This window comes from Ovis aries, chromosome 2 (assembly GCF_016772045.2).
Source record: "Ovis aries strain OAR_USU_Benz2616 breed Rambouillet chromosome 2, ARS-UI_Ramb_v3.0, whole genome shotgun sequence".
NCBI lineage: Eukaryota > Metazoa > Chordata > Mammalia > Artiodactyla > Bovidae > Ovis > Ovis aries.
The window spans coordinates 209071829-209142774 of NC_056055.1; the positions used below are offsets into that span (position 1 = coordinate 209071829).

Below are 70946 nucleotides of genomic sequence, written 5' to 3' on the forward strand. Positions count from 1 at the left end.
ATCATAGAAATGTACAGAGGGAGTTCAGGAAGAAAAGGATCTGGCAATTCCAAGTGTTATCAGAATTAGTAATTTTTCATTTTTTACTTTTGTATCAGCATTTGTTGGTTTGACTGAAGCAGGTTCTTTCCACATAGATGCCAGTGACCGCCCACAGCTCCAGGTCTACATTTCACCCTCTCTGCAACACTGGAGGAAAAGTGCTTTTATTTTCCAAAAGTTTCAGTCAAATTCCCAAATATGGACTGAATGAGCCCCCTTGAAGATGACCAGGAATTTGGATACCTGGCCTTGACATAGATTTCTCTCCCTTGTCAGATTATTTGCAGTTGCCACCAGCAATCTGTGAATAATGAGAATGAGATGGTTGGATAGCATCATCGACTCAATGGATATGAGTTTGAGCAAACTCTGGGAGATTCTGAAAGACAGGGAAGCAAGCTTGGTGTGCTGCCATCTATGGGGTCAAAGAGTTGGACACAACTGAGAGACTCAACCACAACAGCAACAACCAGAAATCTAGCTCTGAGTTGAGGTACAAATTTAGAGAAACTAGATTGTCTTTCCCTGATAGGCAAAGGTTTCATCTGTGCTCAGTCATCTACCCTTTATTCATCACCTTTATTTTATCCCAATCTTGCTGCTGCTGCTGCTAAGTCGCTTCAGTCGTGTCTGATCCTGCTGGTTCTCAAAGGTGATTCTAAGGCATTGTCCCTCCGATTTGTCTTCATCTGATTTCCTGATGTTGGTATTACTCTCTTGCTGCTCTTTGTGAGCTTGGATCCTCATATTTCTGATCCAGCACCCTTTCCAAAAGAGTACAGTGTCCCTGACCTGTCCAAACGAGTGCTGCTACCACGATGGGAAACATTTCCCAAATTACTGAAAAGGGACTCTGAGTCTCAAAACCTTTGACACATGTCAGTATAGATGCTCAGGAGTCTGTTTACTCTGAAATGATGATATAAAATGTAAGCAAGTATTCAGTAACTGGTAAATATTGGTAATTGTGATTTAACACCCTAGTTACAAACCCCCTCTCTGTCCTATTTCTCATTCTTCCATTTTTTCTCATTAATAGCTTTCCACTCTTATTCTCATTTGTCTACATTAATCCCACTAGTCTGTGAGGGACAAGCTGTGTTTTTAAGAAAGCAATAGTGGCCTTTCTAATATAACACAATAGTTATGACCTTAGGTTTTAAAGCCAGGCTGCCTTGGTTCAAATTCCAACCCTGTCCCTTAGCTAGTTCTGTTTCCAGTTCTTCACCTTTTTCTTTCTTTAGTTGGAATATAATAGCTTTACAATGTTGCATTAGTGTCTACTGTACAATAAAGGGAATCAGCTACATGCATACATATATCCCCTCCCCTCAGGGGCCTCCCTCCCACGGCTCTCATCCCACCCCTCTCAGTTCAGTTCAGTCAGTCAGTCGGGTCCGACTCCGTGGACTGCAGTACACCAAGCCTCCCTGTCCATCACCAGCTCCCGGAGTTTACTCAAACTCATGTCAACTGAGTCAGTGATGCCATCCAGCCATCTCCTCCTCCGTCATCCCCTTCTCCTCCTGTCTAGGTCATCACAAAACACCAAGCTGAACTCCCTGTGGTGCAGAGCTTCCCACTGGCTATTCTACACGTGGTGGTGTATATATATCAGAGAAGGCGATGGCACCCCACTCCAGTCCTCTTGCCTGGAAAATCCCATGGACGGAGGAGCCTGGTGGGCTGCAGTCCATGGGGTCACTAAGAGTCAGACATGACTGAGCGACTTCACTTTCACTTTTCACTTTCACGCATTGGAGAAGGAAACAGCAACCCACTCCAGTGTTCTTGCCTGGAGAATCCCAGGGACGGGGGAGCCTGGTGGGCTGCCGTCTATGGGGTCACACAGAGTCGGACACGAATGAAACGACTTAGCAGCAGCAGCAGCAGCAGTGTGTATATGTCAGTGCTACTCTCCCCGTTCAGCCCACCCTCCCCTCCCCATCTCTGTGTCCAGACGTCCAGTCTCTATGTCTGTGTCTCTATTCCCGTCCTGCAACAAGTTTCCTAGATTCTACATATACTTATGAATATATGATATTTGTTTTTCTCTTTCTTACTTCACTCTGTATGACAGACTATAGGTTCATCCACATCACTATAAATGACCCACTTTTATTCCTTTTTATGGCAGAGTAATATTCCATTGTAATTATGTACCACATTTTCTTTATCCACTGATCTATCGATGGACATTTAGATTGCTTCCATGTCCTGGCCATTGTACATAGTGCTGCAATGAATATTGGGGTATCTGTAACTTTTTGAATTATCGTTTTCTCAGGGTATCTTCACCATTTTCTGCATCCACTGTGCCATAGTTCCATATTGGGCAGAGTGTCCTTTTCATTTCTGGACTGTAGGCTCACCCATGTGACGTGTGTTGGCTAATTTTGTGTAGGTAAAAGTGCCCCTGTATTAGTTCTGAGCCTAAGACTTCAGTGGCCTCATGTGTTTCCACTTTGCTGTTTTCATCTCCACCATCCCTATGAGAAGACTATGCCTCAGCCAGTGCATTGGTCTAAAAAGGATGAAAAACACAAGTAATAGAATTGCCCCAGCTGAATCCAGCTTAGTGTAAATTCAACCTCCTGTAAACCCAGAGATACAGTCTAACTAGGTGCTTATTGTTGTCTGATGTGGAGAATTTGTAGCTGTTTGTTATACAGCATTATTGCATAATAGTTAACTGAAGCTTCTCTCAATGTCTGAACTTTCTTTTATATAATTTGAAAAGAAGGGCTCATAACTGTGTCTTTTATAGGGTTGTTGGGGAAAGTAAATGAGAAAAAGCACATGAAGTGCTAAATAAGCTGCCTGATACACAAGAACCGTTGGTATTTATCTGTTATTATCATTATTAAGTGCCAGCAGTTGATGTTCATTATCCTTATCTATGTGTACTTCACTTTTCCATCTGCTAAGTGCAGAGAGAGATGAGGTTTAAATAGTGAAATGCAGAAATGAAAGTGAGTTCCCAGTGACCTGCTGAAGTGGCCCAGGCAGGAGAGAAACTGGAGGGTGAGACTTCTTTGGAAACTCAAACCAGAAACTACCCTTGTACCCACACAGCACCTGCCAACAAATCAGGAAGGGAAAGAGACGGCTTCCTTGCAGAAATTGATGATAAAGATAAAACAGGAAGTCAAGGACACAAGCCTTGGGTTAGAAGCCTGGATCCCAGGAATAAATCCTGTGTGTCCATATTTTACTGCAATTTCAATGGAGTTCTGACAATTCACCTCACCTCTGTGCCATGAAATTTGCCCTTTGTTTCATACACAACAGTCGCCTGGAAGGGTTGTAAGACTACAGACATGACCGTGTCGGAAGAGGTGGTATCGCATCCTCCGGCCAAGTGGAAAGCTGCTTTCCCAAACCACTTTCATTAGGGTTCTCTCCAGGCGCAGAGACACAGGGCTTGTCTAAATAGGTGCCATGGCAGAACCCTTGATTCAGCTTTGTTTTCCTGGAGCCAGGCTGAAAACAAGGCATTATCAGAGCTTTTCAGATGTGAACCTTCACAAGCCCAGGATTTTCAAAAGATGAGCATTTAAACCCACTTTCAATATGAGTCCAGGGAGTGAAAGAGAAGGGAATATCTGGCCATTTCTTGTAGGTGCCAGTCTAGAGGTCAGCTCATTTGCGAGTATTTCTAGGACCTCCCTTTCTCCCCCAAATAATCAGGAAACCCACTATTTAAACCTAGGTTTGCAAAGTCAAGCTACAAAGGGCATTTTAAATTGAGTGTCTCTAAGATCACTCTGGCTTTGTCCAAGTGGTGATGAAATTTTTTAAATCGATGTCTGTATTTTTCTGGGGAAAGGATACAGACATTTTCACATTTTTCAAAGGGTCTTCCAAAAGATAAGAACTACTGATTCAGAGGGATGCTAGTTGAATTTGAACAATCCAGTTAATTAACTGAAATCAATTAATTCAGTTAATGAGAATATTTTTTATTTGTCTTTATGCTGACAACCTTTTTTATTTCAAAGCAAAGCTGTTGGTAGACAAATCCATTACCCCATTCTTGTTCATAACAATGAGGTTGATATCTTCCCAAGTGTATTTTGTTCTTCTAGGCCAAGCCTGACCATGAGCCAGGTCTAATCAATAAAGCTGTGTTTCAGAAGATCCACTGAACCTCTAAGACACAATCATGTGTGCTGGCTTTCATATGCCTTGAGTTTCAGTGGAAACACAGAGAGGCTTTTCTATGTCCTCAGTGCTTTCTGAAAAATATCTCACTAGTTATCCCATCATGCCTGTAAGATGGAAATAAGAAATTGCCACAGAACTCTCCCAAGCTCTGCCTGAGCAGGTGACTTCGGTCCCAAGTCTTCAGCACTGTCCTTAACGGTGTAAATAAGGTTACAGCTTCTTCCAAATATCCCAGAGGCAGGATTGTACTGGTGCCAGGCACTCATTTACAGGAAGCAGCGTCTGCTACCAGCCTTGGGAGCAGAAGGCAGGAGTAATGATCACTGTCTCAGCACCAGTGGCCTCCCCAACCTAGTTACTTGTTTTAATTAAGAGGACAGTGCCACACCTTTACATGTCCTTCAGGGAATTAGAGCGTTACAAGTGGAAGCGGCAGGAGAAGATGGTTCTGGGTACCCAGATCTTGGGTTCTAAAGATAGAAGGCCATGACTAAGGCTTTGTTTCCCTCCTGGTGGCATTGGGGGAGCCGGGACAGCAGGCCCCAAGCATAGAGGGTTTTCCAGGAGATGGCAGTGCTCTCTAAGGTTGGATACTGGCTGTGCCGGCCTTCCCCATCCACTGAAGAATATTGTAATTGAGACATAACGTGATAATGCATTCTGGACCACACAGCTGCTCGAGTGTCACCTCAAAATGCTTCTTACCAGCCTCAAAGTCACTGTAAACAGGGAAGAGAGATGGAAGGGAGATGGAGGGTGGGGACACATGGGAGGGGGCCCGTGGAGATGCCAGACAGCGCACTCGGCTTTGCTGTCAGTGGAGTTTCAATACCTCCAGGCCAGGAGCTACCCTGATACATATTTACAACTGTTCCTTGGTTCACCTCTGAAGACCAATAAAAGGAAACTGAAGGACATGTATTGTCTGCATTTTAATTTCCAGGTTTACAAGAAATGTTTCATTGTTCTAATTCAGGGGCAAAATAAAACATCTTCCCTTTGAAAATGAAAGATCTCCTTGTTCAGGGTGAAGAGCATAGCAAAGCACTCTTTCTCCTAAGAGGCAGGGCTATTCCCGAAGCTGGCCCCAGATCCCAGACAGCTAGGGGAATGGTGGTGTGGGGGTGATGGAGGGGGGAGAGGAGCCAATAGAGAATACTGGCCAGTGACAGAATTGCCCTGTGTGATGCACACGTGAGAAATGAATTCACATGACTGCATAACTGAGGAAGCAGATCCTGTACTTCCCAGGACCTGACTGACGACTCAGGACAGACCGAGGGACAGAGGGATGACAGTCAGGGTAAGCAAATACCTTTCCCCCGCAAGAGACTGCTGGCTGGAGTGCTGATTATATAGGCACGTTTATAGGAATGAATGCGCCTGATAAGATCAAGGTCAGAACGACAGTAATGGCTGTTCAGTAATGTCATGTAATTTACTAGATGTGTTCATAGTTCAGGAGTTGAACCTCTACTTCCGGGGCACTTATCTGTAGTTTTTGTTTACCACTCCTTGGATTTTGCCAGAGACCTGCATGTGGAGGAGAGAGCAGGGAGGTCAGCCAGGTGGATTGTTTGGGAAATCTGTGCAAAGGAAACTGATACTTAAAGAGAAAGAGGCCAGTCTTTAATCGGTTTTGAACATCTCCAGAGTCTGTGTGTGGCTTCCTTTTAATTTTTTGTCCAAAACTAGTTGCTTTCTGTGGAGAAGGCAATGGCACCCCGCTCCAGCACTCTTGCCTGGAAAATCCCATGGATGGAAGAGCCTGGAAGGCTGCAGTCCATGGGGTCGCTGAGGGTCGGACACGACTGAGCAACTTCACTTTCACTTTTCACTTTCATGCATTGAAGGAAATGGCAACCCACTCCAGTGTTCTTGCCTGGAGAATCCCAGGGACAGAGCAGCCTGGTGGGCTGCCATCCATGGGGTCGCACAGAGTTGGACACGATGGAAGTGACTTAGCAGCAGCAGCAGCAGCAGCAGTTGCTTTCTGTTTTCCTTAACCCTCTTCCACTGGACTCTGTTCTATATTCTCTGCAAATCCTCTCTTCCATGAAACTCTCTCTTATTCCACCCTCTTATCTAAGTTCAAGAGTCATCCTCACTTAGAACCTGGAAAGAGTAGGCAGGAAACACACAGTGGTATTTCTACTCTTCGCTGTTAGCACTTGAAATGTGCCTGCATTTGCCACAGCCAAGTGATGCTTTAAAAGTTAGAAGACGAAGCAAGCAAACAAAAATTCACATATAAAATTTTGTTTTGAGGATTGGGGTGATATTTTTCCAAGAGGTCAGTCTTTCCTGGTGGAAACCAGGTTGCTTTCTGGGTAAAGATGAAGAAGTAACTATTTTGCAGAGAGTGAGAAATATTTCTCAGAGAATACCCGGGATGTTCACTGTGGGTGATGGCTGTTCAAGGAGCATTGTTGTAGTTGCTCAGTCACTAAGTCATGTCCAACTCTTTGTGAACCCATGGACTGTAGCCTGCCAGGCTCCTCAGTCCATGGGATTTTCCAGGCAAGAATACTGGAGTGGGTTGCCATTCCCTTCTCCAGGGGATCTTCCTGATCCAGGGATATAACCCACATCTCCTGCACTGCAGGCAGATTCTTTACCACTGTGCCACCTGAGAAGCCCTCAAGGAGTATCTCCAATAATCAAGTGAGTGACCTAGGGAGATGGAGGCTGGGAAGACAGACACGCAGGATGGAGACTCAGCAGACGGATGGAATGAAATGGAGTATCCTCCAGGCAGCGTGAGACAGAATTTTCAGACTATAGCCAAAGAATGCTTTACAGGAGGAAGGCGGTGGAGACTGTGGAGGCAATGAAAATGATCAGCAAAACCTATAAACATTTATAGTGGGAGGGAGCAAAGTCCTATAAACGAAATAAACGAACATTGGGCAGGTCGCAGAGGAACTGCATGTTAACACCCTGCAACCTATGTAACAACAGGTGTTCTAGACAGAACACACAAATAGAGTCCTAAGACATGGAGCAGCCCTGACGAGATACCAAAATCAACCCAGGTGAGAAGCATGTATTGTCCATGCTAAGCACATTCTTGCTACATTTATCTTTGCTGGCTAATTCTGTTTACCTCTCATAATGTTTATGCACTCTCAGACTTAAATTATTTTCCAAAAAAGACTTCATGTTTGAGTCTCCATCAAAGGAATCAAGCATTTGTCTGATGCTCAAATATCGGAAACCATGTAGTTCCTATTGACCATCTGGCAGGAATGTTATATCATTAGCCATATTTAAACTTGTAAATATCAGCCAGGAAGACTGAGGAGGTGGTGCCAGGATTATACAAATCATTCACCAAAAATGGTGTCTCTGTTTTACAGAAATGGGCCTGTACAAACCTCACTCAAATTCAGCAAGCACAGGGAACAATGTTCTTTCTCCTCCATTACAGAGAGAAATTTAGAGTGAAATTCAAAAGCAAAACTGAGATTACACAATTTCAGATGTGCAAGTCTGCACATTTGGATGTTAGAAAGGGTTAAATTTCAGAGGCCAGCACCGGAAGATTGGTGGGAAAGCTATTGAGAAATCTTCTACATAAGCCTATTACTGACCTAGGTTTCTTTGTGGTTCCTGTTGATTGTAACATTTGCATTGAGTCAGCTGCCAGATCTGCAATAAGCATTTTCTTCTGTTGTTGTTTTTCAAGCTTAAATGCATGGGACTAGGAACAACATCTAAAATTATCCCAAACTCTAATATTTTAGCAGTGGAACTAGATAAAAAATAAACAAAAACCGATCTTAATGAAACTTTATCCACCCCGGGTTATTTGGTTGTAGGTAACAGAAACTAGTGAGCTAAATAAAGCAAAAGGGGATGTACTAGAAAAGTACTGGTGATTGAAGGGAGGCTGGAAGCATGAGGCTGAGAATAAACAAAACAGCAGGAACAGAGGAGGCGCTGGATAAACTCGGACCATTACTTTTGCCTGTGTAGTTACTGGTCTAAGGGTCAAAATTCAGGAGAGAGAGTCTGATTAAGCTTGAGTTACATGCTTGGTGGGCTTCCCAGGTGGCTCAGTGGTAAAGAATCTGCCTGCCAATGCAGAAGACTCAGGAGATGAGGGTTCAATTCCTGAGCTGGAAAGATCCACTGGAGGAGGAAATGGCAAGCCACTCCAGTATTCTTACCTTGAGAATCCCATGGACAGAGGAGTCTGGTGGGCTACCGCCCACTGGGTCTCGAAGAATCGGACACAACTGAGACTGCATATGCCTGCGTGCAAGTTCTTGGCTGTACCAAGCGGTGAGAGCTTCTGCTAGAAGAAGCCAGTAGCCTCTATGGCTGATGGGCAGGACATTTTGAAGTTGCCCACAGCATGGAGGACATAGTTTTCCAAATAGAAATTGGGGTGCGGAGGAGGAATGGGTGCTAAAAAGCAAAATCCCATCAAATACACACATACATAATAAAACTGATGAGAATAGTTTAAAAAAAAGAAAAATAGGAGTACCAAGAAGCCCATCCCTAACCTCTTATGGAGGCTGTAGAAGCAGTCATTCCGTCCATGGCATAGGATGAAAACCACCAACCTGGTTCACAATCTGGCAATCTCAGATGATTAGATTTAAGTTATTACTCCCCAAATGTTGAGGGAGTGAAGCCTACACTATCTTTTCACAATTTCCTTGAGGAATTCTTCATTATCACAATTACCTCCTGTCAACTTAATATGAACCTTCAATATTTACTGTTATCACAATCCTGTTGGTGCCATCCTGAATCTGTCTTTCTACCTCTGGTCATGTGATATGACTGTGCTTCCTTTTTTTCTTTGAAGTTGGGTGTGACCATGTGTTGGCCAAAGAAATGTGAGTGGAAAGTACACGCGTCACTTCTAGGCAGAAGTTCCAATAGCCAGTGCACAATTTGCCATGTTTTCTGCCTGCTGCTGTGTGATCATGGTAGCATGGGGTAGATCAAGCCTCCACGGGCCTCGTCCTTAATTGGCCCAGGGATTCTGTGATACATGCGGGCCAATAAAGTTTCTTCGGGAGCAAAACAATGGAATGGTGGAGTCCTGTCTAATCCTAGGTGCAAGAGAAAACTATTTAGAGCTCTGGCCTGTGATGATTTCCTCCAACGTGGCCTGGGGAGTAGAGAAGGGAACAATGAAGTAGACGCAGAGAGGAGAGAGAGGAGGAGAGGAGCATTTGAGGCCAGTGATGTGAATGGACTTCTACCAAGGCTTGCCTGCAGCCCTGAGCTCATCTGTGCCACCTCCATTTCTATAAGGCACCCTTCCTTTTACATTTGACTCACTTGGGTGGGGATAAGGTGGGAGGGGGTGGTTACCTGGAAATAGCAAAGTCTTACATTATTTCAGGCGCCTTCCAATTTTTGTAACCTATTAGATCATCAAACTCACCTGAAACCACAGCTTCTGACTTACATTTTTGTGTTCTCCTGTGTTTTGCCTTTTCTTCCTCTACACCAGTCAGGTTCTGTAGAACCAGAGCCTGAGACAGAGATCTGGGTAGTGCGATCTGAGAGGCTGCTCATCAGGAAGAAGCTGTCAGGGAGTGAGGGGATCAGTGTGGGGTGGATTTCAGCTAAAACCTAGACTTGGCCTGAGGTACAAGGGGCTCAGAAGACAAATTGCTCACCAGATTTGTCTCAGCCTGAGGAATGGGGGCAAGAATTTTGTATCCCATTAGTCACTAATTGCATGGGTGTCTGGGAGGGAGCCGAGGTCAACTTCTTGAACAAAGCAGCTCCCATCGGCCAACAGCAGTTCCCCAAAGAGCAGGATGGGAACTAGCTCTTAGCAGCCACCACTCAAAGCAGCTGGGGAAGGGCTCCAGAAGGGCCCCTGAACAGGGATATGAGTGGGGCACCAACTGTGTCTATGACAGCCTTCTAATTATTCTAATTATTAAGTCCATCTTTCTTATTTTAGAAAGTTCTTTCAAGGATAGTTCCTATCAGAACTTACAGAATGAAAGAAAAATGCTTTCGTTTTTTCTGTAAAATACACCAAAATTGGCATCAAAAGTAGTAACTATCAGGTGAAAGGGGACCATTTAGCACAGAGGGTAGTCGGTGGTACTGGTCATGATTCTGAACATTGTAGGTGGTACCTGGAATTTTGCTCCTGTACCCCTTTCCTCCTCTTTCATGATGACAGCATTCCAGATTTCCACTGGGGGAAAGTCCCACTTCCGGTGGAAGTTCTGATTGCTGTTGTTGTTCAGTCACTTGGTCATGTCTGACTCTTTGTGACCCTATGGACTGCAGCATACCAGGCTTCCCTCTCCTTCACCATCTCCTGGACTTTGCTCAGACTCATGTCCATTGAGATTGGTACCATCCAACCATCTCATCCTCTGTCATCCCCTTCTCCTCCTGCCTTCAATTTTCCCAGCATCAGGGTCTTTTCCAACGAGTTGGCTCCTTGCATCAGTTCAGTTCAGCCACTCAGTCGTGTCCAACTCTTTGTGACCCCATGAACCGCAGCACGCCAGGCCTCCCTGTCCATCATCAACTCCTGGAGTCTACCCAAACCAACGTCCATTGAGTTGGTGATGCCATCCAACCATCTCATCCTTTGTTGTCCCCTTCTCTTCCTGCCCTCAATCTTTCCCAGCATCAGGGTCTTTTCAAATGAGTCAGCTTTTCACATCAGGTGGCCAAAGTATTGGAATTTCAGCTTCAACATCAGCCCTTCCAATGAACACCCAGGACTGGTCTCCTTTAGGATGGACAGGTTGGATCTCCTTGCAGTCCAAGGGACTCTCAAGAGTCTTCTCCAACACCACACTTCAAAAGCATCAATTCTTCGCTGCTCAGCTTTCTTCACAGTCGAACTCTCACATCCATACATGACCATTGGAAGAACCATAGCCTTGACTAGACGGACCTTTGTTGGCAAAGTAATGTCTCTGCTTTTGAATATGCTATCTAGGTTGGTCATAACATTCCTTCCAAGGAGTAAGCGTCTTTTAATTTCATGGCTGCAATCACCATCTGCAGTGATTTTGGAGCCCCCCAAAATAAAGTCTGACACTGTTTCCACTGTTTCCCCATCTATTTGCCATGAAGTCATGGGACTGGATGCCATGATCTTAGTTTTCTGAATGTTGAGCTTTAAGCCAACTTTTTCACTCTCCTCTTTCACTTTCATCAAGAGGCTCTTGAGCTCTTCTTCACTTTCTGCCATAAGGGTGGTGTCATCTGCATATCTGACGTTATTGATATTTCTCCCAGCAATCTTGATTCCAGCTTGTGTTTCTTCCAGCCCAGCATTTCTTATGATGTACTCTGCATATAAGTTAAATAAACAAGGTGACAATATACAGCCTTGATGTACTCCTTTCCCAATTTGGAACCAGTCTATTGTTTCATGTCCAGTTCTTGACCTGCATACAAGTTTCTCAGGAGGCAGGTAAGGTGGTCTGGTATTTCCATCTCTTTAAGAATTTTCCACAGTGTGTTGTGATCTACACAGTCAAAGGCTTTTCATCGTCAATGAGGCAGAAGTAAATGTTTTTCTGCAAGTCTCTAGTTTTTTTTATGATCCAACAGATGTTGGCAATTTGATCTCTGGTTCCTCTGCCTTTTCTAAATCCAGCTTATATACCTAGAAGTTCTCAGTTCACATTTTGCTGAAGCCTAGCTTGAAGGATTGTGAGCATTATTTTGCTAGCATGTGAAATGAGTGCAATTGTTTTGTAGTTTGAACATTCTTTGGCATTGCCCTTCTTTGGGATCGGAATGAACACTGACCTCTTCCAGTCCTGTGGCCACTGCTGAGTTTTCCAAATTTGCTGGCATATTGAGCGCAGCACTTAAACAGCATCATCTTTTAGGATTTGAAATAGCTCAGCTGGAATTCCATCACCTCCACTAGCTGTGTTCATAGTAATGCTGCCTAAGGCCCACTTGACTTCACACTCTAGGATGTCTGGCTCTAGAGAGTGATCACACCATCATGGTTACCTGGGTCATTAAGATCTTGTTTTGTATAGATCTTCTGTGTATTCTTGCCACCCCTTCTTAATATCTTCTTCTTCTGTTTGGTCCATACCGTTTCTGGTATGAGCTCTGATAAGCTTAAGCTGATCTGTGAAATCCATCCACCCTCGTTTCAGGCACAAGGATTGCCTTAGAGATGAGGGCATGACCTAACTGGACCAATAAGTGCAAAGAGTCTTTTCTTTGAAATTTTTGGGGAAAATGCTTCCCTACTATTATTAAAGGCTAGGAAAGGCACTTTCTTTTCTGACTGGCATGGAAAAAGATGCTCCAAACCGTGAAACCATTTCTGGAACCTGAGCCTGGGGCCAACCTGAAGAAAAGATCTGACCCTAAAGATGGACAAAAGGTTTTCAAATCAATGGACCCTTGTAGTATATATATGTTGAATCTCTGAGTCAGACTTCACCAGAAGATATATACCCCTGAATCATCAATCTCTGAGCCAACAAATGCCATTATTTGCCTATGCCAGTTTCAGATGAGTTTTTTTTTTTTTTTTTTTTTTGAAACATAAATATCCTAAGTGGTAGCTTGTAAGGGAGTGGCTGGGGAAATGGACTCTCATCAAGGAATGTTACCACTCACAGTTTCTTGGCAATCTTTCATGTGTAAACCTTCCCCTCCAGTCCCATCATTTTCAGATTTAAACACAGGAATAAATGATTCAGCATCCTTGATAACCCCTCAACTGGGATCCTGACCCAGAAGCCAAGTGCCTAGCCATCCACTGCAGGCATCCAATTTAGGATTTATTTCTAGTATGCTAAACCACAACCTAATATTAGCTTCATTTGGAAGACCTCCAGTTGCTAGCAGAGTTTTGCAGAAACATCTTCTGAAATGAGAAGGAAATGACCTCCCCTTTGGGGGTCTCTTCTAAAGTTTATTAATAAAATATGTGATTGAAACTGTGCATTAATGTCCTGCTGAAACTACTTGGGAAATAGTAAAAGTGCTCGAGATAGCTTAGAGCTTATATGTATCATTTCACACTGTGGTCCACACTGTCCTGGAACTGGTTCCAGGTGTGGGACCATTGCAACAGTCCACTCAGGGGACACTAGGAGTCCATTTGGTTCATTTCGCCTCTCTCTCTCCCTCTACAGAATCATTCTAGAGCTCTCTAACAAAAGGGCTATTGTTTTTCGCCTCATTCCTAGAGGTTATAGTACCCCAGGATAGTTTTAAAAAATAATAATTCCAGTTATTATCATGGTTAGATATCTCTTTGTTTCTTTTCTCCATCTATGATGCCTAATGCTATCTTTGACCAGATGGAGAATGCAATTAAAATAAATATAATGTAATATAAAAATAAAACAGAACATATTGCTTTTGCAGGGCAATCTGGGACCAAGATTTTCTGCAGTGGAAATTACTGGCTAAATAAACCTATCTCCTCATTGACACAAAGCTAAGAAGAGAGATCAGTTACAACAAAAAAAAGGAAAGAAATGTGATTATTTCCTAAGTCGAGGTAAGAGAAGTTTTGCCCAAATGGAAAATTGTTGAAGTAGAAAGTTTATTATTTTTCCTTTTTGCATGAACACCATCAGCAAATTCAATAGTATCAGGGGCCAGGTGCTACAGGGGATGAAAAGATGAGTAAGTACAATCATCTCCCTAAAGATGCTTCCAGTTTAGTTGGAAAGAATGCACATACATGGAAGAGAAAATAGAACTGCACGGCGAGTGAACTTGAACAAAGCGATTGTTGTAGCTTTTTTTCTGGCAGAAGCCTTGCTTTCTTGTAGGGAGCATGAGAAACTCATCCTTCCCTACAGGACACCTTTAGTACAGAGCACTTGGAGAATAATCTTGACCACTTAATCATCGTACACAGTACTATGATACACACTCCCTCAGTTAGATTTTTGGAACAAATGACAGACTCAGATATGAGAAAATTAAAACTTTCTCTTTGAAAGTTTTTCTTTCAAATTCTTTCTTTTGAAAGAATCTCTGTGTATCTCATAGAACTCAACAACCCTTAGGCTCCAGGAAAAAAGGAAATAGAGACTGGACAATCCATCAGAACCAAGGGGGCTATTGCCAGGTTTTCTGTGACTGTGAAGTTATTTGCTTCTGTATGCATGCTCAGTCACTCAGTAGTGTCTGACTCCTTGTGGAATGTAGCCCACTAACCTCCTCTGTCCATGGAATTTTCCAGGCAAGAATATTGGAGTGGTTTGCCATTTCCTCCTCCAGGAGGACTTCGTGACTCAGGGATCTAACTCTCACCTCCGACATTGACAAGTGGATTCTTTACCCCTCAGGCACCTGGGAAGCTCTATTTCTCCCCAGGTACCTTTTTTTTTTTTTCTCCCTCTCATTCTCTCTTTTTACATCAGTTCCTTTTGCACATGGTGGAATATCACAGGCCCAGCCCTAGAACCACCTCACCTCCCACCCATCAAGATTTTCAACTAATTGAATACCAAAATCCTAAAAGAGAATCTCATTAGTCCAGTTTGGGTCCACTCTCCATCTCTAATCCAATCCACTTACAACCAGTAAAAGAAGTGTCAGTCAGCATGCATATAGCTGCAAAAGCCTATCCACTTGGGTAGGTGAATAGTTCTTAGAAAAATGGTGAAATAGAGACTAGGCAGACGCACCAAAATCGACTACAAAATCAGTTTGCTAAATATTTTTATTTATGGTCATTTCTGTGGGTACAAGCCCATAAAAATAGGCAGATATTTTTAAGGGAAAAATAATATTCACTTTATTAAAAATGTAATCCAGCAAAGGAAGCAGAAACAAGCACGGTCACTTGTCCACCCTGATTACACAGGGGAGGTGGCAGGGCTGGTATCAGAAACCTTACCTCCTCTGCCACTTTTACAATAATCCTTATTTTTGTCAGAAATGGGAGGTTAGACTGTCAGTCACTGGGGAGACAGATCCATCATGGAGGTTGGCTTCTTATTGCCCTTGCTCAAGTAAGCGCTCTGGGGCCCTTTTCCCAACTGTCTTGTTTCCACACTCACAGCCCCTTTTCATGGCCCATCCCCATTCCCACATTTAGGATAACCTTATCCTCAACTGGAGAAGGAAATGGCAACCCACTCCAGTAGACTACAGTCCATGGGGTTGCAAAGAGTCGGACACGACTGAGCGACTTCACTTCTTCACTTCTATCCTCAACTAGAGTTTAAGATTTATCATTGGCATTTAGAACTCAACCTCTTGGAATTCTGTTTCCCATTTCCAAAACCTGAGAGCATGACTCACATAGTATGCACAGATTATAGCCTCAGAAGAGTGCCCATCTACAGTCTTTATTCTTCTCAATCATTCTTTCTTTAAAACCCATACACATACTAAATCAGCATATCAAAGATAGGAGATACAAAGCTTTTTGTGAAGAATTTAAATAAGGAGGCTTAGAAAAGGTTAAAAATCTTTATTCTGCCTTAGTGCTTGCCAACAGGAACATCTGAAAGGTCATCAGAAGAGGGAAACAAGTATCTGTGCTGTGGAGGAGCCTGATCAGAGGCCATACTGCAGTCAAGGTTTGGTATTTCTGTTTGTATCTTGATTTTTCTTAACTAGGTATAGATCTTTTGTTCTGGTTACTCTTGAATAATCTGAGTGTTGACCAAGGCTATTGGAAAGAACACTAACATTTCTTGAACAATTTACTACATGACAACTACTTTATGTAATGTAAGGACAAGCATGCAATATTTATGTTAATCCCCATAAGGCAGCTATGATTGTTATTAATTTGCAGATGAAAAAGTGAAAGCTTAGAGAAGTTGAGTGGCTGGCCATAGTCATACAGCTAGTGAGCTGACATATGTCCATAGGTAGAATATATCACATCTCTGTCCACTATTCCAAGTTTGCCTCCTCAGACTTATGCCTCCTTTAGAGTTCAATACGTTTTATTTGATGGTTGCTCATCTACGAGAAGAAACACCTGGAAATGCAGAGGTTCTAGGTCCAGACTTTGAACTTAGTAGATATGCAAACTTCAGAATATCTGTTGACTTCTGCCAGCCCATTTGCTCCACTATGACAAAGGGACACCATACTACACATAAGAGAGGTCAAGCAGCAAGCATTGTGTCAAAGTACTGAAACAAAAGAGATGCTCCATGTCAGCACCCTCACTATTATAATTTCTCTGCTTTCTGGCACTAATCATCAGAGAAGGAACCAATAAAATAAAACAATATCCTCAGTTTCCTATTACTTCAGATCTCTTGGAAGACAGCTTAGAGATGTCTATGAAAGTTTGGGTGGTAACAGAAGAGGAAAAGTTCGCTCTACTTTTAATAATGTGGTATTTTGCCTATTGATTGAATGATCACTGCTCTTCCACTGCCGGCTCCTTCTTTGTGGATGCTTTGCTCTCCCTCTGTTTCTGTGGCCAGAAGATAGAGTGGAGTCATCTTCTGAGGAGACCCTTAGTTTTGCCCAGCAGATGCACTGTGGGTACTGTGCAGAGAACAATGTATTGGGGAACCACAAGGTCTGGGTATCGGGTTATAGTCCACCATTGCTGACTCAATAGCTAGGGAGTCAGACACCAGCTGACTGGAGTCTGGACTTCTGTTGCTCCATCTATAAAATGAGAAGACTGGAGGAGAATATCTCCCTGGGACCTTCCAGCTTTCATGTTTTATGACCTTGAGTGGGAGGAAGGAACACTCCTCAAGGCTTACCTGATCCCCTCAGCCAAGTCTTTGCAGGCTTTTTGGCCCTGAAACTAAAGAGGTTTTCTTTATGCCTCTGTCCTGCCTGCTTTCTGAGTCAATACAGAGGGATGGGCTACAAAGTCAGTGTAGAGCACAGTAGGTGAAATTCACTTCCTATGGAATTTGCACATTTCACTGGGACACTCTGGTTCATTTTGCAGGTTTTGCTGACTTCTACTCAAAAGAGGCATGCACTTGAAGGAGTTCCTTTTCACAGTGAATACTTGAGTATAACTCTAGGTATGAAAGACCCTCTGGATTGCATAAACCAGGGGCTTGCTAGAGTGGTGGTGGGTGGGGAATCCTCGACACCCTTGATGGCAAATGTTACACTTAGAAAGTCAAAGGGCACAACCTGGTTAGCACTTGGTTCACATATCTCATTTTCAATTCAGAGATTTCAAATTCCGATATCACCACTTATTTGACCTCAGTCAAAGTGTTTAACCTCTTTGCCTCACTTTTTTTAATCTGTAAAAAGAAGAGAACATTCCTTCCTACCTCTCTGGATTGTTGTTGAAGACAAAATTTCACTTTTCATAGAAAATGCTTAGCAGAATTCCTAGCACATAGTAAGTATCCAAGACATGTTGGTTAATATTAGTATCCCTCAAAACACATGCCCCCCCCACTACACACAGAATCCAAGAAAAAGCAATGTTTTGATTACAAAACACAAAGACTATTTCCCTATTGCGTAAGCAAAACAATTATGGTTTTTCATTTCTTTGAGTTTCAAGCAAAACTACGGGTATAAAATTCAGAGCAGGGCCAAATTGAATTTCCAGGAAAGTAATATCTGAGAAGCTTTTAAGCAATAGAGAGGTTTGCTGGCTGAAAGGCATAAACACATCTTAATCTTGGAATCAGAATGGAAGCAGACAGCATGGCTGGCCCCTGACCACTTACTGATGAACTTCTACCCACATGAAGACCAAGGTACAATGGCCAAATTTAACTTCATTCCGTATCTGCTCCCTGTGTCTTTATTTCTTTTCTCTAGAGAAATATTTACATGGCCAGCAGGAGCTTGGGAAAACTGGATATATTCATGGAATAAAGCTATCATGGAGAACCTGGTAGTGATGGGGTAGATCATGTTGGATATTGTGGGCATGCTACTTCTGTGTAAGATTATCATCCCACATGTCAGGCTCACATATATAAATAGCTACAGGGATCAGGCAGACAACATAATGAGTGAAGTGGACTATCTTAAGCCTGTGGCAAGATCAGAAAACACACATTCTCTCTAAAGAAGGCAACCACTATTCTGCTCCAGGCTACTGTTGCCATTTAATGCCACCAGATCTTTTCATTTTAAAATAGAGCAGAAACTGTGGATTTTTAGGTCAGTCTTCTTACATTTTTAATTAATGGCAACTCATGAAGATATTTAGAACACCACTGGAGTCAAGACATTAGTCTCACTGGAACACCCAGCGATGATCAGAGCTCAGATTTCTGATGATTGGTGCACGTGTTTGAGGGTATGAGGGGTGAGGGCAGTGAGAAAGACTTCCATTTCTACTGCATTGTTTTCACCAAACACATTTGCGGTTAGTTATAAAATCTTTCCTTATGGTTACAAACAGCATTCAAACTTCTGCTCCCAGCCATAAGGGAGTAAATGGTACCAGATTTGCCCTCCCACCATAAACAAGTATAAAGATGGTCAAAGTATATGAACTATCTTTCTTTAAGCATTAACAACAGACAGTGAAGGATTGTGATACCTGAGAGAAGAGAAACATATAAGGTGAACCTCCATGTTTTCTATTAGGGGCATTTTCCTAATGTTAAAAAAAAAAAAAAAAAAAAAAGCCCAACTGGAGTGGATTGGCACTTTTGCCAAGTTGAAAAGGCAGAGATCAGAATTCCAGACTGTAGAAGTCCTTGGATTTTTTTAGGGTACTAGGAAGAAGGGAGTTCCAAAAGTGGGTGTTCCAAAAGTTTGTGTGGGATTCACCATATGTCCTTGGCTGAAGGCTGGGCTGGGACTTTGCAGGACAAGACTCAAGAAAGTCTTGTAGAGAGCAGCTGCTGCAGGGCTGAAAGCTGACTGCAGAAACAGGAAGTTGTATAGTGCTAAAAACATTAAAGCTCTGGTACAGACAGAGTGAGGAGATCTCACCAAGACCTCGGGCATTCAGTTGAGAACCCCAAAAGGCCACACTTCTGGAGCAAGAATCATATCTGAAAATAAAGCCATAGCACAAGTTTAAGGCTGAAACCAAAAAAGACCTGTCCTTACAAAGAAATTCAACAAAGCCTTGTTGCTATTTGTCACTAAGTTGTGTCCAAGTCTTTTTGCAACCCTAGGGAGTTTAGCCCACCCAGCTCCTTTGTCCATGGGATTTACCAGGCAAGAATACTGGAGTCAGTTGCCATTTTCTTCTCCAGAGGATCTTCTCAACCCAAGAAGTGATCCTGCATCTTCTGCATTGACAGGTGGGTTCTTTACCACTAAAGAAGCCACTGAAAGAAGCCCAAACAAAGCCTAACAGAACCTAAAAGAGTGTCTAGTTCAACCCAGGCATAGAACCCAGGAATCCTGCACTGCAGGCAGATTCTTTACAGTCCAGCCACCAGGTAAGCCCCCTAGTTATTTACCTGCTTCCCAAAACAGAACTCAACACTCTTTAAAAGAAAATGACATAATTTGGGTCCCTAGAGTCCCTTGGACTGCAAGGAGATCCAACCAGTCCATTCTGAAGGAGATCAGCTCTGGGATTTCTTTGGAGGGAATGATGCTGAGGCTGAAACTCCAGTACTCTGGCCACCTCATGCGAAGAGCTGACTCATTGGAAAAGACTGTGATGCTGGGAGGGATTAGAGGCAGGAGGAGAAGGGGACGACCGAGGATGAGATGGCTGGATGGCATCACTGACTCGATGGATGTGAGTCTGAGTGAACTCCGGGAGTTGGTGATGGACAGGGAGGTCTGGCGTGCTGCGATTCATGGGGTCGCAAAGAGTCAGGCACGAGTGAGCAACTGAACTGACTGACTGACTGACAACAAATCATCAGCAACATTCATCATTGAGAACAAAATTAAGAAATATGGGAAGGGGCAGAAAAAGGCAGCCCACAATAAGGAATAAAAGCAGTAAGAAGAAACAGATCCTTAGATAGCCTAGACAAGACCATGAAAGCACCTATTAAAAATGTGCTCACAGGGTTAAAGGAAAAGATGAGAATCCTTAACAGAGAAATGGAAACCAAAAGAAGATTCAGTAAAATTCTAGAACTGAAAAATACAAATCATATAATGAAACATTCACTGGATAGGCTTAACAGTTGGAATATTAGAAACTATAGAAGAAAGAGCTAGTGAATATCAAGATAGAGCAAGAAAATTATCCAATATGAAAAACAGAAGAGAAAAATTAACAAAGATTTATTGATTTATAGAACATTGTCACATGCTTTTATATATATATATATGTGTGTGTGTATATATATATATAATTGGAGATACAAAAGTAAGGAAAGAGAATGGTGGGGAAACACAAAGAAATGTAGAAGTAATTAAGGCCAAAGTTTCCTCAATTTGTATAAAAATATCAATTTATAAATCCAAGAATCTTGACAAGCCCAAGAAAAATGATATTTACTAAAGATCATACAGGTACATCATAGCACAGTATGAAAATCAAAGATAAAGAGAAAATCTTAAAATCAGTCAGTGGGAACAAGGAGACATCTTACATTTAAGAGAATAATGATATGAAAATATATGATTTCTCCCCAGAAACAATTGAGGTAAAAAGACAGTGACATCTTTAATGTGGTGAAAACAGCAACAGCAACATTTCTCTACTGGAAGTCTAATATGCAATAAAAATAATCTTTGAAAATGAAACTGAAATAAAGCAACTTCAGATAAATGAAAGTTGAGAGAACTCCAGAGTGTAGGCACTACAAAATGTGAAATAAGAGTTTCTCAATCCAAATAAAATAATACCAGTTAAATATATGGATCTACCAGAAAGAATGAAGAGAATCTAAAATGGTAAATGTAGGATAAATTTTAAAAATATATTTTCCCTCTCTTAATTTTGTTGGAAAACAGTTTATTCTTTACATAATAATAAAATCATATTTTGTTTTTATTACTTCAGTTCAGTTCAGTTCAGTTGCTCAGTCATGTCTGACTCTTTGCGACCCCATGAATCATGGCAGACCAGGCCTCCTTGTCCATCACCAACTCCTGGAGTTTACTCAAACTCATGTCCATCGAGTCCGTGATCCCATTCAGCCATCTTATCCTCTGTCGTCCCCTTTTCCTCCTGTCCCCAACCCCTCCAAGCATCAGGGTCTTTTCCAATGAGTCAGCTCTTCGCATGAGGTGGCCAAAGTATTGGAGTTTCAGCCTCAGCATCAGTCCTTCCAATGAACACCCAGGACTGGTCTCCTTTAGGATGGACTGGTTGGATCTCCTTGCAGTCAAGCGTCTTCTCCAGCACCATAGATAAAAAGCATCAATTCTTCGGCGCTCAGCTTTCTTCACAGTTCAACTGTCACATCCATACATGACCACTGGAAAAACCATAGCCTTGACTAGATGGACCTTTGTTGGCAAAGTAATGTCTCTGCTTTTGAATATGCTGTCTAGGTTGGTCATAACGTTCCTTCCAAGGAGTAAGTGTCTTTTAATTTCATGGCTGCAGTCACCATCTGCAGGGATTTTGGAGCCCCCCCAAAATAAAGTCTGACACTGTTTCCACTGTTTCCCCATCTATTTCCCATGAACTGATGGGACTGAATGCCATGATCTTCATTTTCTGAATGTTGAGCTCTAAGCCACCTTTTTCACTCTCCTCTTTCACTTTCATCAAGAGGCTTTTGAGTTCCTCTTCACTTTCTGCCATAAGGGTGGTGTCATCTGCATATCTGAGGTTATTAATATTTTTCTCGGCAATCTTGATTCCAGCTTGTGCTTCTTCCAGTCCAGCGTTTCTCATGATGTACTCTGCATAGAAGTTAAATAAGCAGGCTGACAATATACAGCCTCGATGCACTCCTTTTCCTATTTGGAACCAGTCTGTTGTTCCATGTCCAGTTCTAACTGTTGCTTCCTGACCTGCATACAGATTTCTTAAGAGGCAGGTCAGGTGGTCTGGTATTCCCATCTCTTTCAGAATTTTCCACAGTTTATTGTGATCCACACAGTCAAAGGCTTTGGCATAGTCAATAAAGCAGAAATAGATGTTTTTCTGGAACTCTCGTGCTTTTTTGATGATCCAGATGATGTTGACAATTTGATCTCTGGTTTCTCTACCTTTTCTAAAACCAGCTTGAACATCTGGAATTTCATGGTTCACGTATTGCTGAAGCCTGGCTTGGAGAATTTTGAGCATTATTTTACTAGTGTGTGAGATGAGTGCTACTGTGCAGTAGTTTGAGCATTCTTTGGCATTGACTTTCTTTGGGATTGGAATGAAAACTGATCTTTTCCAGTCCTGTGGCCGCTGCTGAGTTTTCCAAATTTGCTGGCATATTGAGTGCAGCACTTTCACAGCATCATCTTTCAGGGTTTGAAATAGCTCAACTGGAATTCCATCACTTCCACTAGCTTTGTTTGTAGTGATGCTAAGTCACACTTGAGTTCACATTCCAGAATCTGGCTCTAGGTGAGTGATCACACCATTGTGATTATCTGGGTTGTGAAGATCTTTTTTGTACAGTTCTTTTGTGTATTCTTGCCACCTCTTCTTAATGTCTTCTGCTTCTGTTAGGTCCCTCCCATTTCTGTCCTTTATCGAGCCCATCTTTGGATGAAATGTTCCCTTGGTATCTCTGATTTTCTTGAAGAGATTGCTAGTCTTTCCCATTCTGTTGTTTTCCTCTATTTCTTTGCAAAGATTGCTAAGGAAGACTTTCTTATCTCTCCTTGCTATTCTTTGGAACTCTGCATTACTTAGTGAAAGTGAAAGTGAAGTCACTCAGTCATGTCCAACTCTTTGCGACCCTATGGACTGTAGCCTACCAGGCTCCTCTGTCCATGGGATTTTCCAGGCAGGAGTACTGGAGTGGGTTGCCATTTACGTCTCCAGGAGATCTTCCCAACCCAGGGATTGGACCCAGGTCTCCTATATTGTAGGCAGATGCTTTACCATCTGAGCCACCAGGGAAGAAACACATGACAATAATAGCACAAAAAATAGTGATTAAATAGGACACTGTTGAAGCTTTCATACATTTTATGTGAAGTAATACAATACTAACTTTAAATAACTTATGATAAATTAAAGCTGCAAGCTTTAATCCCTAGTAAAGTAGTCCTCAGTTTAGTTTGAAGAATAACCATATCAACAACACCTAGGAATTTGTTATAAATGCAAATTATTAGTCTCTATTCAGAATTACTGAATCAGAAACTCTGGAGTAAGGGGCTTATCAATTTTTGCTTTAACAAAATTTTTAGGTGGTTTGGGAATGACTGCCTTAGAGCAACAAAAAGCAAACCCCAAAATTATAAAGTTGTGTTTCTAGGGTGATAGAGATCAATAGAAAGGAATATAGAAGCAAAAAATCATCTTATGATGCCATTCTATGAAAATCTGACAAAGACATTACAAATAAAGTCAAATTACAGAACAATATGTCTCATGAGCATGGATACAAAAATCCTTAATAAAATATTAGCCAATTGATTGCAGTGAGATCTGAAAAGAATGACACATCCTGAGTGAGTGAGGTTTTTCCCAGGAACAAGAGACCAGTTTAATATTTTTAAAAAAGCATTCGATATAGTTTACCAAATCAATAGGTAAAAAAGGGAGCAATGACATGATCATCTTATTAGAGGCAGGAAAATATCTGACATAATTCAACACTCACTCATTCATAGTTTTCCACTAAGCTGAAAAATAGGGAACTCTCTTACCCTAATCTACATCTGCATCTACAGAAAGTCTAAAGCTAACATCATGTTCAATGTTGAATCACTGGATTTCTTCTCTCTAACACTGAGAGAAAGCAAATGTTATCACATGTATGCAAATTTCACTAGAAGTCTTAAGGAAATAGAAAAAAAGAGCATAAAGATTGGAAAGAAAAAGCAGAATTCAGTTTATTCATCTAGTTACATGATTGTTTGTGTACATATTCTAAACTATTTCTATGTACAGGTAACAAACAATTGGAAAATGTAATTTTAAAAAATAATATTTAAAATAGCATAAAGCACACCAAATAGTTAAGAATAAATCTGATGAAAAGATGTGCAAGACCAATACTTATGAGAAAATAAAACCCAAATAGAGAAATACATCATTGCTCCTGGATTGGAAAAACCTGTACTGCTAAGATGTTACTTCTCTCCTAAACAGATCTGAAATTTTCTACATACTCTCAATAAAAATCTCAATTGATTTTCACTGTGACAATTTATAAGACATTTCTTGAAATATATTGGAAAAGCCAAAGGACTTAAAATAGCCAAAACGATTTTGAGAAAGCTGGAGTACATGCACTACCAGTTTTAAAAGTTTACTATAAAAGTATATTAACCAACAGTGTGAAAGTGGTGTCAGGATAGTAGAACATAGCAGAAACCAGAAATAGACACAGAGAAAGTCAGCTGGTTTTCAACAAAGTCACGAAGGCAATTCAATGAGGAAAGGAAATCTTTTCAACAAATGGTGCTGGATATCCATGTAGGAGAAAAAAACAAAACAAAAAAAAACTATGATCCCCTACGTCTCACCATACACAAAATTGATTTTAAAGGGCTTTCAGACCTAAACATAACTGCTGAAAGTTTCGTTTCTAGGGAAAAAAAAGAATAGCATTGAATCCTGCGGTTGGCAAAGATTTCTTAGACAAGACACACAAAGCACTAACTGTCAAAAAGTGATCTTTTTATCAAAATTCAAGATTTTCTCCTTTTCAAAAATTGCAGTAAGTAAGTGAAAAGCTAAGCCTGGGGAAAAATATTCATCATTTTTTTATTTGACAAATATCTCATCTATGTTTATAAAGAACTCCTATAAAGCCACAGTTACAAACAACCAAATTCAAAAACAGGTGAAAAACACAAATAGACATTTTGCAAAAGCAGATATGTGGATGGCCAAGAAGCATGTGAAAAAATCCTCAGCATCCTTAATCATCAGGGAAAGGCATGAGGGAAATTTACAGTGTGATGGAAAGTTCTGTATTGTGATCGAGGTGTTGTTTACATAGGTTATATTTTGACAAAACAAATTGAACTTTACATTAAGATTAATATCTCACCGTGTATATCTTACCTCAGTTTAAAGGTGTATGAACAGCTTGTATTTTTTTCGAGTTGATTTGTTGCTTTTCTAGTATTTGTACTTGAGAGTAGACCTCTTTGTTTATTATTCATTCAATCAGCATTCTCTACGTGCCAGGCTTTGGGTTTTAGAGGTACCAGTCTGTCATCAATTTGAGAATGATCAGGGACACACGTGAGCGTAGAATGCAGCATGGCCAATTCAGTGGGGAGATTTTAGTATTAAGACAGAGAAGTGACTGCGACATGTACCTGGGCATTGACACTGGAGATAAAGAAAAGGACAAAGCAAGCTGATTTGAGAGGAATTTGGGGAGTATGCTCAATAAGACTGGTTAGATGTGGGGAGTAGAATAGAAAAGTACAGCAGAGAGAGAAATATAGATTCTTGTCTTCAGTGACTAAAGATTAATGCTAACGTCCCATAATCAAGAGAGGAAATATAAGAGGGAAGAGGTTAGGGCAGGAAATGGGTATGGATAATGGGCTGACACAAGATCTTCGGTTCAGTTTTGCACAGACCGAGTTGAGGTACCTAAGGAATTGAGTTACCTACTAGGGGCGATCAAATAGGGAATTGAGTATAACATCAGAACACAAAAATTGCAATTGCTTCATTTTTTTGCAGTAGAAACTTGGCTTGGTTCCTGTGTATCTTTTTTCAGTCTCATCTATAAAATGAACTTGGTCCTACTGACTCTTGTCACCAAAATATTCCAAAGCTAATGGCAAAAATTTGACTTGATTTGTACTCTGAAAACAAAACAAAATCATCCCCAAATTTTACTATTAGCCGCTCAGACATGTCCAACTCTTTGTGACCCCATGGATTGTAGCCTGCTAGGCTCCTCTATCCATTGAATTCTCTAGGCAAGAATGTTGGCGTGGATAGCCATTTCCTTCTCTAGGGTATCTTCCCTACCCAGGGATTAAACTTGGGTCTCCCACATTGCAGGCACATATTTTACCTGTCTGAGCCACCAGGGAAGCCCAATTAAGCTCTATTATGAGTTCATCATGGTGGGAGTAAAAAGTGTATGTTTGGACTAAAGCTGACCTTGATTCTAATCCTTGTCCTGCCATTAAGAACATTAATTGTAGATATATTAATTTAGCTATACCAACCCCAATGTCTTATCCAGCAAAAGGGGACTAGAAACCCTCTTTTGCAGCTGTGTTGTGATAATTAGGAGGGTGTGTGGGAAAATAGCTCTCACAAAACCTGGCACCCAGTAAACACTCAATCCAGATCCACATATCAGTAGCATTCCTTGCAGATAACGGAGGGATGATGTTTCACTAAACAGCCCTAGGTGAAAGCATGAAGTATGACCAACCTCAGATTCTGTTTCCCTCCCCCTCCCTCTCCAAAGCCCAGGCCTCCTCTCCTCTTTTCATCATCAAAATCAGCTCGCAGGAGAGGATATGACATCAGTCACTTGCTTCTGATTGTTAATGAGCTTACATCATCCCCTCCCTTGCGAGGGAGACTTTACATTCCAAGCCTTTTATGTAACAATAGGAAGAATGGCTTTGTTTCTGGTTAAAGGCTCAGTGTGCTGGGGAGGAAAGAGGCTGCGCAAGGGCCCCTAGGTGAGACTCCTGAAATCTTACCCATGAAGGTAAATAATCCTTCCCTGCCATCAAGTTAGTAGCTAAAAGCAAAGGAGACCCGTATTTCACTATATCTAGTGTCTATACGTTCCCCCTCTCTCTCTGCAGCTGAATATTCCACCCACCACAGGGTCTGATCACCTCCCTGGCTTTGTAGTTTTATTTTGGATTTCAATTACTGTATTATTAGTAGTTGTAATTCTCCGTAAGAGACAAATAGGGGGAAAGGGAGTATTTGCCTATTATTTATTACTCTTTAAACTAAATGTCTGCAGGTTAATTAAATTGAAAAGTATTCCCTCTGGGATGTACCAGGTCCCTGGTGGTCCAATAAGGTAATAAAACCATGGTGAAAGGGAAAGCATTATCGTATGGTGCTTTATTCTCATCAGCAAGGGCATCCAAATACAAATTTAGTCAATTATTGGGTGATTCAGAACAGATTTGCTGGGAACTGAATTAGCAAAATGGTCTGTGTGGGCTCTGTGGTCCCTGTGGGGAAAATGAGCCAGACTTGTCCAAGGGCCAGTGGTCCCATGCCCTGACTAAACACATTTACCCAAAAAGTGACTATCAAACAAAGAATTCCGCTCTGGTTTTATCAAAAAAGTGTCTACCACCACGGCAGCAACCTCTGTTAGGGATGTGTGTCTCTATACATATTTAAACCACCTCATTTCCTTTGTTTCTCCAACCTCCCTCCATTAATTCATTAATTTGATTAAGACTTTGTATCTTCAGTTCCTCTAAACAATAGGACAGATGTTATCAGATCTGAACAACAATGAAATCAATGAAGACTTTGTAGAGAAGCAAGAAGAAAGGTAGAGGGTAATAGCAATTCTTCACGGAAAGCAACCTAACCCATTTGAAATTTAATTTGGAGTGTCATTAATTTCAGGGTTCTAAATGCTAAGGCCATTTTAACCATGCAGATCCCACATCCTTCTGAATTATGGCAGAGAATTCCTTTTTTTTTTTTTTTCCCCTGTGATCCTGTGTTAGCAAGGACATGCTGGGCAAACAGCCAAGGTGCTATAAGCTCAATAATAATAACAATCTATACTTAAAGTTCACATGATGTCTATTAGCCATTGGCTCTTCTGATAAGGGGAGAGTCACCTCTTTAGATTCTATCGCTGTTTGACTTTGCACTTTCTTTAGTGAATGAGAAATGCCATCAAGTAAGCCATCTTTCTTACATGGAGGGGAAGAGGGCATACAACACAGACTACCAAGAAAAGTTATGGAATAAACAAACATATAAAGGAGATATGGGTATGGTGTGGGAAAGGATTTGAGGAAAAAATGAAAAAAAAAAAACAAAAAAACCTGACCTTGCAAAGGAGGGCAAAACCCTCTCTTTTCTGGAGAGTTGTCTTACGGTGTGTGATTTACTCTGAACCCATTCACTCTCCACCAAAAGAAAAGTAACTTGGTGATCTACTTCACCAAGATCAGCAAGATCAACTAGATATTAAATCCCAAGTCACTTTAGCCTGCATGCACACTAGGTTTGGATTATTTTTTCTGGTAGGTATCATTTGTTGAATCTATGTTGTATGCAGAGAATTCACAAGTTTTTTGAATACATTCGCCTTCTTTTTCATCACAAAAGCTGCACTATTTATTTTTCTCATTTTATAAATGAGGAAACTGAAGCTTAAGAGGAAATAGAAAATTTGCCCACAGTTAGCAAGAGGAAGAGCTGGAAATTTTATCTGGAATCCCAAGCCTTCCACTTTTAATTCTGCATCACCAGGCTTTTTTTTCAACAACTTGTAAAGATATTTTATTGTTGCTCTCTCTCTTTTTTTTAAATAAAGTGTTCAAACATGGCCTTCTAAAATATGGGCTCTTTTTTTTTTTTTTTTAGTTAAATAGGTATCTAGAGTCTTAGATAAGTACTGAGATGTCTAATATTCTATCCTTTCCAGCCTGCTCCAAATATTTAAATTGGATTTTAAAGGCATAACTAGTCAAAATGGTCTTAGAAAATTAGCATGTGATCAGTTTGGAAAATTGTGTGAGTACTAAGTCGCTTCAGTAATGTCCAACTCTTTGTGACCCTATGGACTTTAGCCCACCAGGCTCCTCTGTCCATGGGAATCTCCAGGTGAAAATACTGGAGTGGGTTGCCATGCCCTCCTCCAGGGGACCTTCCCAACCCAGAGATCGAGCCTCATCCCTGAAGTCCTAGAAATTAGCTGCCAGGGGAAAGTAAAACTTAATATGAATATGCTGATTGAACTGAATATGAATGTAGAATGTGATATATCCTATGCTGGACTGGTTTGGGCTAGAAGTTTTCATGAATGTTCTGAAACCAGTTTGTTTCTCAAAGTCCCACACTTATTTTCCTTGTGCCTCCTTAGAAAGTGGGATTAGTGATTTTAGTTACTATCTCATTTTGCAAAGGGTCTTCCCTGATAGCTCAGTTGGTAAAGAATCCACCTGCCATGCAGGAGAACAGGGTTCGATTCCTGGGTCAGGAAGATTCACTGGAGAAGGGATAGCCTGCCCACTCCAGTATTCTTGGGCTTCCCCTGTGGCTCAGCTGGTAAAGAATCCACTGCATTATGGGAGACCTGGGTTGGATCCCTGGGTTGGGATGACCCCTGGAAAAGGGAAAGTCTACCCACTCCAGAATTCTGGCCTAGAGAAGTCCATGGGCTCACAAAGTGTCGGACATGACTGAGCAACTTTCACTTTCACTTTCCAAAACAGTCAAGGAGCAATAAAATAACACTAGCAAAATACTAATTGTTAGAAAGGTATAAACAATTTTAAAAGTAACTACTTCAAAAACTTTATTTCCTTCAATTCACCTTCTAGGGAATGAAGACACAAGACAGTCGATAATTCAAATTCCCTAGTAAAATGGAAAAGTATTATTGACCCTGAAGAGCACAGAGGTTAATTTATTTGCAAAAATCACCTCTTGCCACATGCTCTGGGTGGAAAAGAAATTATGTGAAGCCATATGAGAAAACAATCACCTTTCTCCCTCTACATCCCTCCCCCCATTTCTGTTCATTTTGGGGGAGTGTTGGTAAGAGATTGCTTCCCAGGAAGTGATAAAAGGAAGATGCTTGAATATGCTTGAGTGTATCAAAGCATATATGTTCATTTTTGTCCATGAGAGAAGTCATAGAGATCAGAAGTATTGGCAATATGGACGACAGCCAAGCACATTTTGCAGGCCAGGCAGAATTTTTCCAGGCCTATTTATTTATTTATTTTTTAATGATTTGCAAGGCTGGGTAAATTGAATTACTCACTGTTGATTATAAAATGGGTTAGTAGGCAAGCCCAGAAGGTCAACTTGTTTACCACTACAACTGCTATCATTTCTCTCCACCCAAAATTATTCTTTGCGGAAATTATTCCCATCTTTAATCCAATCTATAAAGACGATGGCATGTCTTCAAATCATTCCCAATAATTCCAATAAGAGAACACTAAATTTGTCATGACTTGTTGACATTTGAATTTTAAATTAATTAATCTCCATTAAGAAGCTTTTTGATTTACAAGATTCTTCTTTTAAAGGTAAAAAAACTGCCTATCAATGCAGGAGACACTGCATCAGGAATATTCCCTGGAGGAGGAAATAGCAACCCACTCCATTATTCTTGCCTGGAAAATCCCATGAACAGAGGAACCTGGCAGGTTACAGTCCATGGGGCTACAGAGAACTGGACACAATTGCGCGACTAAGCACACACAATGATATGTAGTGGACGATTGTTCTTTATTTTATTATTCACAATCTATCCCCTTGTCTTCTGATAAGGGAATCCCAATTCCTTTAAAGGAAAGTATTTCCCCCTCCCGAAGTATATATCATGGGTGGGGCTGTAAATGAAGCCTTTCTATCCTCCTCTAGAAGAGTGATGGGAAAGCCATGTCAATTGGAGCCATCCTGGCAGTAGAACCTGGTGAGATGGTCTAGTAAATATTAAAACAGAATTCTAAAGCAATTTCGTTCCTTTTTTTCTTAACACGTAATCAGTCCAGTTCCTGAGTTTTGCCTTCCGTTCGGTGATCTGCCCTCAGTGGTACTCCCCTCTGCCTCCTTGTCTAGTCCCATCTTGCGTAAGTTAGCCAGAATCCATTCCTTTTGCTTGTAACCACATATTCTAATATAAGGTCTCAAAATACTAAAGTCAACTGGAAGTAATGATGTCAAGACCAAAGTCTAACTGATCCAGGGAGGCAGAGGACTTGTTTTAAATAGTTCTGGCTTTGATCTCATTTTCCCTTTGTGTTGTTTTAAAAACATCTAGGGGATAAACAAAAAAGATACAATAGAATCTTTTAATTAGTTACCAGATCTATTGAAGAAGGAGTCCAGACTTAAATCTTTTCTAGCATTTTCCTTTTTGCATTTTGTACCTTGGACAGTAGTCTGTGTCCAAGTCAATTCTGATATAAAAAGTAAACAAAATACATCACTTTAAAAAAAAAAAAAAAAAAACAAGACCAGGTGACATTTTCATCTGACATTCTTCATCAGTGTCCCTTCAAGAGACAACATTGGGAATTTATGAATGAAATTAATTTCGAATTCTGTATCAGACCATGCCAATTCCTTCACTTTGTGAATTCAAGGTCTGTTTCCAAATTAGGTATTTCATTAGATTTAATGTATCTTCTAATCTGATTGAGACTTTAGGATGTATTTTGTAATTTGGGTTCATTCATAAATCACTCTTTAGGAAATTATTGTATGAATAAAAACTGGAGAGAATCATACTCCCTGCTCTGTTCTAAGAATTGAGGTAATAACAACAAATTAGCACGTGTTTCCCTAGGCACTGAGATAAGCTACTTGGGTAATATGGCAAGGAGGGGAAAGTTGGAAAGAAAATAAATATTTATCAAACATATTCTTTGCCAAGTATTATATTAGAAAGTTATTATCTCTATTTTTCAAGTGAAGAAAACTGAGACTTAGAAATATTAAATATTTTTCTTACTCATTTATTGAAGATTTGCCATGGGCCAAAGATTGTGCTAGGCCCTGGAAATCCAAAGATGACTAAGATGCAGGAATAAATGGCAGATCCATGAATTAAACCCAGGTCCATCTATCTCTGAAGCCAAACACAATAAATAATATGCCTTCCATGGAATATTGCCTAGGTCAAGACACAATAAATAATATGCCTTCCGTGGAATATTGCCTAGGTCAAGATCACTTCTCTGACATGAAAATGAGATAAAGAACCAGAATAGAACCAGTTTTTTCAATGTTTTACCATCAGAGCAGCATTCTTGGGAATTTTCATAATTAGAATCATTTCTCAGTATAGTATAGGAATTTTATAATTCTCAATTTTATGATTTTATTTTTCCCAAGACTCCTATAAAATTGAGAACAAATATTCACTCTCAATTAATAAATCATATATCATTCTCATTTAAAATATCGAAAGAAAAAAAAACTTAATGAAATTACTTAACAAACATCCTAGAATGAAAAAAAAAAAATGGTGATGTAGATTTAATGGTCCAGACAACACAGTGACTTAGCTCAGATTATTGGCTTCCAGCAACCACCCCAGTGCAACTCAACCTTGGAGATGCCACATGAGAATTTAAGAAGCTAAAGAGGCACAAAGCCTTTATTATTTATCACTAACTGCAAGTAGCTCTTGGGAGGATAAAAGCAGTAAGAAAAACAGCCTTAGAAGGTAGGTCAATAGCCAAAGAAAGTTTTCTCATCTCCACATTTTCATGGCACATCCCTGCTAACTCACTGCTCCCTCACTGGCAGGACAGTGCCAGTCCAAGGTGATATAACCTCAGGGCAGCAAGGCAGCGCAGTTAACTATTGGCAATGTGAAGCCAAAAATAGACTTCACAATATCAAGAACTCAGTGGGTAGCTTGCATAGTGGAGTGAATGAACATAGCTCAAGAAAGAATTGGCGAGTTAATCAATTATTATACATAGGGCTTCCCTCATAGCACAGTTGGCAAAGAATCTGCCTGCAATGCAGAAGACCCAAGTTTGATTCCTGGGTCAGAAAGACCCCTTGGAGAAGGAAATGGCAACCCACTCCAATATTCTTGCCTGGAGAATCCTATGGACAAAGGAGCCTGGCAGGCTACACTCCATGGGGTTGTAAGAGTTGGACATGACTTAGGGACTAAAGCACCACCAAATTATATCTAAGTGAGTGAAAGTTGCTCAGTCATGTCCGACTCTTTTGCAACCCAATGGACTATGCAGTCCATAGACTTCTCCAGGCCAGAATACTGGAATGGGTAGCCTTTCCCTTCTCCAGGGGATCTTCCCAACCCAGGGATCGAACCCAGGTCTCCCACATTGCAAGTGGATTCTTTACCAGTTGAGCCACCAGGAAAGCCCCGGCATACTGGAGTGGGCAGCCTATCCCTTCTCCAGTGGATCTTCCCGACCCAGGAATTGAACCAGAGTCTCCTGCATTGCAGGCAGATTCTTTACCAACTGAGCTACCAAGGAAGCCCTCAAAATTATACATAAGAACTATCCTAAAAGTCATTAGAAAGATATAAAAGTTGGAAAAAATGAAGTAGAATAATAAGGAAGTTAGAATTAGAAGTAACAGACTCCATCAGTTATGAGTTCCAGAAGAAGATAAATCAACCTCCATATGGAGAAAATAAAACATTTGCAAAATAATGGTGAAGAATTTCCTGAAATTGAAGGAAAAACACATCCTTGGCACCATTTGTCCCCTACTACTGTAGTATGTGATACACTACAGAGTTGACCAGCAAAGAAAAAGACAAGAGATCCAAGAAACAAGTTTCATACCAGGAGAGAGGCAACAGAGATTCTTAAGTTAATGCGGAGAGCTGTCTTGTGACAGAGCCAGGGAGGAACAAGTTACTATTAGAGAAGAAAGTCAGAAGAGGGCTCTGGAAGAAATGACTCCAAGAAGATGATATTTTAGAACATCTGGTGTGTTTGAAAATATTGGAGAAAAACTTAATCATGGCAGAAATTTTAGAGGTGAATCGATGTTTGGTGCCTGTGAGAATTTGCTGTATGATGCAAGGAACCCAAAGCTGGTGCTCTGTGACAACCTAGAGGGGTAGGCTGGGGAAGGAAGTGGGAGAGAGGTTTAAGAGGGAGGGGACATTTGTATACCTATGGCTGATTCACGCTGATGTATGGCAGAAACCATCACAATATTGTAACGTAATTATCGTCCAATTAAAAATAATATTAAATTAAAAAAAGAAAAGTAAAAAGCAAATTAATTATTAATACCAAGAAAAAAAATAAAAACTGTACAAGAAGGAAAATAGGAGAACATATTATGATGCTTAGTTTTGAATAATCTCCATTTCATATAAATTGTGTCCAAAGATGGAAAAGAGGAAAGTTAACTCTATTAGTCTGATGGTGCTGCCGTAGAAAAGTACCACAAACTGGGTAGCTTTGACAACAGAAACTTACTATTTCACAATACCAGGGACTGGGAGTCCAAAAGCAAGGTGTTGGCAGTGTTGGTTCTTTCTGAAGGGAGGAGGATATGTTCCAGGCATCTGTCCATGGCTTATAGATGGCTGTCTTCCTGGTCACTTGACATTTTCCACATATACATTGTCTGAATTTCCCCCTTTGATAAAGAATAAGCTCACCTTACTGAGCTTACTTTAATTAATTACTTCTGTAAAGATCCTACTTCCAAATAAGGTCACATTCAGAGGCGCGGAGAGTTAGAACTTCAAAATATGAATCAGTGAGACACAATTTAGCCCATAACACTAATCAACACATTTCATGAGGTTAGTATATCTTTGATATTAAAATCAAATAAGAATTTAGTTGAATAAGCACTGCTTTGTTACAGTATAATAAAGATATGTATAGGTCAGTTTCAAGTATGAGCAGAGAGATAATCATCTTAAATAAAGGAATCCAATAGCACACCAAAAAATTTTATAATTAACTCAGGTTTATCCTTAAAATAGAAGAATGAGTAAATCAGACATTCTATAAATATAGTTCACCACTTTAACAGACAAAAATAGAAAATCCCTGATCATTCCAGATGCAAAACACTGTTTGATAGAGTTCAATACTTATGTTCATAATTTGAGAAAACTTAAAACAATAAGAAGAATAGCTAACTGTGACAAAACAGTTAGATTAAAGTAAAATGTAAGGTAACATCTTTGTGACATAGGGCAGAGAAAGACTTCTTTATTTCTTTTAATTGAAATAGAGTGATTTATTCATACGTGAGTGCTAAGTGCATGCATGCTAAGTTGCTTCAGTCATGTTCGACTCTTTGCTACCCCATGGACTGTAGCCCACCAGGCTCCTCTGTCCATTGGATTCTCGAGGTAAGAATACTGGAGAGGGTATATATATATATATATATATATATATATATATATATGAAGAAGGCAATGGCAACCCACTCCAGTACTCTTGCCTGGAAAATCCCATGGACGGAGGAGCCTGGTAGGCTGCAGTCCATGGGATCGCTAAGAGTCGGACCCAACTGAGGGACTTCACTTTCACTTTTCACTTTCATGCATTGGAGAAGGAAATGGCAACCCACTCCAGTGTTCTTGCCTGGAGAATCCCAGGGATGGGGGAGCCTGGTGGGCTGCCATCTATGGGGTCGCACACAGAGTCAGACACGACTGAAGCGACATAGCAGCAGAAGCATATATATATACATATATATATATATACATTCATTTTTTATATTCTTATTCTTTATGGTTTATCATAGGATATTGAATATAGCTCTCTGTGCTATATAGGACGACCTTGTTGTTCATCTATTCTATATATAAATGCTTACATCTGCTAATTGCAAATTCCCACTCCATTCCTCCCCCAACTCTCTCCCCCTTGGCACCTCCAATCTCTTCTGTCTGTTCATGATTCTATTTCATAAATAGACTTGTTTGTGCCATATTTTAGCCTCTACATACAAATGATATCATATGGCATTTGTCTTTCTCTTTCTGACTAACTTCACTTAATATGATAATCTCTACTTGCATCTGTGTTGCTGCAAATGGCATAATTTCATGCCTTTTTATGGTTGAGTAGTATTCCATTATATATATGTACCACATCTTTAAAATTTTATTTATTTATTTATTTTAATTGGAGGACAATCACTTCACAGCACTGTGGTGGTCCCTGCCACACATCAACACAGATCAGCCTTAAGCACAGATGCATGCCCCCCATCCTGAACCCCCTTCCACCTCCCTCCCCAACCCACTCCTCTGGTTGTCCCAGAGCCCTGGCTTTGAGTGCCCTGCTTCATGCATCAAATTTGCACTGGTCATCTGTTTTACATATGGTAATATACATGTTTCAGTGTTATTCTCTCATATCATCCCACCCTTGCCTTCTCGCACATCGTCCAATAGTCTGTTCTTTATATCTGTGTCTCTTTTGCTGCCCTGCATTTAGGATCATCATTACCATCTTTCCAAATTCCACACATACGCATTAATATACTATATCAGTGTATCTCTTTCTGACTTACTTCACTCTGTATAATAGGCTCGTTTCATCCACCTCATTAGAACTGACTCAAATGTGTTCTTTTTTATAATTGACTAATATTCCATTATGTATATGTACCACAACTTCCTTATCTATTTGTCTACCAATGGACATCCAGGTTGCTTCCATGTCCTAGCTATTGTAAACAGTGCTGCAATGAACATTGAGGTACATGTTTCTCTTTCAATTCTGATTTCCTTGATATGTGTGCCCAGCAGTGGGATTATTGGGTCATATGGCAGTTCTATTTCCAGTTTTTTAAGGAATCTCCACACTGTTCTCCACAGTGTCTGTACCCATTTTCATTCTCACCAACAATGTAAGAGCATTCCCTTTTCTCCACACCCTTTCCAGCATTTAGTTTTTGTAGGCTTTTTGATGGCAGTCATTCTGACCAGTGTGAGATGATACCTCATTGTGGTTTTGATTTGCATTTCTCTAATAAAGAGTGATGCTGAGCACTTTTTCATGTGTTTATTAGCCATCTGTATGTCTTCTTTGGAGAAATATCTGTTTAGTTCTTTGGTCCACTTTTTGATTGGGTTGTTTGTTTTTCTGGTATTGAGCTGCATGAGCTTCTTATATATTTTGGAGATTAATTCTTTGTCAGTTGCTTCATTTGCTATTATTTTCTCTGATTCTGAAGACGGCCTTTTCACCTTGCTTATAGTTTCCTTCATTGTGAAAAGCTTTTAAGTTTAATTAGGTCCCATTTGTTCATTTTTGCTTTTATTTCCATTACTCTGGGAGGTGGGTCATAGAAGATCATGCTGTGATTTATGTCAGAGTGTTCTGCCTATGTTTTCCTCTAGGAGTTTTATCATTTTTTTTCCTTACATTTATATCTTTAATCCATTTTGAGTTTATTTTTGTGTATGGTGTTAGAAAGTGTTCTAGTTTCATTCTTTCGCAGGTGGTTGACCAGTTTTCTCAGCACCACTTGTTTAAAGAGATTGTCTTTTCTCCATTGTATATTTTTGCTTCCTTTGTCAAAGATACGGTGTCCATAGGTGAGTAGATTTATCTCTGGGCTCTCTATTTTGTTCCATTGATCTGTATTTCTGTCTTTGTGCCAGCCATACTGTCTTGATGACTGTAGCTTTGTAGTAGAGTCTGAAGTCAGGAAGATTGATTCCTCTAGTTCCATTCTTCTTTCTCAAGATTATTCTGGCTATTCAAGGTTTTTTGTGTTTCCATACAAAATGTGAAATTATTTGTTCTAGTTCTATGAAAAATATCATTGGTAGCATGATAGGGATTGCATTGAATCTATAGATTGCTTTGGGTAGTATACTCATTTTCATTATATTGATTCTTCCAATCCACGAACATGGTATATTTCTCCATTTATTTGTGTCCTCTTTGATTTCTTTCATCAGTGTCCTATAGTTTTCTCTATATAGGTTTTTTGTTTCTGTAGGTAAATTTATTCCTAAGTATTTTATTCTTTTTGTTACAATGGTGAATGGGATTATTTCCTTACTTTCTCTTTCTGTCTTCTCATTGTTAATATACAGGAATGCAAGGAATTTCTGTGTATTAATTTTATATCCTGTAACTTTACTATATTCGTTGATTAGCTCTAGTAATTTTCTGGTGGTGTCTTTAGAGTTTTCTATGTAGAGGATCATGCCATTTGCAAACAGTGAGAGTTTTGCTTCTTCTTTTTCAATCTGGATTCTTTTTATTTCTTTCTCTTCTCTGATTGCTCTGGCTAGGACTATGATAACCATGTTGAATAGTAGTGGTGAGGGTGGGCACCCTTGTCTTGTTCCTGATTTTAGAGGAAATGCTTTCAATTTTTCACCATTGAGGATAAAGTTTGCTGTGGGCTTGTCATATATTGCTTTGTACCACATCTTCCTTATCCAATCTGTCAATGTTTACTGTTGTTTCCATTTCTTGGCTATTGTAATAGTGCTGCTATTAACATATGTGTGCATGTACCTTTTAGAATTATACTTTCGTCCAGATATATGCCTAGAAGTGGGACTGCTGGATCATATCATAATTCTATTTTTAGAACCTCCATACTATTTTCCACTGTGGTTGGATCAACTCACATCCACACCAACAGTGTGGAAAAGGAGAATAACTTCTTAAATGGAAGTTTAAATGCATAAATCACAAGGCAGAACAAAACATCTAAACTAAATATTAATACAAAAATTAAGAATTTTAGTTCAATTGAGAGCACTATGCACAAAGTTCCTATATCTATCAAAATGGGAGAAGATATTTGTGGCATCTAAACCAATAAAGAATACATTTTTGAACATATAAAGAACTCTTAAAATTTGATAAAGTAAGAACTCTCATAGATAAAATGGACAAGGTAATTTATAGAAGAAGAAACCCAAGAAGTTAATAAGCATTTATCAAGGTGCTCAAAATCACTGGTAACTGGTGAAAGGCAAATTAAAACCATTAGATTGGCCAAAAAGAGAATGCTGGATAATGCCAAGTATCAGTGAGGAAGTGGGGACAGACAGACTTTCACACACTGCTAGAGCAATGGTAGGCTGGAGGCAATTCGTCATGATTTACACTTGTTAAGCAGCCATTAGCCTCATGAGCGTGTAATTTTACTTGGGCATATATCACAAGGAAATGATTTTTTGGGTCTGAAAGGGACATGAAAGAGATTTGGAATACCCTGGGTATTTAGTACTGTGAATGAGAATAGAAAAAAATGTGATAAGTAAACATCATGGACAACTAGAATCAAAGGATTAAATATACACATGCTTGGTGAAAAAAGTTGGAAATACAAAGAGATATACACTACAATATCATTTACAAGAATTAAAAAATTATATACACTCAAAAATACATATATTTCAAAAACATATTAAAGTAAAAAGATACACATAATAAGCATTAACCTGGCTGGTAGTGGTATGAGGATAAAATAAGATACATAAACAGAGGAAGGAAGGAACCAACGTAGGGAGGAGGGAGAAAGAAAGCCATATTAGTTAGCTATTGTTGCAACTATGCTGCTGCTGCTGCTGCTGAGTCACATCAGTCGTGCCCGACTCTGTGCAACCCCATAGATGGCAGCCCACCAGGCTCCCCCGTCCCTGGGATTCTCCAGGCAAGAACACTGGAGTGGGTTGCCATTTCCTTCTCCAATGCATAAAAGTGAAAAGTGAAAGTGAAGTCACTCAGTCGTGTCCGACTCTCAGCGACCCCATGGACTGCAGCCCACCAAGCTCCTCCATCCATGGGATTTTCCAGGCAAGAATACTGGAGTGGCGTGCCATTGCCTTCTCCGTGTTGCAACTATAATACATAACAAATACTAGAATTTCAATATTACAACAAACACTTATTTCTCATGCATGTGCAGGTTATCTGGGAGTTGGTTGACCTAGCCTGGAACTTGGTTACAGGTACAGATTGAGTCCAGGTCTGTTCGATATGTTTCTCATCCTCCTTAGACTAGTAGGTACCCAAGGTATGTTTTTCTTGTGATGAGAAACAGGAGCTCAAGTGTGTGAGTTAAACCAGGATAATGCAGTTGGACCAATATTTCATTGGCCTGAAGCAAGTCATATGGCCAAGCCCAAGTCAAGTATCAGGAAAAATGCTCCACCCACCAGAAGGCCCTGGCAGGAGTGTAAATATATCAATCAGAAAGTTAAACTTTGGGAATCAATAATTCCATTTACTGTGATTGGAGGATGGATAGATAGATGTTATATATGCACATTTGTGGATACATAGACACATACATACATACATACATTTGTAACAAAGGAGTTTTGCATGGACAAGTAATGATAACAATACATAAACTGAGGAGTGTGATTAATCAACCTTATATATCTAATGTCCCCAAAACAACACCAAAACAAACAACACTTAGGAACAGTGAGTAGAAAGTTGAGACTGAACATCACAGGAGGCACTGCAAAATATCCTAATTGATACTAGTCATCTCCATACTCATTATAGGGCTTCCCCGATGGTTCAGTGGTAAAGAATCCACCTGCAATGCCAGAGACCCAGGAGGTGGGGAAGATCCCCTGGAGGAGGGCATGACAACCCACTCCGGCATTCTTGCCTAGAAAATCCCATGAACAGAGGAGCCCAGTGGGCTACAGACCATGGGGTTACAAAGAGTTGGACATGACTGAAGTGACTGAGCGCACACACATACTCATTATGGAAAATAATGGTACAAAGAGAATGTATTATCCTTTTTGTTTAGAACCTGAAAATGTACTATTTACAAAAATAAGTAGAATCTGCACTGCTTAATAGAGCTATGATGTAGTTTTGTTCTAAGCAATGCAGCAACATGGGTGAGAGCTTCTAAAGCTTTGGAGTTCCAATATAAAGTAAGATGAGACCATTCTAATTCTACTCTATTTTGAGGTACTTAAGGTACTAAAGCCAGCTCTTTGCTACTATGTACATATTTAGCATATCAGAATGAAAACCAAAGGTCTATCTAGTTAAAGCTATGGTTTTTCCAGTAGTCATGTATGGATGTGAGAGTTGGACTATAAAGAAAGCTGAGCGCCCAAGAATTGATACTTTTGAATTATGGTGTTGGAGAAGTCCCTTGGACTGCAAGGAGATCAAACCAGTCCATCCTAAAGGAAATCAGTCCTGAATATTCATTGGAAGGACTGATGCTGAAGCTGAAACTCCAATACTTTGGCCACCTGATGTGAAGAACTGAATCACTAAGAAAAGACTCTGATGGGGAAATATTGAAGGCAGGAGGAGAAGGGGACGACAGAGGATGAGATGGTTGGGTGGCATCACCCACTAGTTGGACATGAGATTGAGTAAGCTCCAGGAGTTGGTGATGGACAGGGAAGCCTGGCGTACTGCAGTCCATGGGATCACAAAGAGTTAGACATGACTGAGTGACTAAACTGAACTGAACTGAGCTGAATAAAAACCAAGGATTTTGCACAAAGGCTACTAATGAAAATCTGTTAATGGAAACAAATTTGATAGATAAGACCACATCTAAATCAAAGACTTCAATTTTGACAAATCAGCAAAATATTGTGAAAAATATATTTACGAAAGAGATGTGGAATTGGTATGTAGAATATATAAGAAGCTTTACAAACAAATAAGAAAAAGAAAGCAAATTTTAAACAAACAAAAAAAGGGCAATGGACATGAACAGGCACTTGATAGATGGGGAAATGTAAACAGCTACTAAGTATATCTTTCATATCAGAGACATGCAAAATTTTAAATAGATGTTATCTTTTACCTATCAGATTGGTAAAAATTAGAAAGTGCTGGCAAGGATGTGGAGAAATTTCACCCTTTCTGGTGGTGAAATTATTAATTGCTGCAAATTCTATAAAGCAATCTGAAAGTACTTAATGAAGTAAAGTATGAATATACCCTCACAACTTGGAAACTCCACACTTGGGAATATACTCTAGAAAACATCTTGCTAAGAAATTCATAAGTAAACATGATGATAGAGTATTGTTTTAGCATTATTTGTAATACCAAAAAGTTGAAAGCAATCTAACTACCCTCTAGAGAATCTAAGTACCCATTAGATATCCACTAGGGAAATGGATAAGTAAAATGGGCTCCATGTAAGAGAGAAATGGTATATGCATTGGTATTGACATGATCTGCAGGACTCCAAAGCAATAAACTGGGTTTATACAGAGAAAAATGTGTAGCTGTCAAAACATTCTTTTAGATGAAAAGTGGAAAAAGAGAATGAGATTTTTTTATGGGTGTATAATTGCTTTACAATGTTGCGTTAGTTTCTGCTGTACAATGAAGTGAATCAGCTATGAGGATACATATATCTTTCCCTCTTGGTCCCCTCTCCCACTCCCTCTCCCAGCCCCACCCCTCTAGGCCATCACAAAGCACTGAACCGAGCTCCCTGTGCTTTATAGCAGGTTCCCACTAGCTATCTATTTCACATATCATAGTGTATTTATGTCAAACCTAATCACTCAATTTGTCCCACCCTCCCCTTCCCCATTGTGTCCAAATGTCCATTCTCTGCATCTGTGTCTCTGTATTACTGCTCTGGAAATAGGTCCATCTGTATCATTTGTCTAGACTCCACATTACATGTTAATATGCAGTATTTGTTTTTCTCTTTCTAATTGACTTCACTTTATATGACAGACTCTAGGTCCATCCACATGTCTACAAATGACTTAATTTTTTCCTTTTTATGGCTGAGTAATATTCCATTGTATAGTTATAGTACCTTACCATCTATATGAGCTTCCCTGGTGGCTCAGTTGGTAAAAAATCTGCCTGTCAATGCAGGACATGCAGGTTCAATCCCTGGGTCGGGAAGACCCTCCTGGAGAAGGAAATGGCAACCAGCTCCAGTATTCTTGCCTACAAATTGCATGGACAGAGGAGCCTGGCAGGGTACAGTCCATCGGGTTGCAAAGAGTCAGACATGACTTATCACGCATGCACACACATATACACACCATCTATATAACTTTAAAATGCATACATAAACAACACAATAAAATCTTCCAAATAAACACTAATAAACTAAATAAATAGGTGGAAGGTAAATAAGAAGAATCTACAGAAAAACTCTTTAAAAGGTGTTGATGGGAGTGCTAAGGGATACTAGGGATAGGGATCAAGTTAGACACAAAATAAAATAAGATGAAATAAAACTAAAATAAAATAAGGGTCTCGCAAGAATGAGAGTGTTTCATGAATTATCTCAATTCTACTTCAGAATAAACAGCAATTTGGGTTCCTCTAACAACTCTCTTTATTTCTTTGCAAAGTGTTATGATCAGAAAGTATATTTTCAACTTCTTGGAGTCCAGCACCAGAAAGCAAACTAGAATGGAAGGAAACAATGCCATTTATAGATTCTCTTGCCTAATCATTTATACGCAGTAGTGGAACAGTGCTGGTCTAGGGAAATATTCCACTGGTTTTGAAACAAGTTTACAGCAGATGAGTGAACTTAAACAATGGCATTTGTATAAGTTAACTTGTTTTCTCTTTGTTCACATGCAGTGACCATCATTTGGGGACTAAACATCCAATCAAATAACCCTTTGTATCTGACCAAATAATTGATTGCCAGAAAATGTGCAGGCTAAAAACATTCCAACACAAGTCAGGCAGCTCCAAACCTCTCTTCATCTTCTCTTTGAACAAGTAGAGATCCTAAGAATGGCCTGAACCCTAAGCAAGTACAAAGTTCTGACAGAACATAAAGGTGACACCTCAAATAATTTTAAATAGACATTATCTTCCCACTCATGTGAAGTGAAGGGGAAGTTGCTCAGTCATGTTTGAGTCTGTGATTGCATGGATTATACAGTCCATGGAATTCTCCATTCCATGGCCAGAATACTGGAGTAGGTAGCCTTCCCCTTCTCCAGAGGATCTTCCCAACCCAGGGCTCAAACCCAGGTCTCCGACACTGCAGGCAGATTCTTTACCAGCTGAACCACAAGGGAAGCCCAATAATACTGGAGTGGGTAGTCTATCTCTTCTCCAGAGGATCTTCCTGACCCAGGAATCAAACCAGAGTCTTCTGCATTGCAGGCAGATTCTTTACCAACTGAGCTATGAGGGAAGCTGTTTCCACTCATGCTGCTGCTGCTGCTAAGTCGCTTCAGTCATGTCCAATTCTGTGCGACCCCATAGATGGCAGCCCACCAGGCTCCCCTGTCCCTGGGATTCTCCAGGCAAAAACACTGGAGTGGGTTGCCATTTCCTTCTCCAGTGCATGAAAGTGAAAAGTGAAAGTGAAGTCAGTCATTCGTGTCTGACTCTTTGCGACCCCATGGACTGCAGCCCACCAGGCTCCTCCATCCATGGGATTTTCCAGGCAAGAATACTGGAGTGGGGTGCCATTGCCTTCTCCAGTTTCCACTCATAATAGGGAGCAATTAGTGTAACGGGGTTAAATTGCTCTCTTTACTTGGAACCTGTAAACGTGCTGTTTATTAATAAAGGTTAATGGGACCCACACTGCAAAATAGTGCTATGGTGTGGATCTCTCTTAAGCAGGTCTTCAACATGGGCAAGAAAGAGTTTCTCCAGCCCTGGAGCTCTAATACAAAGTAAGACAAGACCCTTTTACATCTGGCTCCACTCTATTCTGGGCTGCTTAATGTACCAGTGCCAGCTCTTTGCCACTAGACGTATATTTAGCATACTGGAAGGAAAACCAAAAGCAAGGATTTTACATAGGAGCTAATCAGATAATTACATGGGTATCCAAAAGCCAGACAGTAAGGGATAGTGGAAACAATATAATTAAATAACTTGAGGGAGGCAGGAAGACTAGGGGAGAAGAGTGTCTGCCTCGGAGCCTGGATGCTGAATACATTTTATCAAAGAAGGAAATCGAAAGAAGACTTTGATGCAGAAGCACATTCACTCGCAGAAGATGGATGGCAGTTAATAATCCCAAACCTCCCCCTTGACCCAGTGCTCAGTTTTCAGCGAGAACTCAAATTGTGATTCTAACTGAAAACAGAATGGCAAGGAGGATGGGGGAGGAGTGAACACTTTCACCACATTCCAGGTCAATTCTTCTAATTCCCAAGGCTTGGGGATGACAGCCATGAGAAATTTAGGATCCCTAAGCATGGCATGCTATAAATACTGATTATTTTCAGTTAACGTTCTTGTTGTCAGGATACAGCATTTCCATTTGCCACAGTCTTCTGGGCCATTTCTGAAGCTGCCCCAAATGATGCCTCCAAGGGGCTGGCCATCATTACTCCAGGTCCCAGATGGCGAGGCTGAGAGGTTAAGTGAGTTGCTTCAGGCCACACACTTCATTTCAAGGCCTCAGGTGCCAATATGGGATTAACTCTGTAAGTTTCTGACTCTTTGTACGACAAATAAATCTTCCCAGGGTAAAACACAGCATATGGCATCTGCTGTTTGTATAGTATGAGAAACTCTCCTTAGCGGTTGCAGACCTCTTGGGATGTCACGTCTACCTGTTGGGGTACCCAGCAGGTGTTCATCTACAACTCCCCTTGATAACATGGGTGGACATCATATTTATTCAGCAGCAAGAACAGAAGGATCATTCAAAGAACAAGTGTTGAGTGGGCCCCAGATCTTCCAGGCCGCTAGCAAGGTTGAGACGCATCATAAGCAAACACATTGGTTCTTAAAATGTGTTACTTAGGGAAAAGATCAAACTACTCTCCTGAGAAGGCAGCAGGATGTGGACAGGAAGAGGAAAAACTTAGAATTAGATTTGATTTTATTCTTGAATTTGAGCATCACTTTCCTGGTCTGCAAAAGAGAGGAGGGGTTACTAATAGGGTTGTTGTATGTGCCCCACAAATTCCTCACCTCCAGAAATTCTGAATGAGACTTTCCTTGGAAACTGAGTCTTTGCAAATGTAGTCAAGTTAACATGAGATCATTAAGATGGGTTCCAATCCAAAATGACTGATGTCTCTATAAAAAGGGGAAATTTGGACACAGAGAGACATGAGCAAAGGAAAGACACATGAAGAGACACAGAGAGAACAAACACCATGTGAAAATGGAGGACTGGGGTGATAAACCTGCAAGCCAAGGAATGCCAAGGATCACTGAGAACCACCAAAAGCTAGGAAGAGGCAAGGAAGTATATTTCCCCTCCAGGTGTCCAAGGGGGCACAGCTCTTCCATAATCTTTATTTCAGACTTTCAGCCTCCAGAACTGTGCGACAATACATTTTTATTGTCCTAAGTCACCCAGTTGGTGGTACTTTGTTACAGCAGCCCTGGGAAGTTAATTCATTGTAAATATTAAAAGTAATTATTTAGGTAAAGTGCATACGAGGACCTCAATAAATTTAAGTTTCCTTCAGAGAAAAAAATTGATACACTGGAATGTGGACAAATCCTGCCCCCTTTCTCTCTGAAATTTCACTCTGGTCTGACCACATGGCAGATGGATTTCTGAGTCTGTTGAGAACTGCCTTAAATTCTCCAGATCAATGCCAGAAATTATCTGGTTTCCTGGGAGGATTTCTGAATTAGAAAGGACTGAGAACTGAGCCAAAATTCCTAGGTCTGAGCTGAAACAGAGGAAACTTCTGACTGGAACATAAGCTGTCATTTATTGGGAAGAGCTGGAAAGCCTTTCTCCAAGGGACATTGGGACATAGTGTCAGATCAAGCCTAACTCCTATACCCTGGGTTTCCCCTCTTACTCCACAGTTGGAGCCCCTTAATACTCACCTGCAGGGTCAGCCCTGGCCAAGGTTCTCAGACTCTATAACCCTTAAAGGAGCACCTGCTTTGAGGGGTTTTGGATGAAGTGGTTGAATATGGACACTGGAGTCAGACTGCCTGGGTTGGTTCCAACTCTGCTACTTACAGTACATCCTCAGGCAAGTTATTCTCCAAGCCTTACTTTCTATCTTGAAGAAGTGGGCATGATAATAATAGTACCCAAGCCACAGGCTTGTTGTGGGGATTAGTTAACACAGCCAAAGCATATGAATGGGTATTGGGTATGAAGTATTATGTACATGTGTTTTCTTATTACTGCTACTGCTGTCATTGACAGCTAGTCCCCATCTGCTCTCCAATACTGGCAGCTGGTTCCTAACTCAAGCCTGAAGCCCTTGTCTTGATAGCTTGCCTAGTATGTAGTTTTTTAAAATCCAAGATCCATACCAGACTCTCTCAACCACCTTGAACCACTGTCATGAAAGGGAATCCAGGGATGTGGCCCCATTATCCTCTGCGCTCCTGATCCTGCCCACCTGCCAGGATGTCCAAATGCTTTGAACTCTGTACCACTGGGCTCCACCTTCTCATAGTGTCACGTGACGATCCCCTGTGCTAACTCCTCCAATGATGACAAACGGCTGGGCTCTTACCTGCCACCTGACAACCAGGATGGACCTGTATCACATCTCAGTAGCTGGAGCGTCCTTCAAAAATCTGCCCAGATGCCCACAGGCAGGCTGGGTGCCTCCTGCTGACTCCCACTTCCTGTGGTAAATGGATTCCTGTCTAAATGTGAGACTGGATGTTTACACAATCCGCCAAAATGGAATCTGCTCATTTTGACCACAAAGCTGCTAAACATTAAAAATATGCGGTGACTACACAGGCACTTGACAATGTCTACGTAACATCAAACCCATGATGCACAAGGCATTACATTTGACTGAAATCATAAGATTAAGCAGAATTAGAAAGTCAACATTTGTAAGACTTTGTAAAAGCTTCTTTCATTTTACAGTAGCTATTCTAACTCTGCAATGAGTGGTATTTAGAATAAACATCAACAACAAAATACCAGTCAAAAGTTAAATCCTTTTCTATTCTTCACTTCCTCAGGATGACTCTGTGCGTGCATGTGTGTTAAGTTGCTTTAGTAGTGTCCAACTCTCTGTGACCCTATGGGCTGTACCCCACCAGGTTCCTCTGTTTATGAATTTTCCAGGCAAGAATACTGGAGTGGGTTGCCATGCCCTCCTCCAAGGGATCTTCACAACCCAGGGATCGAACCCATGTCTCTTATATCTTCTGCACTGGCAGGCAGGTTCTTTATCACTAGTACTACCTGGGAAACCCCAGGATGACTCCACCTGTACAGTATTAAATTCTACAAATTGAAGAGCTAAAAGGATAACAGATATGAGGAACATGAAGGGAGTAAAGCCTGTTAAACTAACATTTGTCAAGTATTAATTATGTTTCAGATTCTGTGCTAATTGTTTCACACAAATAATATAGTTGAGTACTTATAACACACTTGTAAATTAGGTACAAATGCTATGTCTGCTTTGTTTTCTCACAGATAAGGAAACTGAGGCACAAAGGAGATGAAATAACTTGAACAAGATTCAAAATCTACTTCAGCTGAAACCTGAACCTTGATCCAAGTTCAGACGCTGGATGATGAAGTTGAAGAAATTAAACTCTTCTACACGTTTTCTTCCTTTTCCAGTTGGTTTTGGTCCCTATAGCATGGTGATGTCCAGCTAAGCATGCCCCTTCCAAATGTATTCAATGATATTTGCTTGTGAGAACCTCAGTCACAAACACTACTCTCATTGTCCCAGCATAATGCAAAGTCACTGTGGCTCTGGGCAGCAGAGGCTGTGAGTTCCTTTTCAGCTTCATTAACTAACCTTGAGGAGGCTGGGATGGGGGAAACGCTAAAACCCAGTTCTCCCAGCCAGCAGCCAGCCTGGCCAGCGGACAGAGGTGGAATGTGACCAAGGTATGTCTTGGTTGATGGTTCACCCCTGGATGAGGTAGTCCCTGAAAGTTGATCTTTGGGGATTTCAAATCTGTTGATGAAAACGGGAATAAAGGAGGGACCTTGATAAAAATGTTGAGGTATGCAGGCAGGAAATGATGGCAAAATTCTCCCCACCCCTATCAAAGAAAATGGCTTTAGGAAGTTGAGTCTCTACCCCTGTTCCTGTCTCCCCCTTATAAATCTACCCCTAAATCATCTTCAGGGAATTGGACCGGTTGCTTTCTCCCTGGCAATAACAGGGAATTCCAACTGCAAGCCAATTAGAATACACCCAGAGCTGCCAGTAAAATCTTTCACTGACTTCACTTTATTGGTTTCATAAAACAAGAGAAAGAAATCAGAGATAGTCCAGAGCCTCACGGAGATGCAAGTGTCTTTATGAAGCAGACTGAAGCCTGCCTCCATGGGCTCCCCATTCCACATCCTTCCTCCACCCAGATGTTTTTAGCTGCTGCCACCTGCCCACGATCCTGTGGTGTTAGGACACCAGCTCACAGATCCGAGCTGTATAGTCCTTACTTCCCTGGATATTTGATCGATGTCCCTGAAGGGTTCACTTCCTTTCTCTGAGCCTCAGTTTCCTCCTTTGTCAGTTTCAGCTGCTACCCCCTTTATACCTATCTCAGGCACGGGTGTCACTTAAGATCTTAGAGAAGTGACCCCTCAGAAATGCAAGGGACTGTCTTCCTCCTCTTTCCGCTCCCCACATCACACTTCTGCGTTGGTTTTCTCTCGGCGTTTCCAGGCTCGGCATAAATTATCCTTGCTGCTATTGACTCCTTACTGCAAGTACTTGCCTCTGTGTGTGTGTGTGTTTGTGAATGCACGTGCCTAGCATGTCTGTAGGCCTGTCACTCTTTCTTTGTTCTTTCCCAAGGCTTCCGTGACAGTAGCGAATGGAATGGAATGTCCTTGACCAGCCCCTCCCCCTCACCGGGAGGAGGGTGGGCCACCTACAGCCACCCCGAGCTAGCCACCCCTCCCCCATCCTCATGAGGGCTGTGGATGGAATGAAAGCTGAGGAAGAGTGATTCGATTATTTGCCTGACCTTTGCGAGTGCCAGAAAGTGTGTAGATCCACGTGCTTTCCTCCAGTGCCCCCTTCGGGACCTTTCTGAACGTGTTCCCGATGGAGCCCTGCTGTGGCTCCGTGGAATCAGGGCTGGATGTAGTTCAAAGCCGAGCGGACCCGTCTCCCAGCATTACGCCCCCCAACCATGGCACCCATCCCCTTTACCTCGCTTCCTGTTCACTACAAATAACATTACTGACAGTAATTAGCTGCCCAGAATAACAAGGACATTATCTTTGCTCAGCTTTACTCCAAAGGCACATGAGCAAACCTTATTGCGCTTAAGCACAGTTAAAGTACATTTGAAAATCCCCTTTTAGAATCCTGGAAAACATGACCCTTGCACTTCCTCATAATACCGAGAGACAATTTTCCTCTTTATTAGACTGGATTTTCCTTTGGGGTAGAGTACAAAGAGGTGGAGAGAAAACTTGTGTTTAAGAAAGCTGTCATTTTGTTCATATTTTTTGACAGCCTCATTGCTTGATTAGAATCACTTTACCATACACCCTCTCTCTCATGCATTTCTTGGGTTATAAGGCTTCAGGTTGTCTTGAAGTTGGCAATATTGAGGCAAAGCAACAATCAAATGTGCAGCCAGAGAGGGGACAGGGTGAGAAGTTAAGACTCTATTTAAACCACTGAAGAGGTTGGGAAACCAACTTACCAAAATAGCAATATTAAAAAAAAAAAAAATCTGAAAAAACAAATTCACCACCAAACAGTTTCTACTGCTCCATTTATTTCAACTAGTGTGGTATTAATAGAACGCCTAACAGCAGGGAGTTGGAAAATAAATGTATTCTCACTCACAAGGGAATGACTAAATGACTCACAAATGCAAAAATAAATAAATGGCTCCCTATGAAAATTTGAAACTATATTACCCTGACTGAAACAACTAAGCATTTTAACTGTAACCTAACATGTTAAATTCAATCAGTTTTATTTGAGGCCATAGATAGATCGAGCGATCAATCTCCATTATTCTGGGCCTTTTTTTCCCTTCATGTTCATAGTGCTATTTTTCTTCCTATAAGACATTGCAGTTCATTTCCTTGAGCCTTCTTCAGTTTAACGGCTGATTCTCAGACCAAAAAAAAAAAAAAAATTCCCCCTCTTTTAGAGGGAATAGGAACAATAGTGGAATAATTTCTTTCTTTTTTTTTTTTTTTTGAGAAGGGCAAGTCTTAATTCTCTGTAGTAAAGAAGAGAAAGGAGGACACAGGGTGAGAAAAAGGTAACAAGTAGATAAATAATGTGTGTTATATCTTGTTTCAAATGCTATGTTAAATGTTAACAGGTGCTGCCTCCTGACACTATAAAAAGATCAACTTTTTGTCTCCTTTGTAATTTGTGAACAGGTAGGCCCTGAGGACTTGAATGAGGTCATGCCAATTAACTCACCGATTCCTGCAATCAGTGATAATGACATCCTTAGCAACCATCCTATCACTATGGCACCAGCCCGCTGCTATAAAAACCCTTTTCATCTATACTAGTTTGAGGTTAGGTGGCTAAAGCTGTGATCCTGAAAGCCACAGACTGAGAATTTATGTTAACGCCCCACTCTGTCTCACCCAGGGTCATATCTTTCCTCTCTTAAAAGAGGAGCAGCCAGAGAAAAATTTTCTCTGGTTCCAAAAGTTAAGGATTAGGGCTTTTCCCAAACATACTATAAATCATTGGTTGACTCTTCGGAATCATTTCCTACTAACAGCAGCTAATGAACTTTATCTTTCAACTTTAGGCCAGCCTGATTATACTATACGTATATACTCCTTGCATAAATTTGCTTGTTACTGGACTGCCTTTATCCATGAAGACTTCACAGGTTACTTCACAGGATAAGAATTGATACCCCAAATGCAGCTAAATAAAAACCATTAGCAACATCTAAGTGTTTCTTCCCCAGAGTGCTTTAAGTTGGTTTTTTTTTTTTTTTTTAGTTCTCTGGAGATAAACTGAATACAAATAAATAACAGAAAGACAGAGACCAGGAATGGATAGTCAAAAAATGTCCTGGGTGAGCAAATTTATCTCAACAACCTTCTCCAGCTAGAAACATTTTAGTTTGAGGCAACATGTATTATCCTGAGCCTCTCCTATATGCCCCTGGTTATATTAGGCACTTTGGGGAATCCATAAAAATGTAAGATACTTCAGTGTGTCCTTATTTCAAGGAACTTAAAATCTATGTGGGAAGAAAGAGCAGCATCTGAACAACAGTGACAACAAAATTCTGTTTGTGAAGAGAAGGCTTTATGATATAAGATCTTCCTGGCCATAAGACTTTCTTAAATGACCTCTGACAGTATAAATAATAAAAGAAAAGAAGGAAGAAAGAAGGTGGGGAAATGGGGAAGAAAGGGAGGAGCAACTAGTCTGAGAAGCAACCACAGACTAGAGAACAAGGAAACACACCAGGAGGTTAAGAGACGGCAGTTGAGTGTACCCCAGGTCTTTTGCATTCGTTGGTACACTAGCTGGAATGCTCCTTACTCGGGCCTTCACATGACTTGTTCATTTCATTTTCCTATGAAAATACCTTACTTTGCACTTTTCCATTGTTTCTGCCACCCTACCAGAACCGGAGACAGTCCATCCTAAAATAGTGCTACCACAAGGTAGGCTGTCAATAAGCTTACTGAATAAATGAATGGATGGATGAATGAATGAATAGAAGGAATTAGTTGCAGGGGATAGAAACTGCACATCGGGGGAGACAGTGTCTGGTAAGAGCAACGTGCAGCATAACTGAAGTAATCTGTGTTCTCAGATTCCCCAAACGTCGATGACAACTGTCGGGTAGGTCTATGACTTCAGAGATGATTTGCAAAGCTGACATTATCTGTAATGTCAGCAGTTATCATATATTTCTCATTGGAGGATATCAATTCTCCGTTTTCCTAATTGATTCCAGTAACATAGATACCCTGAGTGCTGTATACAGCTCACTGATTGCTGGGCAAACATTATTGAAGTGTCAATATTTGCTCTTTTTCCTAGAGCATCATTTTCAAAAAGACTGCAATTCATTTGGGGACACTTCTCTTATATTTAATGCTTGGGGAGTGCCGATACAAACTAAGTCTTCATTTTATTATTCTTCACCCTTGTTTTGGTCACAGGGATGGCTAGACTTATTTGCCATCATGGCTGTTCTTGGGCGGCTCCAGAAGTGCCTCAGTGATGCTGCTACACAGTGTTATTGCCACCTCTTCTGATGATCCCTACAGTTTAGAAAAAGGGACTCTACACTGGCTTGGGCCACTGATGGCCAAGGTTCTTGATTCTAATCTTTTGGACTGCGCTGGATATGGCATCTGACTTTCCTGTCTGCCCTCTTGGTCTTCAGTCTCCCGGGTTAACCTGAAGCAAGCTTTGGCCCAACGTTGAGACATAAAACACAACAAGAAATCTTTCTGCTGTCACATGACTGCATGATCATAAAGCTAAACACATACAATCTACTTAGAAATATTCTCTTCCATCATGGCAAATGTGTGCAGTTGCTTTTTTGGTTAGTTTGTTTTGCCTTAGAGAAGACAGCCTCGGCCTTGGCAGAATCAGTGAACTTGAGGCTAGATCCTCAGAAGTCCTATGAAGGTGGGTTTTTTTTTTTCTTCCTACTTTGATTTTCAGATGCGAAAAAAGCCAGATTCGAGTGCTTTCCATAGCCTGGGAAATTCCTGTAGCTCATTTCTCCTGAAGTGTGTGTCCGACGACCTCATTAAATCACTGGGTGCTACTCTAGTCCTGAGCAGTCCCATTTTTCAGGGTTACTTTCTTCCCACTCCCACTGGGTGAGAATCCCAGAGTTGAAATCGCACTAGATCAAATTATTATCATGTACATGGAGTTAAGGAAATGTTTTGACCAGTTTTGATCCTAATGCCCCTGGACCTTTGTGTGCTTCAATTCCTGGACACCCAAATTGAAGATATTATCAACTGCTTCATTCCTTCCAGCCATGTTCATGGTAATTGAGGTACTTCTGAAAATGATGAGTATCTGTGATAATCCTGAGTTATGATCTGATATGAGGTGCCAGGCAGTAATATTTCTAATTAGTCATCACCAGGCCACCTAGACTTTCCATGAGTTTACTTATAATTGTGTTTCAGATATGCTATTCCCAGTTAGGCAGATGATCATTGTAATTTCTGGTAATGAAATGGCTAGGGAGTCCGTTCTGTGCTGGGAAGAGAGCCAGATCCTGGCACTTTATAAGAAACAAGTGTTATGGTCTAGGACAGAGAGATGAAGCCAAACATTTCCAGCAAGGATCAGACTGAGTCTTTACCTAGTGCCATCTCGCATACTTAAGACTGATACATTTTCAAAGCAACATCCTCCAGCCTGAAAGCAACTCGGCATAAAGCAAAGATATTGGCATTTTTTCTTTCCTCTTTGGACTCTTTAATGTGTCAGAGAGTCACTGTTGGCCTTCCACAATGGCAAAGTCATTTTCTTGCAGTGATCAATTGTGGTTTGATCAGTAGTATACACAACCAGCATTGATAAATTATAATAGAGCTTTTTCACTGTTTACAAATAGCTAGGACATGGAAGCAACCTAGATGTCCATCAACAGATGAATGGATAAGGAGGTTGTGGTACATATACACAATGGAATATTACTCACCTGTAAAAAGGAACACTTTTGAGTCAGTTCTAATGAGGTGGATGAACCTAGAGCCTATCATAGAGTGAAGTGAGTCAGAAAGAGAAAGACAAATATTGTATATAAACATATATACATGGAATCTAGATAGATGGTATTGATGAAATGGTTTGCAGGGCAGCAATGGAGACACAGACATAAAGAACAGACTTTTGGACACAGTGGGGAAAGGAAAGGGTGGGATGATTTGAGAGAAAAGCATTGCAACATACACATTACCGTATGTAAAATAGATAGCCAGTTGAAGTTTGATCTATGATGCAGGGAACCCAAAGCTGGTGCAGTGCTCTGTGACATCCCTCTAAGAGGGATGGGTTGGGAGGGAGGTGGGAGAGGAGTTCAAGAGGGAGGGGACGCATGTATATATACCTATGGCTGATTCATGTTGATGTATGGCATAAACCATCACAGCATTGTAATTATCCCCTAATTAAAACATAAAAATATAATGGAGTTTTTGGTGAAAGTTATTGAAATGATTGTAGATAGAGCTCTCTTGATAAGAAAAAAAATAGGTAAAGAATAAAAGAAACTTCCCCAAAGGTGTGGGATTGTCAATTCACCTCCTTTCCTTGTGTTCCTAATATCTTATATCTCAGATACATTCATCACAAAATCATCACTTGGTTTCAAACTTCTGGATCTTTAGACATCCCCAGCTAAAAGCTGAAAGCCAGAATCTAAATGGTTTCTTCTCAGTGTATCAAGCGATCTTTTTCTTCAACTTCACAGCCATGAAAAGTTTTCTCTTCCGTGCTTGGAATACATCTCCATTGAGTCTATAGCCATTGATGAGTCTGCAAACTACATTTCCCAAGCTGCCTCATCACTGGCATCTGGCCAGGTTCAATCACTGCCCAGGAGGGTAGAGGGAAGGGAGAAGCTGTCTTTCTGCTTCAGGTGGCAGTATACAGTAATGGTTGAACTCCTCTGTGGTTCCCCTCCCTCTGAGGTCCCACCTCCCACCAGGGAAACCCTGGCTTCTGGCCTCTGTGCTCATGCTCAGTTGCTTCAGTCATGTCTGACTCTTTGCAACCCTATGGACTGTAGCCCACCAGGCTCCTCTGTCCATGGGATTTTCCTGGCAAGAATACTGGAGCGGCTTACCATGCTCTCCTCCAGGGTAGTAGATCCAGGGAATCTTCATGACCCAGGGAGCGAACCTGTGTCTCCTTCATCTCCTGCATTGGAGGTGGATTCTTTATTGTTGAGCCACAGGGGAAGCCCTTTGGCCTCTGTAACATCAACTTTTCCCTGTATTTCTTCAGTCCTAGGGGTGGCAGCAGCTTCTTGCTATTTTTCATCTCTGGATGGCTTCCCTGTCTTCTGTTTTGCTTCTCCTTTCTTCTACCACTTGCATCACCATTTCTTGTATTAAATTCCCTTCGTTTAGAATACTTTGAATGGTTTCTGTTTTCCTGACTGGACCCTGAAATTGCAGCCCAGTCTGTTTTTTTCTGAGACTCTTCATTGGCTACAGATACAGGTAACAACTTAATCATGTTTCACCTTACAAATCACCATACAAATAATTAAAATTAATAGCACAAACACAGCAGTAATAATAGCTTTCCTCTCCACTCAACCCCTCCAGTACTCTTGCTTGGAAAATCCCATGGACGGAGGAGCTTGGTAGGCTGCAGTCCATGGGGTCGCGAAGAGTCGGGCATGACTGAGCGACTTCACTTTCACTTTTCACCTTCATGCATTGGAGAAGGTAACAGCAACCCACTCCAGTGTTCTTGCCTGGAGAATCCCAGGGACAGGGGAGCCTGGTAGGCTGCCATCTATGGGGTCGCACAGAGTCGGACACGACTGAAGTGACTTAGCGGCAGCAGCAGTATTATCCTTCCCATTTTTTAGATGTGGAGACTGAGGCTTGAGATAGTTTAAGTAACTTGATCAAGGTCATGCAGATAACAAGTAGCAAAACATTGACCTGAAAGTATGCTCATTTCCCCTCTGGACACTTCGATAACAACCAATGCCAAGTAGCAAAGACACAGCAACTCTAGAGTGTAATCATTAAAGGTTCCAGGCAGTGTGTCTTTGAGTAACTCTGTCCACTCAGCCTTAACCTTTGAGTGACTCTGTCCACTCACCCTTAACCTTTGGGGCGTATTCCTTCTGCTTAGAGGTATAAAAATGGATCTTTTGTATGTGTCAAGGACACAGAGAAAGGAACAAATGCCTGAAACCGAGGATGACCATTAATCTCCCTCAGGGTGCTTGTGAGGGATAAGAAAATTGCCCTCTACTCCAGGAGGGCAGTCGGAAAGTGTGTTCCCGGTGCTTCCCCCAGGTCCCGGCTGCCTGCGGAGCCACCTGCCTCTGGAACCAGTGCACAGGCTCTGATCTCTCCCTACCCAAGGGCTGAGAGATAAACTGCAGAGAAAAATTAATAAGAGTGAAGGAAGAAAGGCTTCTGAAAACAAAGGGGGGTTGTCTAGACGTGGGCTGCATCCTCTTTGCTGGTTCTTTTTTCCTTTTTCCTCTTTTTCCTAAGCTTTGTGTTCAGACTGATTTGCCTAAGCATTCCTTTCTTTGTCTTTCCCCTTCCATGTCTAAATATGGGGGTGGGGGTGGGGGTGGGAATAAGAACCAAATTAGCCGACCATTGTACCTTTGGGACCAAGGGATTAAAAATAACAGCCTGGTTGTCTGAATCATTTCAATAGCACTGGAGGCATGTGGATGAGTGCCCCAGGAGGGGGAGCTGGGAGCAGAGGGGTTAAGACTCTCACCCTGTATTAGAACTTGATTTATGGCATGGATCAAGTTCCTGTTCCTCTCAGGGTCTGGTTTTGAGCAAAAGCAATGACAACCTGCCAAGTCCAAAGTCCAGAATGGTCACGCAGCATATGAATACGTCACCTTGGCCTCTGGGAAGCAAGCACTGGTGAGAAGTTGCAAGCCACCTCCCTCCGCCCCTCCTCTGTCACTCCCACCCCACCCTTCCACCACCCCCCCACCCCCAACCCCCCCGCTTACTTTGAGGTGTACCAAATGTTTTTGGTCCTTCAGCTCAATGGTGTGTCCAGAAATAAGAACAATCAACTTTCTGTGGTGGATGGAAATCCTTTGTTTCTCCCACTGGCTACTTGCCTTCAACACTTCCAGAAAAGCGGGCAATGGGAAAGACTTGAGAAATACCAATGGTAGCAGGTTGGCCTACAGTTACTCACTGGTTTCTCAACAACACTGGTGTTGCTTGTTTAGCTGTCCTTTTTTTTTTTTTCTTTTCTTTTTTGAGTACACAAAAGGTTGTTTTTGAATATCAAAAAATCAGTAGATATAGGTGACCCTATCCACAAATTCCTGTTTAGATTTCTGCATTTAACAGACACCATATTTTCAATTTGACTGTGTGAAGAGAAGAAAGGGGGAATGGGAAGATATTCTTGCTGACCCTTTGCACAAGCTGGTGAATGGTAACGTGTGTTAGTGCCTGAGAGGCCCTAAGAGCACATCTTTTCACATCCGAAGCTAACAAATGCCATGATGACTGAACACTGCGATCATCAGAATGATGGAAAATGCAGTTTTTATGAAAATAAAGCATTTTCATATAAAGAAAAGGATGAAGAAATGAAAAAAAATTCAAAAGTAAACATTATAGAAGATAGTTGCCTGGTATATCAATTATCGTTAAAAAGAAAAATAGCAGATGGAGAAAGCTGAAGAAACATTAATGTGGATTGAAAGACAAAGGAAAGAGGAATAAATGATGTCTTAGCATTGAGATGCTCACCTTAGCAGCAATTATTACTGGTGTATTCTTCCCTGACAGGGGGAGACGGGGATTGATATAAAAGGGCTTTTTCATTTTTACTTCCTGGAGTTCGTGAATAACTGGCTTCCCAGGTGACAATTACTCTGCCTTCTCCAAACACTCTTCCCTTCCCCGCTTCGACCTCTCACAGCACAAGCACTTAAGAAATAAAAGTCCCATTGGGTCCTCTAGTGCTCTTCTTTCTCTGAATTGCAAGTTTGGCCTTGATGCACCTAGAGTTGGGAGGATGGAAACAGGAAGAGAAAGGCTGCCTTTAACAGAAAATCTGCTTTTCAGAACTGGGCAACCCTCCAACATCACCTGAAATTAAAACATATTCCCCAGCTCTGTGAGCCTGTCAACAAGACCCAGACATCAGGCGTTGTGCTACTGGGACCATTTCAGATCTGCCAGAGTGCCTGATGGGTGGCATCCAAACATGCCTGAGGCAAGAACTGGTCTCTGGGAAATGGCTGGTGCTTGGCTTCTGGGTCCCGGTGGAAACACTGTCTGTAGGAGACCTTTACCCAAAATCTCTCCCTAAGGCTTCCAGAAATTCCATGAAGATTGATTTGTAGCACTGGGGTAAACAATGGGCCATATTTGCACTTTAGAACATCCTAAGGAGATAGTGTCTCCTTAGACTAAACATTTCTTATTTTCCCAAGAATTTTTTTCCCCTCTTCTAAGATCCCAGTATCATAGGGGCAACTGTCATAATCAGTGAATTAGTTTGTTCAAATTACATTTCTATAAGCACCTGTCTATGAAATAATATGGCTTCCCTGATGGCTCAGTGGTAAAAAATCTGCCTGCCAATGCAGCAGACACAGGTTCAATCCCTAGGTCAGGGAGATCCCCTGGAGAAAGAAATGGCAATCCGCTTCAAAATTCTTGCCTAGGGAATCCCATGGAAAGTGGAGACTCGTGGGCTATGGTCCATAGCGTTGCAAAGGGTCAGACACAGCTTAACAACCAAACAGCAACAGTGAACGAATACATCAAGGGAACTTTCTGAGGATACTGGAAATGGACTGGGGAAGGGTGGGGTGAACGTAAAGGTTACAAGAGGATAGTGCATCTTTGCAAAATTAAATGGACAAATGTGGAATTTTATCATCTCAGGGAGGGGTAAGTCACAGAAATCGTCAAAGAGGTGGTAAGACTTAAGTTGGAAAAGAAGATAAAACAGAAGGGGGAAAATATAGTAATTATCCAACTTTTTGCAACATTCACCATTTGGAGCAGTTTCTGAGAGAATGATATAAGACCAGGCATTTTTATTCAGTATTGTGAAAACTATAAGGCACAAGAATTGGGATAAGGATTATTTAATTTGTTGACGTATGAGCACAAGACTGTTCAACGTTGGGAGTCAAGAGATGTCTGAGGCAGCCTGCATTACTTAATTCTGTATGTTTATGTTTGCTTATTTATTTTTGGTGGTGACAGAAATTCCACTGTGGTCTGTGTACAAAGGGGAATTCATGATAAGGATTGGGGTATAATTCCCTGATGGTTCAGCAGTAAAGAATCCACCTTCAATGCAGAAGAGTGGATTCAATCCCTGGGTTGGGAAGATCACCAGGAGAAGGAAATGGCAACCCACTTCAGTATTCTTGCCTGGGAAATCCCATGGACAGAGGAGTCTGGGGGGCTACAGTCCTTGGGGTCACAAAAGAGTTGGACACAATTCAGTGACTAAACAACATAATTTATTATAGGAACACTAAAGTATCTTTGTGGAAACCCTAGAAGTGGAACACACCTTCTAGAACTCTGAAAATGGGGACTGAAGAGCTCGGGGGCCCCCATCTCAGCTCTCTTCCTCTCAGTTCATTTATCCCATCCTTCTCTTTCTCAAGACTCCCATTGTTTTGCCCTCATGTCTGAAAACATGGATGCCAATAATGCTAAAGCTTACTGCTTCACAACCAAAAAAGGCGGAGCTCCTTTTCTCGGTTCCAATTCCCAGATTGGACCAGGAGCTCACCCTAAACCAAATGACTGACCTTCAAGATGGGATACTCTGCTTCAGGAAGGTACTCACTCGCAGTCCATCCATCCATGCAGGTAAAGGGGAGGGAATACATTGGACTAGCATGGAGGATCCTCTGATGACTACATGGCTGTAGGGGGAACAAGCTGTCACTAGACGAGGGATGTGGGAAATACAATCCCATCAAGAATAGACAATCCTTATCCTCATGAAGCTTCCAACCTCATGATCTATGCACAGATAATGACACTGTAGTTACATGAATTCAGTTAGAGAAATATATCAGATGGCTTTAAAAACAGAGGGTATCAGGAAGTTTGTACAGAGAAAGTCAGGTTCAAGCTGAGTCTCAAAAAATGTCAAGAGGATCTTCAAGGAGGAAAGGGCATTCCAGGTAGAGGGACCAGCATGTCGAAAGTTTGAGGGGCTTGAAATCATGACATAAAAGATTTGAAAAGGTGAGGCTGGAAAGGGGAACAGACCCCTATGTCCCTTCGTACCTCTGACCCATCTGCCTTCTCCATCCTCTGAGGAGCAAATGAGATTCTGAAATGATAGAGGCACATTGTGTGGCACTTTTGGCTTTTTTGTTTATGTAAAAGAAATTTTTCAGTTTCTGACTTACTTCACACTGTGGAACAGGCTCTAGGTTCATCCATCTCACTGAAACTGACTCAAATTTGTTCTCTTTGTGGCTGAGTAGTATTCCACTGTATGTGCGTGCCACACCTCTCCTTCCATCTGTCCGTGGAGATCTAGGTTGCTTCCACGTCCTGGCTATTGTAAATAGTATTGTGAGAAGTTTCTGCATAGCACAGGGAGTCCACCCGGGTGCTCTGAGATGACCTAAAAGGGTGGGATGAAAGGAGGGAAGGGAGGCTTAAGAGGGAGAGGATTTATGTGTGATTATGGCTGATTTGCCCTGTTGTACAACAAAAACAAATGGTGTGTTGACAACATTGTAAATCAATTTTGCCCCAGTCAAAAAATAAATTAGGAAAAAAGAGGACTTTCACATTAACTCTTTCATTGGGTTCACACAATTTTGCCATGATGTAATCCCAGGGACGGGGGAGCCTGGTGGGTTGCCGTCTATGGGGTCGCACAGAGTCAGACACGACTGAAGCGACTTAGCAGCAGCAGCAGCAGCAGGTAGAACTCACCTCCCTGCCCCACGCCCCACCTGCTTTGTTGATGAGAAAAGAAATTTTAAAGGACTCTGACTTGACTAAAGTCTGTTTAGGGATAAAACCAGAACTAGAACCCAGGTTTTCAGTTCCCAACTCAGTGTTCATTCTGCGTCTTCTTGGGGTTTTCCTTTAGTGCCAATTTAAGGGATCACACCTGGGTCACTAATCATTCAGTTTACTATGACAAACCACTCTGATGGTCCCAAATGAATTGCATATATTTAATTACAGTCATTTATTAAAGTATCTTGCAAAACCTCCATTTTCAGATCTTCAAAGGAGAGATCCTTGTCACCTGGCATGGGAGGGGAAGAGGACAAATAAATGATTTTTCAATAATTTGTCCATTCCTGTGATTCTTTAGTTATAACCAGTACGTGAAGGTTTAAACAGGTCTCATAGACACATAAAAGGAACTGATGATTGAGTTCCACCTTAACAAAAAGCCTGCTAGATTTTAAGCTACATGAAGACAGGGGATATATCACATTTTTCAAGAGCCAGAATTTGCCCAATGTGGCTGTTGTAACTGGTCTTGTCTTTATAAATGCTCAATAATTGTTTGACAAATAAATTAATAAATGAACACAAGAAATATTTAAAAATAAGAATACAATATAGATCTATGGTGAAGAGCAGGCCTTGTTGTCAGATATACTTGGAAACAATTTCTGGCTGTACTACGTATTCAATAAGCAACAATCGACAAGTTATTGCCTAAGCCTCCATCTCCTTAGTTGTGAAATGAATAATGGAACTTGCTCCCACGGTTGTTTATTTATTGAATAAAATTTTATTGAGCACCTATTATATGCCAGGCACTGTTCAAAGTTCAGAAAGATAGCTCGGAAAACACAGGAGACAGGGGCCCCAGGTAATAAACACGGCAATAAATCAGTGAATGAGCTCATTGTAATTGTGACGCAGCGCTGTAAGGAAATAATCAGGGTAGTGCAGACTCAGTTGTGGACTTGTAGGTTGCTTTAGACAGAACGGTAAGAAAAGCCTTCTCTAAAGAGGTGACATTTGGACGAATATCCAGGGAGAAGAGGGTGAACATGCAAAGTGAAAGTGAAAGTTCCTCAGTCGTGTCCGACTTTTTGCGACGGTTTAGACTATAGAGAGTCCATGGAATTCTCCAGGCCAGAATACTGGAGTGGGTAGCCCTTCCCTTCTCCAGAGGAGCCTGGCAGACTATAGTCCACAGGGTCACAAAGAGTCGGACACAACTGAGTGACTTTCACTCTAATCTATCTTTCCTGATCTAAGCTATTGCAAGGCTACTTTAGACACTGTAAGTGTGAGAATTGACCACACTTTCAAGGGGAGAGGTGATGAGGTAGGAAGTCGAACATTTAAAACTAAATCTCAAGCTGGGGTTACATGAGATAACACACATAAACCCTTGGCACAGCACCTGACTTCGAGAATGTTTTTAATACACATTCTTAAAAATTAATACTCATCCTTCTGGTACTTTTCAACATGATGAAAATATCAAGGGATTTGGAGCGGGAGACTTGGGTTGATGTCTTGGTTTTTAAGAAGTGTGGCTTTCAGTTCAGTTCAGTCACTCAGTGGTGTCCAACTCTCTGCGACCCCATGAATCGCAGCACGCCAGGCCTCCCTGTCCATCACCAACTCCCAGAGTTCACTCAGACTCATGTTCATCGAGTCAGTGATGGCTTTAGACAAGTTCTAATTTCTCTGAGCTTCTGCTTCCTCCTCTGGGGAATGAAGATGTAAACACCCTGTCCTTTCTACCATACAGGGTTATTGTGAGCATCAAACATGGTGATGTATGTGAAAATGCTTTGTAAGCTGAAAAGCATCTTTGCATGAGCAATCAACTATATGAAACTGTATTTAATTCAGTTTCCCTTTGTACATGACCTCTCAGGTTCCTATACTGTAAGACAATATCACAAAATAAATTTTATTATAGGACATTGGGTTCTTCAGCTTACAGGAAGACTGAGTCCCAGATTCTTGAACCTCTGCCTTATATAGTCAAAACCTGTGCAGTTCGATAGACCTCTCTGCTGAAACAGAAATACGTATCTCTCCTGTCCAACTTGGTGGCCACTAGTCATTGTGGCTATTGAGTACTTGAAACATGATCATTGTGACAAAGGAACACTATGTTTAAATTTAATTTTTAAAATTTCAATTTAAATAACCACATGTGGCTAGTAGCTACTGTATTGCATAAGGACCGATGGACAGGGAGGCCTGGCATGCTGCGATTCATGGGGTCGAAAAGAGTCGGACACGACTGAGCGACTGAACTGAACTGAAAGGTCTTTTCTAGGTTTATCTCTGCTTCTACATACACAATTCAGAAATGGGTAAGCCAATTTGGATAAAATAAAAGCTGAATCCAGAGTTACTTTTCTTATTCTTAAATCAAAAATAATTCTATACATAGCTGGTTTATTTATCAACAAGAGGAAAGACTTTAAAACAATGACAACACAGTCTCAAGTAAAAGGCAATCCTAGAAGATGAACTACTTATGGAATACATTCTCCTGGGAGTTATATTTTGATATCAAGTATAATACTTGTTCCAAAGTTAACATTCTCCATCTCTCATTAAGAAAAATCACCAGGGGAAAAATATTTGGAATTGAATAAATAAATGATGTCTGCAGTGGGGATTGTTTATATGATGCTGACAGTTGCCAGGTCATAAGGGGTTTCCATGATGAAGCTGGCACTAATTTTGTCTCTTTGTATAAGAACTGTGTTCCTATTACTAGATACTTAGAACATAAGGTGAAATACACAGAGAAATCGAAAAGGAAGGTAACATGATTAAATTGTTTGAGGGGAAAAAATGAGAGCTCAGCAGAAAAGAAACCAAAGACAACTGAAAGGATGAGAGATGGCAAAAAGTGAGAAAAGCTTTTGAAGGGGAGAAATGAATATGGAACTGCAATCAAGAAGACAGAGAGGGAACAGATTGGGGTAGGCGGAGTGAGGATCAGAGAAGAAATTCCAGATCCATTTGTGAACGACAACAGGAGCTAAGGCTGTCTGTAGGGGGAAAAAAAATAAGAAAGACCAGAAAAAAAAAAATTACTTTGGAAAGAAAGAGAGTGACAAGGTAGTGAGGACAAGGAGGGACAGCTGTCATCTCATTTAATTAAGAAATTATTAATGGAACAGACGGGCCGGCCACAATGAGACTTTACTGATGAGATGCTACTAAAATTCCAGATAATAGCAGCTGAAAAGTTATGGAGAGCAAAAGTGGTAAGAATGCTAATTTAATTGATAATAACATTATACTTGGCATAATGCTTTGGAATTTAAAAATCACACATTAAATAAATTTAAATGACTCTGGTTATCATCTAATTATGGTGTTTAAATAATATGATACAATTAAATGTTTTAAAAAAAAGCCTTAATAATTTCAAATGATCACTCTTTTTTTTTTTTTTTTTTTTTTTTTTTTTTTTTTTTGTTTGTTTGTTTTTTGTTTTTTTTAATTTATTTATTTATTTATTTATTTTTTTCATGCATTCCCAAACATGAACCCCCCTCCTGTTCTGAATTCTCCTCTGAAGCATTTACTGTTCAATCTTGCAGTCCTGCTGAAGGTAATAATACCCTACTGACTACACTTTTACCAAACAGAGGTAGCTGTTGAATCAGAAGATAATGGCAAACTTAGCTTCTAAATTACCTTATTTTTTTCTTCTCCATCTTTCTTTTTCCCATTATCAGAATAGGTGGCTTCTGTCCTCAAATGACTACCTTGTTTCCTTCTCGCTCCTCCTCTCACCAAGCAGGTCCCCTGATAACACCTCCCTGCCGTCGTTACAATAAAGACATGGTGCCAATCCTGTTAAGCTAAACATAAAACAAGTCACATAAGAGCTCAGCCTTGCAGGTTCCCTTCACAAAAAGCTGCTGGGATCGAGTCACTGAGAGCCAGGAACCATAGCCTTGTGGCCATGACTACATTGCTGATGATCGTTGGAGGAGAGAAAGACATTCTGCTCCCCAGACTCATAGGCAATCCATCCAGAAGTTCTTACAGTGAGTGGAAAGAAAAAGGCAAAGCAATGGATAAATTTGAAAATATTTTTATTCTTCCTAATAGTACATGAATGTTGTAAATTATTACCCCAAAATATAGAGAAAGCTTTCATAACCCTAACCTGACCATCACTGTCAATAATTTTATGCATGTTTCCAGAAATGAACATACATATGAATATAAATGGGACTTCCCCAGTATCTCAGCAGTAAAGAATCCTGCTGCAATGCAGCAGATGCAGGAGACCTGGGTTCGATCAGGAAGATCCCCAGGAGGAGGGCACAGCAATCTGTTGAAATATTCTTGTTTGGAGAATCCCATGGACAGAGGAGCCTGGCTGGCTACAGTCCATAGTGTCGCAAAGAGTAGGACGTGACTGAAGTGACTTCACAGCAGCGGCATGAGCATAAATGGGGTCTTATCTAGGTAGCGTTCTGTAGGATCCTTTTTTAATTTCATGTGCCATGGCCATCCTTCCATGTCAATATGCCATACTTCACTGAGTGAAAGATGCTTGTGACTCTAAGATTATGCACCTTGTACGTAGGAAGGAAAAACTGCTATAGATTATAATCAGCAGGTTCTGTAGACTCTGTGTGTGCTCAGTTGTGTCTGATTCTTTCCAACCCCATGAACTGTGTAGCCAGCCAGGCTCCTCTATCCATGGGATTTTCCAGGAAAGAATACTGGAGCTGGTTGCCATTTCCTCATTCAGGAGATCTTCCCAATCCAGGGATCAAACCCATGTCCCTTGTGTCTCCTGCATTAGCAGGCAGATTCTTCACCACTGCACCACCTGGGAAGCCCTTTATGGATTCTAAGACATGTCCTAATTTCATAGATGTTAAGATATTAAACAGACATCTTATAAATAATGACATACAGTATTAAAATTTCTACTTAACCTTCTTGAGAGCTGCAGCATATTGCATTGTGTGGCCATATAATAAATTACTTAACAAGTCCCCCATTAGTGGACATTTGTATTGTTTCTAATATTTTCAAATTTTCATGAAGTTCCTTAATGGTGGCTCAGATGGTGAAGAATCTGCCTGCAATGCAAGAGACCCAGATTTGATCCCAGGATCAGGAAGATCCCTTGGAGAAGGGAAATCCCATGGACGGGGGAGCCTGGTGGGTTGTATAGAGGATGTATAGAGTTGCACATGAGTGAGCAACTACCACAACACTTTCCTTAATGTCTGTCTTTGCATACTTGTCCTATTACTTCCTCAGGCTGAATTTCTAGAAGTAGAATTGATGGATTAAATGTGCTAATCTTTACTGCACCAGGTGATACTGATCTACACTGTTACTGGTTGTGTTTCAGAGTGCTACTTCCTCAGGCCCTCAGCAACTGACAGATCATCTATGTAAACCTAGCCTGGACCACAAGTAAGAAAAATCCAAAGCCTAACACCTCAATTACCATCCATTCTTATCTTTCTTCTTCATTTTTCCAATATTCAAGAAAATTCAGGAACTTGAAATAGTGATGTCCATTGATGATTCCTTGATAATGGACAAAGCCCAGATCTATTTATTGGCAAAGTCCCACCCTTAACGACAAGGCTGTATTCAATGATCTGCTTACCTGATCTGCACTTTTCTGCCAACTAGAGACAAGGCCTAAGGATCACATCTTTGGATATGGCTTAATATTATTAGCGCTAGTAATTAGGAACTAAACTGGGGCTAATTCCTGAGCTCTTTTATTCATTTGACCCGAAATCAGTTGCACCCACACTGTGCAGTAGACTGTAAGGACACAAAGACAAACAGCTTACAGTTCCTGCTCTGGGAGCCCACCATCGAATGCAGGAGATGAGAGTCACTCATATAAAGTTACAGAACAACAGAAGACACAAGCATTGATTTCATGAGGCAGGATATGATTTAGTGTCAAATATGCAGACATGAAGTCCAGAATTTGAATGAAATCAGGAGACAGAATGCCCTGTCCCTTTGAGAGTCACCAAGACCAATGCTAATGTGCCATGACCTTCTGAGAGCACAAGGATTCCACACAGTCAATCTTTCCTAGGCAGCATCTGTGTCCTGTACCGTTCCCTCAGGAATCTAAGGCACAGCAACAAATGCCCATCTTTTCCTGGAGCACAAAGGCCAGCTGTCCTATGTGTCCTGGAGGGGAGAAGCTGAGCCTATTGACTTCAGCCGCTCTTCCGGAGGAATGACCCTAGGGCAAGACACAGAGTTGGAGTTGGGGGGAGTGGTGGTGGCTGAAGCTCTAAGAAAGAAAGTGGAAATTCACCTCTCACAATTCTGTGCCCAGTGGCATTAGAAACTGAAGTCCGTTTGTAAAGCAAGCTTCCCAGTTCATCAGCAATTCAAGTTTGGGGACATAAGCCTCCCAATCCAAGTTTCAAGAAAGAGAGAGAGATGGCCTTTTCTTTTTATTGTTTCTGAAATCAGATACACGTGGCTTTTAAGAGTCCCCCTCCCACCTCGTGTCTTGCTTCGGGGCTCTGATTTAATAAGGGTGGCAAGAAACAAACGACTCCACTTGCTAATATTGGAAAAGTGCAACACACCTGCCCCAGGCCCTCCAGGTCAGGGCATATGTCGGTACCTGACACTTTGCTTGTGAGCTAGAGGGATGAGCCCTGGACCGAGACTTGGCGGAGCCTACTGGACCCCATCAGTGGATCTTAATCAAAACTGGAGGTCAGAATACCAGAAACTCAGAATCGGTGTAGGTTTAGACACACCTAGACCTCCTGAATCAGACTTTTGGGGCGGGTGGGGCATTGTTTTTCCAGAATTTCTCCTAGAGACTCAGATGTGCACCTCTCGTTAAAAATCACTAAACTAGATAATCTCTAGCCAGGAACTCTCAGAATCATTTCTGACATTTGGGAGCACCTATGTGATATTTGTAAAAATGAAGGAAAGTCAAAACGGGCCTTCAAAATCATTTGAAAATTTAGCACATCTTGAATCCCATAACTTGTGTTTATATTTAACCTAATCAGAGTTAAATAGGATTGTAATGCAATTTAATCTCACAAGATAATTAAAGATTTATGAAAAATATTTATTCTTGGGGAACCATAGGCAGTCTGATCCGAAAATAGAACACAAGTTTAAAGTTGTTTGATGAACGGCTTTGTTCGGTTCTGCCAGGGTGACTCTGAACTTGAGGATGCCATCTCATTTGATGAAGTGATTGAAGTATCAATTTGAGCCTGTTCATTAGAGAGAAGCCCAGGCCACCAGTCATCTTGCCTTCTCTCTCCTCCTCCTTTCCCCCTGCCCTCCCATAGAAAGTCCTAGACTACTATTGTAATGATCACCAGCCCTGTGGTCTAATATCAGTCATGATGTTTCTAGGCCGATGACTTTATCCCCCTGGGGGAAAGTTGTTCATGATAATATTAATAAGAACAGCTAACATCTGCTGAACTCTTACTACATTTCAGGCGCTATGCGCTGGGCGGAAAATAGATTTTCCTTTCTATGCCAGGAATCTGGGTCCCTGAGAGTTTACTATTCAAGAGAAGCAGTCTGTTTTCCAGAACAGGCTCCATATTAATCGTATTAACAAGAGTGAAATATGGTTTTTTTCTACTCTTTCAGCCAGTGTACTGGGCTTTCATATTATTGTTATCTCTTTTGAGGATACTCAACCATCACTCAGGCTCCAGGACATTGACACTGGATACAATCTTATGATTTGGTGACCAAGAAATACATGGAGCTTGTGGGCACAAGACCAGATAAGTAGCAGGAGCATCCAGACGCAATGAGAAGGAGATGGGAGAGTGCCCAAGTATGCAGCCTCAAGGGCGACTGTGGTCCTCACAGGTCAAATCTCTACCACCTGCTCCTAGGGTTGGCACCCTTTCCCCTTCTTACAGCCTCTCCCTCTCTTGGTTCAGAGTTGTGTACCCCTTCGCTGATTTTTGGTTAGCACTTCTGGGATTTTGGACTAGTCACTCAAGCCCCCTGGAGCTTGTGTTTCCTCATTCAAAAGGCAAAAAGGAGATGGGGAATTGGACTTGGGTAAGATCTGTTCTCCTGACCTTACATGTTTGTTATGAATATTAAATGAGATAATATATTAAAGCTATGGACAAAGTATTAAAACAATCATCAAGAAGAGTATATAGCCTTCTCCATAATCTCATTATATCACTAGTGAACACTTGGATAAATCACGTCCTCTGTATTTTGTACCTGTGGGTGGAGTTGTTGTTGTTTAGTTGCTGATTTGTGCCCAACTCTTTGCGCCCCCATAGACTGTTGCCCACCAGACTCCTTTGTCCACGGGATTTCCCAGGTAAGGATACTGGAGTGGGTTGCCATTTCCATCTCCAGGGGATCTTCCCCACCCAGGGATTGAACCCAAATCTCCTTCTTGGCAGGCAGATTCTTTAGCACTGAACCACACGAGTGGAGAGCTGTAACTGAAAATCTACATAATCAAATCAATCAGGTCCATTAGACTAAAACAGCCTTACTCTTGCCAGCAGTGCAGACTGTGACTGGCTGGTGAAAACAACTCTTAAGTTCCTCTTAGAGAGAGGGGAGGGCTGGAGGAGACAATGTCTCAGAATATTTCTTCTGTGACCCTGTCTGCGGCCTTTCCCTTCTCAAGGCTGCCCTCTCTTTTCTTCACCTCTAACTGAGTGCTACTTCTCAAGACAGAAGCCTTTTACAATAATAATAGTACGTTAGACTTGCCTGACATTTTATTTGGAAGGAAATCCAAGTCATTCCTGAGGCTGGTATTGTCTCCTTTTAAGGGCTGAGTAAACTAGCCCAGGGAGACGGCGCTCAGGAAAGCCACGCTGCTGGTGAGTGACAGAACCAAAGGGAAAATGCTGAATCTGCTGTGCATCTCATCTAGGGTCTCTTCACAAAGACGCTGTCCTTTTCTGGACAAAAATAACCGATGCAGAAACACCGCAGAGTCCTTTCCCGCAGTTGTGAAGGAAAAGGATGGAAATGAGTGGGCGCTTAATCACTGCTCCCCTCTGGGCCCAGCTTCCTGACCCTTCTTCCTCCCGGTACTCTCCAAGAATGGCAGGAAATCAGACCTCTAGTATGGAAAAAATAACACTTAGCCAAGAAAATGGCAAACATTTCCACCAGGGTTGTGTTTTCTGAGAACACATTGATTTGCTTCATGGGGATGAAGAGCAGGATTGAGCCTGGGAAACACTGGTCCCCCCAGTGATGGGGGATCTGGGCTGGCCAAGGAATAGGGGCACACATTTGGGGTGGCTGTAGGAGAGGAGGGGTGAGAGGGGCCAGCATGCCCTCTCTCCTTCCCGGAGCCTGAAGCAGAGTCCCCTGATCCAGGTCTTGGGGTAAATGTGAGCAGCGGATCCTCTTTCTCAAGGGCTGGAATTAGATTCCGTGGGCTTCCCTGGTGGCTCAGTGGTAAAGAATCCCTCTGCAATGCAGGAGACCTGGGTTCGATTCCTGGGTGGGGGAGATCCCCTAGAGAAGGGAATGGCAACCCATCCCAGTACCCTTACCTGGAAAATTCCATGGACAGAGGAGCCTGGTGGGCTACAGTCCATGAGGTTGCAAAGAGTCGGACATG

General features: G+C 41.2%; 1 long non-coding RNA gene across 2 annotated transcripts; it reads left to right on the forward strand.

Annotated features, from left to right (window-relative positions):
- The first annotated feature begins 5439 nt into the window (after positions 1–5439).
- On the forward strand, positions 5440–50106 carry LOC105610390 (uncharacterized). Of its 2 annotated transcripts, XR_009599638.1 has the most exons (7): positions 5440–5512; positions 13570–13705; positions 14399–14532; positions 15652–15746; positions 17099–17177; positions 19341–19388; positions 48137–50106. It is a non-coding gene; the product is annotated as an uncharacterized LOC105610390 (long non-coding RNA). The 2 variants fall into 2 exon arrangements; XR_001032945.5 differs by lacking the exon at positions 14399–14532 and having other exon boundaries at positions 17099–19388.
- The last annotated feature ends 20840 nt before the right edge of the window (positions 50107–70946 follow it).